This window comes from Crinia signifera, chromosome 5 (assembly GCF_055691185.1).
Source record: "Crinia signifera chromosome 5, ASM5569118v1, whole genome shotgun sequence".
In the NCBI taxonomy this organism is placed as follows: domain Eukaryota; kingdom Metazoa; phylum Chordata; class Amphibia; order Anura; family Myobatrachidae; genus Crinia; species Crinia signifera.
The window spans coordinates 77192279-77264367 of NC_139221.1; the positions used below are offsets into that span (position 1 = coordinate 77192279).

At 44.0% G+C, this 72089-nt stretch overlaps 1 long non-coding RNA gene across 1 annotated transcript; it reads left to right on the plus strand.

Moving 5' to 3' along the window:
• Nucleotides 1–9246: 9246 nt before the first annotated feature.
• Nucleotides 9247–19020, plus strand: LOC146079489 (uncharacterized). The gene is made up of 3 exons (XR_014474561.1): nucleotides 9247–9461; nucleotides 10267–10398; nucleotides 18884–19020. It is a non-coding gene; the product is annotated as an uncharacterized LOC146079489 (long non-coding RNA).
• The last annotated feature ends 53069 nt before the right edge of the window (nucleotides 19021–72089 follow it).

The following is a 72089-nucleotide window of genomic DNA, read 5'->3' on the forward strand; positions in this document are numbered from 1 at the left end:
TGGGTCGATACAGTCTGTGTTTTTTTGTGAAAAATACCAAAATGTCGTAAAAAAATGGAAAATTTAGCAATTTGCAAAATGTTAAATTTTCTGCTTGTGAGACAAATAATCATACCACTCAAAATAGTTAATAACTAACATAGACCATATGTCTATTTTATGTTTCCATCATTATTTCAACTTCCTTTTAATTTTTTTGGACACTAGGAGGCTTACAATATGAATAGCAAATTTTCAAATTTTCAAGAAAATTTCAAACACTGATTTTTTTAGGGACCAGTTCAGTTCTGATGTGACTTTGAGGGACTTGTATGTGACACCCCCATAAATGATGCCATTTCAAAAACTGCACCCCTCACAGTATTCAAAACAGCATTTTGGAAGTTTGTTAACCCTTTAGGTGTTTCACAGGAAAGTTTTTACACAAAAATGCAGTTCTGGCTCAAAATTTTTCATTTTCACAAGGAATGAAGGAGACAAAGCACCCCAAAGCACCCCAAAATCTGTGCCCCAATTTCTCCCGAGTACGGCAATGCCTCACATGTGACCAAAAAATACCATTTGGGTGCATGGCAGGACTCAGAAGGGAAGGAGTGATTTTTGGATTTTGCAGCTCAGATTCTGGTGGAATGTTGGTGGGTGCTATGTCGCATTAGCAAGACCCCCCAAGCACCAATACAGTGGAACCCCCCCACAAGTGACCCCATTTTGCAAACTACACCCCTCAGGGAATTCATCTAGGGGTATAGTGTACATTTCAAACTCCCAGGGGTTTCACCAATTTTGGTACAACTGGGCTGTGCAAATGAAAAATTACATTTTTTACACAAAAATGCAGTTCTGGCTCAAAATTTTTAATTTTCACAAGGAATGAAGGAGACAAAGCACCCCAAAATCTGTGCCCCAATTTCTCCCGAGTACGGCAATGCCTCACATGTGACCAAAAAATACCATTTGGGTGCATGGCAGGACTCAGAAGGGAAGGAGTGATTTTTGGATTTTGCAGCTCAGATTCTGGTGGAATGTTGGTGGGTGCTATGTCGCATTAGCAAGACCCCCCAAGCACCAATACAGTGGAACCCCCCCACAAGTGACCCCATTGTGCAAACTACACCCCTCAGGGAATTCATCTAGGGGTATAGTGTACATTTCAAACCCCCAGGGGTTTCACCAATTTTGGTTTAACTGGGCTGTGCAAATGAAAAATTACATTTTTTACACAAAAATGCAGTTCTGGCTCAAAATTTTTCATTTTCACAAGGAATGAAGGAGACAAAGCACCCCAAAATCTGTGCCCCAATTTCTCCCGAGTACGGCAATGCCTCACATGTGACCAAAAAATACCATTTGGGTGCATGGCAGGACTCAGAAGGGAAGGAGTGATTTTTGGATTTTGCAGCTCAGATTCTGGTGGAATGTTGGTGGGTGCTATGTCGCATTAGCAAGACCCCCCAAGCACCAATACAGTGGAACCCCCCCACAAGTGACCCCATTTTGCAAACTACACCCCTCAGGGAATTCAACTAGGGGTATAGTGTACATTTCAAACCCCCAGGGGTTTCACCAATTTTGGTACAACTGGGCTGTGCAAATGAAAAATTACATTTTTTACACAAAAATGCAGTTCTGGCTCAAAATTTTTCATTTTCACAAGGAATGAAGGAGACAAAGCACCCTAAAATCTGTGCCCCAATTTCTCCCGAGTACGGCAATGCCTCACATGTGACCAAAAAATACCATTTGGGTGCATGGCAGGACTCAGAAGGGAAGGAGTGATTTTTGGATTTTGCAGCTCAGATTCTGGTGGAATGTTGGTGGGTGCTATGTCGCATTAGCAAGACCCCCCAAGCACCAATACAGTGGAACCCCCCCACAAGTGACCCCATTGTGCAAACTACACCCCTCAGGGAATTCATCTAGGGGTATAGTGTACATTTCAAACCCCCAGGGGTTTCACCAATTTTGATACAACTGGGCTGTGCAAATGAAAAATTACATTTTTTACACAAAAATGCAGTTCTGGCTCAAAATTTTTCATTTTCACAAGGAATGAAGGAGACAAAGCACCCCAAAATCTGTGCCCCAATTTCTCCCGAGTACGGCAATGCCTCACATGTGACCAAAAAATACCATTTGGGTGCATGGCAGGACTCAGAAGGGAAGGAGTGATTTTTGGATTTTGCAGCTCAGATTCTGGTGGAATGTTGGTGGGTGCTATGTCGCATTAGCAAGACCCCCCAAGCACCAATACAGTGGAACCCCCCCACAAGTGACCCCATTTTGCAAACTACATCCCTCAGGGAATTCATCTAGGGGTATAGTGTACATTTCAAACCCCCAGGGGTTTCACCAATTTTGATACAACTGGGCAGTGAAAATGAAAAATTACATTTTTTTACACAAAAATGCAGTTCTGGCTCAAAATTTTTCATTTTCAGAAGGTATGAAGGAGAAAAAGCACCCCAAAATCTGTGCCCCAATTTCTCCCGAGTACGGCAATGCCTCATGTGTGACCAAAAAGTGGCAGGACTCAGAAGGGAAGGAGTGATATTTGGATTTTGCAGCACAGATTCTGGTGGAATGTTGGTGGGTGCTATGTCGCATTAGCAAGACCCCCAAAGCACCAATACAGTGGAACCCCCCCACAAGTGACCCCATTGTGCAAACTACACCCCTCAGGGAATTCATCTAGGGGTATAGTGTACATTTCAAACCCCCAGGGGTTTCACCAATTTTGATACAACTGGGCAGTGAAAATAAAAAATATCATTTTTTTACACAAAAATGCAGTTCTGGCTCAAAATGTTTCATTTTCAGAAGGTATGAAGGAGAAAAAGCACCCCAAAATCTGTGCCCCAATTTCTCCCGAGTACGGCAATGCCTCATGTGTGACCAAAAAGTGGCAGGACTCAGAAGGGAAGGAGTGATATTTGGATTTTGCAGCACAGATTCTGGTGGAATGTTGGTGGGTGCTATGTCGCATTAGCAAGACCCCCAAAGCACCAATACAGTGGAACCCCCCCACAAGTGACCCCATTGTGCAAACTACACCCCTCAGGGAATTCATCTAGGGGTATAGTGTACATTTCAAACCCCCAGGGGTTTCACCAATTTTGATACAACTGGGCAGTGAAAATGAAAAATTACATTTTTTTACACAAAAATGCAGTTCTGGCTCAAAATTTTTCATTTTCAGAAGGTATGAAGGAGAAAAAGCACCCCAAAATCTGTGCCCCAATTTCTCCCGAGTACGGCAATGCCTCACATGTGACCAAAAAATACCATTTGGGTGCATGGCAGGACTCAAAAGGGAAGGAGTGATTTTTGGATTTTGCGGCTCAGATTCTGGTGGAATGAATGGTGGGTGCTATGTGGCATTAGCAAGACCCCCGAAGCACGGTGAAATTATGAACCTAATAATCCATAGATGTGTGGTATATTTTAAAACACTCCTTTATACATAGGCCGGGTTTGTCGGGGCAAGTGTCACACTGGAAAATAGTTTGCTTTCTTATTCCCTTTTTATAGCAAACTTTGCACCTTTTTTGTGTCCTGCCCTTTTTTCCAGTGGAGGGGATTTCATCAGGAAAATGCTGCCCTGGTACAATACGGGGGCCAGTACTAGAAGTACTGGGGCCCTCTGCCTGCTGGTTCCCAAATATTAGGCCCTTTATGACTTCCTCTTGAAAGTGCATAAATGTCCCCCTCTGGCTGGTAGAACGGAATAGCACGTAAGCGTTATACAGTGCCATCTGGATGATATACACGGCCAGCTTCTTGTACCAGATTTTTGTTTTCCGCAGGGCACTGTACGGCTTCAGTACCTGATCTGAAAGATCCACTCCGCCCATGTACCTATTGTAATCCAGGATACAATTAGGTTTTGAGGTGTGGGTACTGGTACCTCGTACAGGGACGGAGGTGGTACTGTCTCCGTGAATTGTTGTCAGTATAAGGACATCCCTCTTGTCCTTATATTTGACCAACAACATATTTTCGGTGCATATTCCCCTGCTTTCACCCCTTCTCATTACTTGGGCAATGTGCGTTTTTGGGAGGCCTCTTTGGTTCTTGCGCACAGTACCGCAAGCTGCTGTACCTCTTGAACCAAGGGCCTTAAACAGGGGAATACTAGTGTAAAAGTTATCCACGTAGAGGTGATAACCTTTATCCAGGAAGGGGTGCACTAAATCCCAGACAATTTTTCCACTAACACCTACGAGGGAGGGGGGGCATTCTGGCGGTTCAATTCTTGAATCCTTCCCTTCATATACCCTAAACCTGTGAGTGTACCCTGAGGTGCTTTCACACAGCTTATACATTTTTATGCCATACCTTGCCCTCTTACTGGGAAGGTACTGGCGGAATTTAACCCTTCCTTTAAAATGTATAAGGGACTCGTCTATGCAAATGAATTTATCTGGGATGTACATCTCTTCAAATTTGGCACTGAAGTGATCAATGACCGGCCTGACTTTGAATAGCCGGTCAAAGGTGGGATCATCTCTGGGTGGGCACTGTGCATTATCGTTGTAATGCAAAAATTTAAGGATTAACTCAAAACGAGTCCGGGTCATGGCCATACGGTAAAGTGGGGTGCTGTACAGAACATCTGTACTCCAATATTGCCTAATTTCTGGCTTTTTTACTATGCCCATATGAAACACCAGACCCCAAAACGTCATCATCTCTACTGCATCTACAGGGGTCCACCTAGCAAATGATAACGTGGGGTTTTGAGCAATAAACTGCTGGGCATATAAATTAGTTTGGTCCACCATTAAATTTATAAAATCATCAGAGAAAAATAATTTGAAAAAGTCAATTTCTCTGAGACCTGTGGAATCAAATTGGATTCCTGGGATGGCCAAAAACTCAGGAACCTGGGGCTCAAAATTGTCTGGTGGTGGGGTCCATACGAGATCAATTATTGGGGGGGGGTCTCAGCTGCTATACGGGGGCGTCTTTGAGGGGGTCCCTCATCACTAGAGGAGGAAGAGGAGCTTAAGATGAATCCTTCAAATTCCCCGCTTGCCTCACTGGCTGTGTCAGAGTCAGAGGCAAGCATGGCATATGCCTCCTCCGCTGAATACATTCTTCTGGATGACTGGGATGACATTTGGGATGACATTTGGGATGCCATTTTTATTTTTGTGTTTCTGGTAGTGAAATGTTTCAACACGTGTATAGTGTAGGGGGGGTACAAACTTTATTTCAATGTAGTATGTAGTGTGTAGTGTGTATGTAGTGCAGAAAAAAAAAAAAAAAAAAGGTCCTGCGCCAAAAATTGAGCACAGATGTTGGTCAGTAACGTCCGTCACTGAACAGCGCTCAAAGGCAACAGGAATTTGATCAAAAAAATTTGATAAAAAAAAAATTAAAAAAAGACCCCACAGCACCCTCAAAAAAAAAAAAAGGTACTTATGTAGTAACTGGGCTGCCGATTTTGAAATCGGGTCCATCGCATCGCATCGCACCCGACCATATCGCATGCGATGCGATGCGATGCGATGCGATGGACCCGATTTTTCCATAGGATTCAATGTTAAAATGGACTGAGTCCATTTTAACATAGAATTCATTGGGAAAAGGGGTCCTTTTCATACCCCTACTATCCAAGTGGGCATGGAGTTGGATATAAACCTGTGGCGAGCGTAGCGAGCCACCGAGCCCGAAGCGTGGCGAGCGTAGCGAGCCCCGCGAGGGGACACAGAATACCGTCCCCTCGCGGGGCTCGCTTCGCTCGCCACGCTTCGGGCTCGGTGGCTCGCTACGCTCGCCACAGGTTTATATCCAACTCCATGCCCACTTGGATAGTAGGGGTATGAAAAGGACCCCTTTTTCCCATTGAATTCCATGTTAAAATGGACTCAGTCCATTTTAACATTGAATCCTATGGAAAAATCGGGTCATCGCATCGCATCGCATGGTCGTATGCGATGCGATGCGATATCGCATCGCATCGCATCTGATTGTATGCCTTAACTTAAGGCATACAATCAAAAAATCGGCAGCCCAGATACTACATAAGTACCAAAAAAAAAAAAAAAGGTGATCAGTGATGCGACACTGATTACCAGTGTGATCAGTGATGCGACACTGATTACCAGTGAGGGGCAGCAGGTGCACAACCTTTGGTGCAACTGACAGTGCAACTGGCAGGTATATATAAAAAAAAAACCTCTGCACCCCCAAAAAGTTGCTGATCACCTCAGATATAGTGATCAGCACAAAAGGGGGGGGCAGCAGACACAAAATATAGCACTCTCTATCACTCTCTGTCACTCTCTCTCTCTATCTCTCTCTATCTCTCTCTATCTCTCTCTATCTCTCACTATCTCTCACTATCTATCACTCTATGACACTGCAGCAGCAGCACTGACAGTTATATATATAAAAAATAACCCCTGCACCCCCAAAAAGTTGCTGGGGGTGCACAAAAGGGGGGCAGCAGACACAAAATATAGCACTCTCTGTCACTATCTCTCTCTATCTCTCTCTATCTCTCTCAATCTATCACTCTATGACACTGCAGCAGCAGCACTGACAGTTATATATATAAAAAATAACCCCTGCACCCCCAAAAAGTTGCTGGGGGTGCACAAAAGGGGGGCAGCAGACACAAAATATAGCACTTTCTATCACTATCTCTCTCTATCTCTCTATCTCTCACTATCTATCACTCTATGACACTGCAGCAGCAGCACTGACAGGTATATATATAAAAAAAAACCCTGCGCCCCCAAAAAGTTGCTGATCAGTTAATTTATACTGATCAGCACAAAAGGGGGGGGGCAGCAGTCAGTTGCACACGCAGTACAGCTGTATATATATAAAAAATATATAGCACAATCTGTCACTATCTCTCTATCTCTCTCTCTCTCTATCTCTCTATCTATAACTCTATCACACTGCAGCAGCACAAAATATAGCACTCTCTGTCACTAGCCCTCTCTATCCCTCTCTATCTCTCTCTCTCTATCTCTCTATCTATAACTCGAACACACTGCAGCAGCACAACACAGCACAGCACAACACAGGAAGTCACAAGAAGTAACAAGATCCAGGAACGCTACAAGCAGTGATCAGGTAAGTGTTTGCAAGGATCAGGTCAGTATATCGCGGCAGATAGGCACGGTGACCGCACTGCACGCAATTACAGACCGGAATGGCGTCTGCAGTGCAGTCACCGTTAGTTTAAATCACCCTCCATGGCTGTGATTGGTTCGTCGGTCCGACGAACCAATCACGGCCTTTGGGGGCGGGTGGGGTGAGGTGGGGTGACACCAGTGTCACCCTTACACCCCGTGGTGATTGGTGCTGTACTTTACAGCACCAATCACCACCGATCCCTGTGTCACCGGCGAACGTTATTCGCCGGTGACACAGAAAACGCTGTAATTGGCTGTTCACACTGAACAGCCAATCACAGCGATCGCTGACGGGGGGGCGGCATCGCAGCCCCCCCAGGGCATGCAGGGACATGTCTGCTGTCAGGGACAGCAGACATGTTTAAACTGTCACCGCGTCTATAGACGCGGTGACAGTTTAAAGCCATGACGTACATTTACGCCATGTGTCGGGAAGTACATCCCGGCCATGACGTAAATGTACGTCAAATGTCGGGAAGGGGGTTAAATATATGGTATCTCTTGAAACACCACACGACTCACTCCATTTTCTAGGATGCCCTCTTGGATGATTTTGACCACTGCTGTCTTTTCTTTCAAGCTGCTGGCTGGCAGTGCAGAGTGTGCAGACAACAACTACGGGCTTCAGTACCTGTGCGCATGAAAAACGGAATATGGTCATTGGGTCACCAGCATGATGGTCAACAAGCATTAGGTTGACACCATTAGGTCGACATGCATTTAGGTTGACCTGACTTAAGGTCGACATGCAGGAAGGTTGACATGATTTAAGGTTGACATGGGTTATGTCGACATGGTCATTAGGTCAACATGGGTAAGGTCGACAGGGTAATTAGGTCGACATGTTTTTTTTTTTACTGTTTTTTGAGGAAAATCGGCCAGCAGGTGGTATTTCATGCAATAACATCCACTAGGGCGTGGTGGTAGAATAACATAGTGTGCCGAGCGTAGCGAGTGGTGGTTTATTCATTTTGTGCTTTGAAACCACTTTTATTTACTGAAATTACTGCAAACTTCCCAGACTGATTAGTTGACTGCAGGGCCGGCTCTACCATTAGGCAGCTTTAGGCAGCTGCCTGGGGTTCCAAGATCTGGGGGGGCGCCACCAAGTCTGCCTATCAAAAAGAGGATGTCTATGAGGATCTTTGATGTACTTAGTGCAGGTGTCTTCAGTCAAACTTCTAAGACCTCACCTCCATACTTTCCCTTGAGGCATACTTCCCTATTTTGCTGCTCCCTCCTCCTTGTACTCTATTGTGGATGGCAAAGGGGGCCTCCAGGGGACTTGCCCACTTTCCCAGGGTGCTGGGTGGACCACCCATTTTTTGGGTGCCTTCCTGCAGGGACGTGCAGTCAGGGGAGGCAGGGGAGGCAGTGCCTCCCCTGTCATAATGATGTGAATAAAAAAAGAAGATATATTTATATATCTTCTTTTATTATTTTTATCATTTCTACCTCTCCCCCTGCCTCCTACCATCCTACACTGCTGCATGTGAGGGTGGGAGGCAGCGGGAGAGGTGCCTCCCGCTGTTAACATTAAAACACCGGGCAGCGGGGGGCGGGTAGGGGTGGGCAGGGGGAAGGGTGCAGCAATGGGCTGTAAAAGCCCATTGAAAATGAATGGGGAAGCGGCACTCATACTGGTGCCGCAATGACAGGGGCACCAGCATGAATGCACGCCCCCAGATGTGATTGGGTCAGCGGATCCAGTGATGGATCCGCTGTCCAATCACACACATGCAGCAGCGTAGGATGCAGCAGCGCGACAGCGTGGAGTCCGGCGCCACTGTCACCGCCGAGGAGAGGTGAGTCCGCCGGGGAGGGGCAGGGCCGCCGAGAGGGAGGGGGGGAGGGTACTTTTTACCAGGGCCCGGGACTGTCAAGGGGCCCGGGGACACACACACACACACTTTTTTTTTAAAGGCAGCCAGTGCACCGCGCCGCACGAATCGCCTGGTCAGCTGTTTAGCAAGTCGGAGTGCGAGCGGGGGCACTGGGTGCTGGGAAATCAGGGATTAACTAGTGGACAAGCCTGGAGAATGAGAGCAGGTCAGCAGCGCAGCGGCAGCCTGTCACTGTGTGCAGACAGTAGCAGAGAGGTCCACCGCTGCGGAGCTTCTGCTCCGTCATCTCTCTAGTCTCTCTGACTCAGCTGACTGTGTGTGTGTCTGCAAACAAGTGAAGTAGCCAGGGACCGGATGCTGCAGTGTGCACATGAGAGGGGGAAGTGCTGTGCACTCAGTCACTGGAGCCGGAGGAGCTGTCTGCAAACAAAGTGAAAGTAAAAACGCTGCCCTAAGAGACTCTCTTGTAAGTAAATTTGTCTGCCCTGCCTGGCTTAACACATATCATGTGAACCCCTGGCAAAGCATGTACCCCCTGGCAAAGCATGTACCCCCTGGCAAAGCATGTAACTCCATGGCAACAAGCATGTATCCCTTGGCAGAGCATGTTAACCCCTAGCAGAGTAAGTACCTCTCTCTAGTATCACATCCAAGGGCTACATGCACTATAGTCATATATAGTTATGCTGAGTGTCAACTGTTGTTGAACTACAAGTCCCAGCTTCCAGCTCCACAACTGTTGCAGAGGTAGTGATGGTCTGAGCTTGTCCAACGTTAACATGTTCTTTCCCCATATCATGCTTACCTGTATCTGGTGCTCGCTGATGTTGGAGGCATGCGCACAGCGTCTATTATTGCAGGCAGAGGGGCTGGGGGCTGGCCAGCAGCTCACAGAGCTGCTGGGCATGCCCCCACCGCAGCGTAAAAGGGGGGCGTGGCCTCGTGGCAGCGTCGCAAGTATAGACCACACCCCCTTTTTGGTAGGCCACTCCCCCAGAAGTTGGGAGGTACTGTGTAGCTCTATGTGATCATTTACCATTAACAAGAGAAATTAGTGTTTTGAAAACGAAATATTGTGTGGATAATGATTATAGTCACCAATCCAGTGTTCAGAGGGTCCCATACATCTGAGAGCATCCAATGCTGCTGAACCTGACGGTCAGCTACTCTTATGGTTGTGCATTGCAAGTATTTATTTTGGGATCTATCTATCTAGATAGCTATACAACAATGACTTCTTTCTGAAAACACTTGTTCCTCTTTATGAATAGAAATCAGACAGATCTGATGAATCAGGAGTAAATAAGGACTCACAGAGCATGTCATTCTGGGCAGAGCATGTTAACCCCTGGCAGAGCATGATAACACCTGGCATCAAGCATGAAAACCATACCAACGAGCATGTAGGTAAGCGGAACTTATGTGGGATAATGTGTGGTATTATATGTAATAGGTATTCCGGTGTATGGCATAATGTGTAATGGACATTATGGCATATGGTATAATTTGTAATGGGTGTGTGACATGTGTAATAGGCATTACGGTGTAAATTTTTGGTGCGCGCTGTCCCTGTTTGCCGTGCCCTGGTATATATACTGTATTGTCAATGCAATTACTGCCATTCAGTAAGCATCCACCTTGGAAGCAGTGGCATAACAACGGGTCCGCAAACCCCGCTTGGGGAAGCCAGCGCCAGCAGAGTGTGCGGGGAGCGCCCTCTGTGGGGCCCCGGGAAGTTTTTGTACCGGGCCCAGGATTTCTCTTGGCGCCCCTGGGGAGGGGGGCGCATGTACGCCCTGCTGCCTGTGCCCGGCCGCTGCATATACCATATAGCATGGTATGCGGGCGGGCGAGGGGGGGGGGGGGTCGGGGGTCCCGTGCGGGGAGATCAGTGCCTCCCCAGGCAATGACCTAACCGCACGTCACTGCCTTCCTGCCATTCTGGAATGTTAGGCAAGTATGCCTTAAGGGTTGATATTGGTGGCAGTAGGGGGGGGGGGGGGCGCAGTAGGCAGAAGTTTTGCCTAGGGTGCTGAAAAGCCTTACACCGGCCCTGGTTGACTTTGCAAGGTAAAAGTGCTTACATTTATCAACTATCCTCAAAAAGGGGGTCACAGAATTCCCGTTGTACTATGTTATTTCTGACATTATAGACTATGATACACATGAGAAAACACAATGACTACATATTATTAACTTCAATGATTATCCTAACTGAAATGACTCATTACTGGGGATTTTGGCTAACTGCAAGAGAGTTCTACAGCTGACAATGAAAAATGAAGGTTAGTTTTATGCCCTTTCACTGACGGGACGTCGTCTGTTATGTGGGAGCACAAGCTGAGCCATTAAACACTGCGTTATATTTGTGCTTATACAATTTAACTATCTTAGCATAGGCCCACTGTGGCAGATCACAATATGCAATGTGTGCTACAGCCCTGAGCAAGTATATTTTCAAAGCCAGCTTTGAATTTCATTTCAATAAAACTATATAATGACATACATGCTGGCCGGTGATAAAAATGTTTTTACACAAATTATACAATTTCATGCAGCACCATACCCATAGATTTTCAGCCAAATGTAACCTGTCTGGGAAATGATTGGTACTCCCCTAAATTGTATGGACTGCAATATTGTTTTGTGCTTCTAAAGGCTAGCAAGCCCCGCTGTTATTCCATTAATGGATGTGCGCTTGCTTATACACATATTGATATTAATAATGCGCCACTCCAGGAATGAAGGTGTCTGTTTACTTCCACAGTAGAATACATAAATATTCTGCATTTATATTGATACACGTCATTTGTTTTGCCCAAAACCAAGTGTCTGACAGACACAATTTATTATTTAAATATTGAATTACAATAGATAAAATTGGGTTACTAATCTTCCTGCCATCCAGTATGTGCAACGCTTGCACAATATTAGGAATGCAGTACACCTGTTAAAGTATATATTTATTAATAATAATAATAATTGTATTTATATGGCGCTCTTTCCCCAATAGGACTTAACAGATAGAATGAATGTAATACAGTACAGAAACAATGAAGTACTTAAAAGCTTTTCATAAGCAATATTTAAGGGAATTAAGGAAATGCTTGAGTAAACAGGAAAGTCTTGAGTCTGTTTTTGAAGCATTCTTGAGTAGGGGCCTCTCCAACTGTGCAGGGAAGTGAATTGCATAAAGTCAGAGATGTATTTCTAAACGTTCAACCGCAGATGAATTACAGGAGATCCTATGTACTGCGAAAAGTCCTTCATCTACAGATCACAGTAATCAGGTTGGACAGTATGTAATTAGAAGCTGCTTCAGGTACCTTCTGTGTCATGTCTGGTGATATCAGCAAGTAGGAATAACAAGGTCAAGGTGCATTACTCACTAGGGCCAGATTCTCTAAGCTTCAAATGTGATAAAATAGAGAGTGATAAACAGCCAGCCAATCAGCTCCTGCCTGACATTTTTCAAACACAGTCTGTGACATGGCAGGTAGGAGCTGATTGGCTGGCTGTTTATCACTCTCCATTTTATCACTTTTGAAGCTTAGAGAATCTGGACCTAGATCACAGATTCTCAAAGTTGGTCCTCAGGACCCCACACAGTGCATGTTTTGCAGGTCTCCTCACAGAATCACAAGTGAAATAATTAGCTCCATCTCTGGATCTTTTAAAATGTGTCAGTCAGTAATAAGTGCACTTGTCGGGTGACCTGGAAAACGTAAACTCTGTGGGGTCCTAAGGACCGAGTTTGAGAACCACTGCACAAGACGATTATTGGTAATGATATTCTCAATAACGATATTGTTAACAATATTTTGTGCATATCGTCTAGTGTGTAGGAAGTATATCATTAACAAGTACGGAGTACAGTTCTGGGCCCCACACTATAAAAAGGACATCATAGAATTAGAAAAAGTCCAAAGGCGAGCAACAAAGCTTATTAGGGGAATGGAGAATTTAAGCTACGGGGAGAGATTAAGCAATTTGGGACTATTTACATTAGAAAAGAGACGTTTAAGGGGGGACATGCTCAACATGTACAAGTATATCAAGGGCCAATATAAGGAACTGTCACACACCCTATTTTCTACTAGAAAGGAATCTAGGACGCGAGGGCATGAGTATAGATTAGAAGAAAAAAGATTTCATTCAGCTAGTAGAAAGAATTTCTTTACGGTCAGAACAGTCAAACTCTGGAACTCTCTTCCCAGAGAGGTGGTAACGGCTGGCTCATTAAATGCGTTCAAGGCAAAGTTGGACAAACATTTACTGGAGAAAAACATCCATGGGTACAAATAAGAAATATAATTTGTCTGTAAAATACCAGAACCTACCAAATCAGCTATGGATATCTATACCAGGTTGAACTAGATGGACGCAAGTCTTTTTTCAGCCTTACCTACTATGTAACTATGTAACTATGTAACAATGGCAGGTCCCGCGAGTCATTAATGACCCCCTCTGTCATCTGTTCATGCCGTAAAATCCTGACTGTATCGTCAACGACAGCTATACTCGTTTAGTGCACTATATCATTTGTTGCCAGTTCTGGACAGTTCAAGGGAAATCGTAGACGACATTGCATTGTTTGCAGTTTTGTCTAAAGTATACACTCCTTTAGGGTCCGATGTATTAAGCTTCAAAAGTGATAAAATGGAGAGTGCTAAAGAGCTAGCCAATTAGCTGATAACTGTCATTTTTACATGCTGTTTACACAGTGACAATTAGGTGCTGATTGGTTGGTGGTTTATCACTCTGCATTTTATCACTTTTCAAGGCTTAGCACATTTCGCCCATAAACTATCTCTTCACTTCAGATCAAGATTCAACTTGATTGACTATTAAAAAAAAGTGTTCAGCATTTTAATGTATCTTTTTAAAATCCATCAGGTTGGAGACTAATGAAAGTTTTATGAGAGTGGCTGATGAGGTATTTATTAGATGCATTTTCTCAATGGTGTTTATTTGTCATTGTGATGTCTATAAGATTTACCACATAGTGTTGCAGTTCTCATATGGGCCCTTATTCTGAATCGTGCGGCCGGAGCCGCACACGGTGCTCCGGCCGCACAAACCAATCCCCGCCCACACTACGGATCGCCACGGCCGTCCGTACACGGACGGCTGGCGATCCGCATGAAAATGGTGGGGCGTACGCCTCCACCATGGTGGGAGCTGCCCCCTGCATTCGATGGTCGTTGACCATCGAAGGCAGGGCCGCACGCCCCAGCAGCTCCCGCAAGCTGAGACCACACGGACAATCGTCCGTGTGATAGCTTGTATGGGGCCGGAGAACTGACATCCGGCGACGTCAGCTTTCCGCCCCCATCACTGGCGTCATACCCTCATTACCATGCATACGCCCCGCGTTTGCATGGGAACGCCCATGAAACGCGGGGCGTATGCATAGGGAAATGAGGGTATGAAGCCCCTCACGCCCCTATACGCCCCCTTTGCGGCGGACGAAATACGTCTGCGGCAAATTCGGCTGCACATGCGCAGATTGACCTCTGCGCATGTGCAGACTGAAAACATCGGCGGTACGGCCGCACGCGGCCCGTACCGCACGATTCAGAATAAGGGCCATGGTCTTTTACTTCAGTGCTGAAAGGGTAGCGGAGCAAGTCTGAGCTCCCCCTGGGGCCAGAACAGAAGAATAAAAACAGCAAAACATTTGCATCTATTTAAGAAACCTTCTTCTAAGAGTTCTATCAGTGCAAGAAAAAAAAAAAATATATATATATATATATATATCTCCAGGTTAAACTGAGCTTCTCGGGAACTTTGAAGGCAGCTACGCTCTTAAGGGTGATATTTATTATCAGAAGTGACCCGGGATTTCATGCCTTACCGATTAAAAAGACAAAAGTCTAAGATGGGGATAATATTTTGCCTTTTTTGCTTTTGCGTTTACCATTGAACATCAGCTTAGGTGGCTGAAGAACCAATTTCATGTGTCTACTGTAAGAGAAAATGAACTGAGCCAAAGGCAAAAATAAAATTATACAAATGTTATTATAGACTAGCCTGCTCCTGTCCTAGTTTAATTCACAATTTGGTGCTCTGGGCTGTGCTTCTGGCTTTCGCCTTCCTGAATAAATCAACATTTGCTTACATCTAAATTATAGGGGCTACATGTGACTTTGTTTATTGTATAAATTATAAACAAGGTTGATGTATTAACTCTTTAACCTGCTGCTGCGAATTGTAGGAAATGACTGTATTTACTGATGCTTATGAAAGATCAACTCCATGCCACCTATTCTACCTTTTCTAAAACATACTATTTTATTATGCTGCATTATGCATTTGTTAAAAATAACATGGAATTATTTTTTCTGTGTCTCCCTGCTCTGGTACATAGTCACTATTAAACAGTGGTAGTTTTTACCTATGGGCTACAGGGCTGCAGCCCCCCAGGTAAAATCTGTCACTCTAGTGAATCCAGATGCAGTCTGTGAGACTGCACTGGCTTCACTGTGACTGGCAGTGACTTCCTATTGGAAGTCCAACCTGCCAGTCACCAAGGCAGTCCCATTGGGAGGTGTTCCCTCCCTCCGGTAAGCCTTGCTGCGGCTGCCATGCTAAATTGGCGATTGCGCATGCCAGTACCTATATCGGTACTGCACACACGCTGGTCACGGTGTCTGTCATTTGTATTCTACAGCCGACGGGACCATGATTCCCTCTATGGGCTGTTGCCGAAGCAGCCCATTGAAGCTAGCCGCATGCGCAGTACAGAGGTTTTTTACTGCACATGCACCAGTCCCGGCATAGGGGAAACTCTCGATGGACCCCAATGCCTGGGGATCCACCTCCTCCTCTATGTCAGGTTCCAAACAGTGCAGTTAATGCCCCTTTTAAGACCAGCCCAAAAGAAAAACTGTATTTTGCTTATTTTTAACCGTTTTAAAACAGTAATATGTTCAGTCAGAAAGGTGCAGAGTGATTTTACCGTTTCCCAAAAAAAAAATGTTTTTTTGGAAACGGTAAAAAAGCAGGGTCCTACCCATTTCAGACTCATTTTTTTTTTGCTGTCTGAACGGGTCTGAAATAGTACCAAGACAGCAGTGAGCACTATTGGTCCCCAGCGCAGTGCATATTTAATTTATTTATTTTATTTATTAACAGTGTCTTATATAGCGCAGCATATTCCGTTGCGCTTTACAAAGGAGACAGTGATACAACAAACAGAGTATTTACAGAGAGTCAAAAGGTAGGAGGGCCCTGCTCGCAAGCTTACAATCTATAGGGAAATAGGTATTGATACAGTACATAAGTATACATACTGTATTCTTTATTGCATTGATTCCACCAGAATGCAAGGTTCTGTGACTGGTTCTGGAATTTGATAAGCTTGCCTGAAGAGCCGGCCGGCCACTCATTACATATGCGTAATAGCGTGAATAATTACCTTCAATATATTCAGTCACCTCTGCAACACCTTACCTTTACTGATCTGATCAGGAGAATACAAGAATAAAATACCACACAAGTTGGATCATAATTGCAAGTATTCTAAAGTTTATTTGCACGGACACATATATTTGTACCAAAGTAATACAAGCATGCCCCTCCCCTCAGGGAAAGGATTTGAAATGAGTGACATACATATTCATATATGACCCTCCCCAATGGGGAGGGATTACAGGCCAAACATTGGGCCTTATTTTGGTTCATTCTTTCTGACAAAATCCTTCTTAGATGGGCAAAACCATGTGCACTGCAGGTGGGGCAGGTGTTACTTGTGCAGAGAGAATTAGATTTGGGTGGGGTTTTACTTCAAAGTGAGATCTATATTGCAGTGTAAAAATAAAGCAGTCAGTATTTTCCCTGCACAGAAACAAAATAACTCACCCAAATCTAATTCTCTCTGCACATGTTACATCTGCCCCCCCTGCAGTGCACATGGTTTTGTCCATCTAAGAAGGATTTTGTCAGAAAGAATGAACCAAAATAAGGCCCATTGGTTCAGACATGAGCTGCGTAACAAGCTTGTACTTCCATTTTGTAACAAAGGAGTGGACTTCCAGTAAGCTTTGGTTACCCTAGACCTCCCATAATGCTGTTGTTCTGGAAAGTACCTTATGCCTTAAATGGTTTGAAATCTGGTTTTAGCTGATTCTGCGGTTCTTCTGAGACAGTTGACCTGTGTCTGGACATACAGTATTCCTCAAACCTGGGTGTAGGTCCTTATGTTTCCTAATTTTGTCGCTGTTTTTAGCAAATGTTGCAAAGCTAAATATCAGCTGGCTATCTTGCAAATCACATTGTTTAACTTATTGTAAAACTCATTAGCTCATATGTGCTTTGTACGACCCTCTAGGACAAAATACTTCTTATCTATTCCCCATATGACTATGCAGACCCCAAGGGGGTCTCTATCATGTGCATATGTAATGAGCGGCCGGCTCATTAAATATGCACTGCACTGGCTCAGAGCGGACCAGCTAATACTCAGTGTCAGACCCCCTACCCTTACCCTTCCAGCGTCCTGCAGATCTCCTCCCTGCCTGCAGTGCCGGAACTCCCGCTGGCAGTCTAGGTGCGAGCTCTGGTGCCTGATCCCCTCTCTCTATACTTCCAAGAGGTCACTGCCCAGCGGGGATGTCTCATGCTGCTTTCACATCTCAAACCTGCTTTAGACCCGGTATTTACATGCAATGTGAAAAGGGTTAAACTTGCTCTGACCCATTTTAAAAAACTTTTAAATACCTGATCTAAGCATGTTTTGCGGTGTGAAAGCAAAGTTACAAATGCTACTTTATGCTATACATGACTACAATTTGTTGCAGAGGCAGAACTCTGGGAGGCAATGGAGTCATCTGCCACCGGGCTCCTGCTATCAAGGGGGCACCTCTCCGCCACTGCCAGTTTAAAACCATTAATTGAAAGCCATCAAAATCGCTTCTGTGGCTAAGTTCTAAAATATATATGTGTGCTCTCTCTCTGTATATAGATAGATAGATACAGTATATAATATATATTTCATAACAGACTATATACATTTTGAATAATGGTGTGTGTGTGTGTGGGGGGGGGGGGGGGGGGGCACAAATATTCATGTTGCCTCCGGGCAACTGGGACAAACTTACGCCACTGGTTTGTTGCTTTTATTACTGTATTTTTACTATCTATATATTTATCAAGGGTCTCAGTCCATGTACACTATAATGATTATCCAAGCTTATATGGGTATTGGCACCATTCTCTGGAGGTTGAACACACCCATAAGCATAACTTCCTGTCAGTGCATTCCCCTAGTGGGTAATTCATGCCCCAGTCTGATACTGATAGAAAAAATAAAAATGATTCACCCCTTTTGCCATTTTTTCACATTGATTTTGTTAGATCATAGAATTAAATTGGATATTTCCCTTTCTGTCAAAGTCTGAGTCGGGGTCTCTGGAAAATCCAACATGTTGGAAATCCTTGATTCGTAGTCAATGAGGGCCTCTCTCTGGCTTGCAATTTCACATACCCTAAAGATCCGATATATACTTTGCTGTACATACCAATGAGTGGGAACTACAAGACCCAGGATAAACTATGGGCCCAATTCAAGGAGTAAAAGATAACGAGATATCTTTAAGGGGCGCTTATTGAATGTGGTGCTGCAGCAATTAAAGGAGAGTGTCAGTGTCCCAAAAGTACATAAAATAGAGAAAAGAAAGGTTTTGCTTTGCTTTTTTTGAAGTGGGTAAAATATCCAATATTAATAAACAACACAATTGCGTTGTTTATTAAAATTGAATATTTTACCAACTTTTCTCTATTCTACACACAATGGAATCAGCATTCTACTCCTTCAATAGCAGCTTTAATAAATACAATTTGGTACTCAGTATCGATGGAATATATTACCCCTTTTCTTCATGACAGAGTTGACTTGCTCCTGAGGAAGCCGGATTTTTACTTTACCGGGGAAACACGATGAGCACCAGCAATTGACCAGCTAAGGGGTAACCCATCCCAGAGACATACACCAACCATCCCTGCTACCAGCACACACATATTTGGATCCAGGAATCAAGCTGCGGCTGTGGGATTCAGTATAATCCCTGAATTGGATACCTAGGTGAGCCATAAGGGAATCCTGAGCTCATTGAAATTCAGAGCACTTGGGAACAATTGGTCAAAATTAACCCTTGGAATACAAATTATATCTACAAGGATGGTAATATATCTTACCTTATTCAGCTGGTTATAACTTTCTCATTCCTTATATACCACCAATTTGTATGAAGAGACTGAGCCCTACAAATTAGTCATTTTTTTTAAATTTTATTATAAATGTATATCTTTTTATTTATTTGTAAAATATTGTGATTAACTAGTAAAATTTATAACAATATACTGTCTCAAGTGTATGTTTCAGCCAGCGCCGGTACAAACCATTTTTCTTTGCTTGCCATAAATATTAGGGACTGACAATCCCTAGTACCGGCTGCTGCTAATTGCGCACCCCACACTTTCTATATTTTCTTGATAAATATCATGCTGTTTGGGATCCTGGGTTCTCCCACTTCCATATATGACTCCATGTTATGACTTAAGTGCTTCTCTCAGTGACTTTAAAAAATAAATATTTAAATATGTGTTTCTGTGGTCAATTAGCATATCCCCCCATCCCTACCCAGATACTGTTCCCCGGAGAAAAAAAACTTACACCAACAGTTGACAATATATAAAACTAAAGGTGGAAAAATAATCTATTAATAATTTAATTATTATTAATTAATAATTTATTAATAATGTGGATTGTGATAAGGTACAGTCCTCGTGAAACACTAGATCAGTACTGTAAAGTGTGATGAACTTTCAGGACGTGCAGTGGAAGGCTCACTTCAGAATGTCCCGTCAGACATTCCATTACCTTTTGGATCCAATGACCCCACCAATCAGTAGACAAAATGAAATGGTTAGATTATGGGTGTACGTCACCTTTCCAGCTATTTTGGTAATACATTTCCCAGCATGCTGGCATACCTCCCAACTGTCCCGCTAAATGCGGGAACGTCCCGATTTTTGGTGACATTCCCGCCTCCCTCCCGCTGCGGGGGGGGACTCCCAACCTTTTTGGGTGCTCGTGCGAGTGTCCCTATTATCTTATTGATAAAGTTGGGAGGTATGTGCTGGGGCACAGATTTGCCATGGTCAAATATCAGGAATGTTGCAGGGCATGCTGGGATGTGTAGTTCCAGGACAGGTGGATAGCAGAGGATGCAGTCCCATGGATTAGTTGAACATGATTCAATGACCATTAACAACAAAGAGTTGTTGTTACTAGCACATACGCTCCCAATGTGTCCCCCAGCCTGGCCCTCATGGAGGAGTCTGATGATATGAGTAGACCAATTCTTCTTTGCTAATGAAAATCTTTTTCTATTTTTATACTAGAAATCTAAATTTGTGGACGGAGTGTAAATTCCAGATCACAGAATCAGTGATGCAGCATACCCCTTACAGAGACGGCTGATGAAGGGGTTCACACAACATGTAACGCTGAGCCCTACTCAAGTAGTCTACTTACACACCCTGAGCTCAGAAAGAATGGTTGTAGAAAATCCATTTTGGACGCTTAAAAGGACGTTGGCGCTGCCTTATGAAGTGCAATGATGTGGACCTTACAATCATTCCTAACATTGTTGCAGCTTGTGGATACTTCACAACCTGTGTAAATTTAAGAGGGAGGAATTTCTTCCCGAGTGGGCCATGCAGGACATGCTGCGTACCCTGAACCGGAATCTGATACCTATATGGGTGAGTAAGTGCAGAACAGATGAGGTCTGCTATAATGGTTAACCTTCCCTCATTACTACATGCATTTTTTAACTTTTTGGTATATTCATTTAATTTGTATTTTACTGAGAAATAAACCTATTTGATGTTTATGTGCTGTCCCGATTTGAAATGTTATACACATATACACAGTTAAGTTTAACAATCGGTCATAGACCATATCATTTTTAATAATATAAAACCTTGGTATGGTATACAAAAGTTAGCTTTAATACAACATTGTGTGCAATATATGCCCCCCACACACATGTATATGCACAAATCCCCCCACACGTTTTGTATATGCACACATCCTCCAAACAAACACTCACACACATACTGTAATTGCACATATCCCCCCACATACATACACTATATATGCGCATATACCCCCCAAACACACACACACTATGGCCCGTATTCAATGCCCATCGCCGCGGCCGGCGAGAGGGTTAAACAGCGAGGATCGCAGAAAACCAGCAATCCTCGCTGTTTAACCCCCTCGCCGGCCGCTCGCTCTTTTCAACGTCCTGGGGGAATCCTCACTGTCGTAGTACGGCGAGGATTCCCTCAAACAGCGAAACCCGTGGCTAATGCAACGAATCAGCTGCATTTCACTGCGGGTTTTGCTGTTTCTGCAGCAAAATACGCCAGGAATCGCCATATTAGGGGGGTCAGTTGAATACTGACAGGGCAGCCCTGCTCGTTGTCATCAGCATTGAATACCTGCCTATATATGCACACATCTCCCACCCACATGTACTGTATATACACACACATCCCCTCACACACACATATACTGTATATGAACACCCCCCACACACATACCATATACGAATACATGCCCCTCACACACACATATACTGTATAGGAACACCCCCTTAACACACACACTGTATATGCACACATCACACATATACTGTATATGAACACCCCCAACACACACACACACACACACACACACACAGACACTGTATATGTACACACATACTCCCCCACACATACTGTATATGAACACCCCCCCCACATACACACATATATACTGTATATGAACACCCCCTTAACACACACACACTGTATATGCACACACATACCCCCACTCATACCGTATATGAACACCCCCCACACACACATACTGTATATGCACACACATACCCCCACACATACTGTATATGAACACCCCCCCCACACACATATATATATATATATATATATATATATATATATACTGTATATGAACCCCTCTAACACACACACACACACACACACACTGTATATGCACACACATACCCCCACACATACTGTATATGAACACCCCCCCACACATATATATATACTGTATATGAACCCCTCTAACACACACACACACACACACACACACACACTGTATATGAACACACATACCTCCCCCACACATACTGTATATGAACACACATACCTCCCCCACACATACAGTATATGAACACACATACCTCCCCCACTCATACTGTATATATGAACACTCCCTTAACACACACACTGTATATGAACACATCACACATACACTGTAATGTGAACACACCCCCCACACACACACACACACACACACACACATAATGTATATGAGCAACCCCGACACACATACATATATACTGTATATAAACACGCACATGCACATATCTCTCCCCCTCCCCCCCAAAAACACTACTTGCTCACCCTTCATTGCTCCCCCTGCAAGAAGTGGGAAGCTCTGGCTCAGCGGAGAGGTTTTATTCTGTATTGGGGGCGGCAGGGTCAGACTGTAGCGTGCGGGTATTGAGGCCACACCCACCGCCAATCTTTTTATCCTATCCCCGGCGGCTCCCTCCTGATGCTGGCACCTGCTGGCACTGGGGTAGATTTATCAATTGTTCCCTAACGTTCCTTATGGGCGCAGGTTTGCTTCACCACTTTATCGCGGTGAAGCTCCCCTGCAATTCGCCCAAATTTATCATTGGAGTGTGCTTTGTTATGGGAGTGCATTATCCCCTGCTGCCGGGGATACGCTGCCTCCCATAACGTTTCCTGCGCTGCCGTCCGCCTGTTATCTGCACATGCGCAGGATACTTTTTTCTTGCAATACGTACCCGGCGCATGCGCAGTTTTTCATGTTAGGTGCCGCTTGTTGGTCTCCGGCGTAATGTTCGCCGGGGATGTTGTGTCCCCGGCGCATGCGCAGTTTGAATTTGCAAACGCCGAACACCAGCAAGCGGCAGGAGAGACCTGCAGCGCCAGAAATTTCTGGCGATAAGGACAGCGCCTCAGAGACGCATAAAGAACTTTGATAAATGCGGTAAGCAATAAGCGCCCTGTACTGAAAAAAGTACATGCACTATCTCTCCGCCCCCGCACCACCGCCGATATTTTACCTGTCAAGCAGGTTTGATAAATGAGGGGAAGCGCTATCCCCCTGCTTTAGCGCAGGGGGATAGCGCAAAAACCCCTCTGCGCACAATCGTAAATCTACCCCACAGTCCGCTCTCAGTCTCTCCGCAGCCGAATCATGCTGTACAGCTGCTATTGCAGTGCTGGCAGCGGCAGCTTAGTTAAGGGTTGCAGCCGCAGAAGCACTGTGAGACGGCGAGGGGATCAATGGGACCGGCCCAGCTAAGTGAGCTGTAGGAGGCCAGTCTGCCGCTGCCTGGAAGCACTGCAGGCGGCTGGACTGACCTCCGGGTATCCATGCCGGCCATCAGGCAGGACCAGCTGGCCCAACAGAGGGTGGATTGGGTCGGCCCGGCGGGATTTTTCCCGGGATCCCGGTGGCCCAATCCGCCCCTGCTTCATCCCCTCTGATATTGAGCAGCTCCCTTACCACCTCATCACTCCAATTTGCCATGATAAATGCACTATCTGTCTGTACTGGTAATAAAAACACCTCCACTATGCATAGGATTCCTCCAGTTATTTTCTGTTTATGCCCAGTGACATCACGCAGGGAGACAGCCTATCACCTTCTGTGGCACAGTAATACAAATACTGGGTATGAGCCTTTCACACTGCAAAATGAAAAGGCTCAGAACCGTGCAGGATCCTTCTTTTTACCCATTTTTAACATACTGGGTAAATTCACACTGCAGCTAGAACCGTTTTCACACTGCAGCTAGAACCGGTTTGAAATGCTTAAAAAACAGCAATATACCATGTTATAACTGCGGTGTAAAAGGGGTATTATAATTGTCTACCCTCTTGTAATGGCTGGGAGGCCCAGAAAATCGTGTAGCCCTGTTGAAATCTGGCCCAAACCCTGGCCAGCCACCTAACCACTTAATCACGTCCACTAAATCTACTCCCTAAGTAGGTGGCACCAAAGTAGGAAAGAATGGTATGCAGTCATTTACAAGGCAAAATCTGGTTGCAGCTTCAAGGGGTAATGATCATTGGGCAAAGTGTATGGAGGTCAAAGGAGATAGTTGAAGACTGGTGCTGGTACCCCAATCCCTTCTACTGCCCCTGTCGTCTTTGAGTGGCTTAGGGGTGAGAGAGGTAATGTAGAGAGCCAGTGGAAGGCGTTAGATGGACACTGTTGTGAACATTGTGTCACGACCACCATGGCTGCTACCCATACCTCCCATACTCTGGTGCTTACCTCCGCTGGCAGTCCCCAGGTTGCTGGGCTGTGTACTGTCGCGCTGTCACCTGCTGGTGACAGTGATGACATGCGCGCTGGTGACATGCGGGTACTGCCCGGCGTGGGGCCTGAGGCTCCATGATGCTCTGTGCCTCTGTTTGGGCCTTGCTGGACACACAGCCTGGAGTGTGCTGCACATGCTTCCTGCAGGCTGGGAACTGTCGCCGCCCCTAGGTGGCAGCCATCTGGTTTCTCCAATGGGACTGCACTGCCAATCAGCTCCAACCAATTGCAGTGCAGCCCTCCTGATAAATACTGACTGACTAGGTCTAGGAGTCAGTCAGTACAATGATGTCCTTCCCTAGACATCTGACTCCCTCCTGCTGACAGCGCTTCTGCCTGTCAGGTATCTCCAAGAGGAATACTTCTGCTTGCCTGCTGTACTCGACCATCCACCTGCAGGACCCTGCTGCCGCCTCTACGGTCCGGACAAGGTTAGCCCCCCCCAAAGGGGATCACCCTTTTCCTCAACTGACGGTCACTTTACCAGGCTGCAACCCTCCTGGTCACAGCTATTCAGGCCTGCTATTATTCCTTCCGGATTCCAACTTCCAATCATCCAATCGTCCAATCATCCAATCTTTCATTCAATTCTTCAATCATCAATCCAATAATCTTTCCAAGTATATTCTTCAGTTCGATTATTCAAGTTTACGTTTATTATCCAATCTACACTTCAAGCCATCTTCAGATATCAACCTCGTGCTCCACCCACTACGAACTTTACAATAACTTTTATATATCATTGACTTTGGTTATCGCATATCTTCAGTATTACCTTTGTGCCACTATTCATCTCCAGTATTACAGTATCTTTATTAAAACTGGTTTTCTTTTATCCAATTGCATCACTCCCTTCTGTCGTTTATGCAAAAACCTTACATCAAGGCACCTAGCCTCCGTTACACTCCAGCTGGTGCCACTGCTAGCATGACACACTGCAGGGACCCAAATGTGCCGCTGAGAATAAGCGTCTGCACTTGGAAGAAAGGTACCTGAGGTGGAGAGGGATGACATGGTGTGCCTTGTGCCGCAGCTTCTTCTTTGTAGGGTAGCTGTGGGTGTGTGTGTGCCGGAGCTGGAACTGGAAGCAGCAGGACGCACATATCCCCAATCCGATCACATTGACAACAATAACAATGTTGACATTCATAATGTTCACACCAGAATGTCTAGGTTGCCGATGTGATTCAACATGTCGACAGGCACCACATAAACACCACACCACATCAACATCCTGTTCACAATATCAACATCTGAAATGTTGCCATTTGAAATGTCAACACTCAGTATACCTGTTCCATAAGGTGGGTTAGGCATTAGAGGGAAGTTATGCTTCAAGTGGGTTAGGTATTAGAGGGAAGGTTAGGGGTAAGAATGAAAGACAGATGCAGAATCTGGGCTGCAGCACAGACCAAGGAGTGCATGGGGAGATTACAGAGCACATATACATATCAGCGCTGCCCAGTAATCAGCATAAGTTATTACAGTGTTAGCCCTCCTCCATGGCTGGAGCTCTGGAGCTGCTGCAGCTATGAGGACCAGGTAAGTGACCACTGGGCCATCATGTTAGGTTGACATGCCATGCAGAGGCGGAACTTGTGGGTGCTGGGCCCAGGTGCAAAAATATAATTTGGGCCCACTTCCTCCACCCCAGCCCAAGTTCACAATATAGAACACAACAGTGGGGTGACAGGGAGAGGCCAAGCGTGATAGGGAGAGGCATGTGGATAAAGTGGGTGACCAGGAAGAACAATGGGTTACAGGAAGAGGGTGACAGGGCAACAGTGGGCCCCTTAGACTTTAGGGGCCCCGGTGCACTGCACCTGCTGCACCAATGGTAGTTCCGCCTCTGATGCCATGCATGCAAACTTAATTAATGACCGCATGGTCAACATGCTATACTATTATTTTTTTAATAGCTTACTTTTTTTTTATAAAGCCAATAGTGTTTCCTAAGTATATACTTGCCATTACAATATCTATGTATCTTAATATAGGGTCATTTTGAAACAGCGCTCATATGTGTGTTATGGCATCACAGAAACAGATTAGGAAAGTCTATGATCGCTGTTTAGTAATGTTCAGCAGTATGCAGTGTGAGATTTATTTGTTACTAATGAAAATGAGACATAGTGCAAAGATATAAAAAAATAAAGAAGGATTATCTAGCTACAAAGCATTCGAGAAACACAAAAGATTCTCCTTGCCTATGGGGGAAAAAACAATATAAAATAATAAAATACAAACATGATGCAAAACTAATCTTTCAGTATTACTTTGGTTTAAAAATGTATGTATTCCGTTGTGTGCTGCGAGCTCTAGAGACAAATAATTTCAGTTTTCATAGAGACTTAATATTTTCAAAAAAAGTAAAGAGCATTTTGTTTACTTGACTCCATAAAGGAGCCGATGATTTACAAGTTTTCTCCAAGAAGACTTCTTCATTTAACCTTAATTATGGTATAAATAAACAAAGAGAGTGATGGACCGCAGGACTGTCTATGGGCCTGATTTAGAGATGATCTTTCTCAAATGGGCAAAACCATGTGCACTGCAGGTGGGGCAGATGTAACATGTGCAGAGGGAGTTAGATTTGAGGGAGTTGTTTTGTTTCTGTGTAGGGTAAATACTGGCTGCTTTATTTTTACTCTGCAATTTAGATTTCAGTTTGAACACATCTCTCCAGAATCCAGTGGCGGGTTTTACCTATGGGCTCCAGGTCAAATCCACCACTGTTTTCTGCCTAAGTGAAGCCAGATGCAGTCCAATGTGACTGGCAGTAACTTCCTATTGGAAGTCTGACCTGCCAGTCACCCAAGGCAGTCCCATTGTAAGGTGCTCCCTCCCTCCAAGACGCAGCTACATAGGCTGCTGAGCGGCACGGCAAAAAAACTGGGATCCAGGCATGCCCAGTACGAAGATGATACTGCGCATGTGCCGGACCCGGGGCCCCCAATATGCCTCTGGGGACTGTTGCAAAAGCAGCCCAAAGAGGCTGGGGGCCAGCGCATGCTCAGTACCGAAGAAGCTGCTGCGCATACGCCATCCCTACGGCAGGGACCGGTGACTGGGACCAGGATTGGCTGCAGTAGTGGCAGGGACCATGAGCACAACGGCAGCAGCAGAGGGGGGCCGCATCGTGGCAACCACCCTACTCCATAGAGGTAAGAGTCACCGCTGCCCAAATCTAACTCTCTCTGCACATGGACCCAGTGCACATGGACCCAATCACGCATTATAGTTTGCATGCGCGAGCCATCCATGCAAACACAGCCAGAGATGGATTCTTATCGCTGCCCCTTTGCAACTTGATTGACAGGTGGCCACCGGCATGCCAGCGTTTTCTGGGAGTGCCCAGAAAATGCAGAAGGGGCCAGGCCATTGGGATGGATGCTGATTTCAGCAGCTGCCTCAATCTCCCACGGCCTTCGTAGCACGAACAAGGGGGAAATACGTTCTATGGTCAGTAATTACGAATGTATTTCCCAGCCATGCACAGGGGAGATACACACTGGTGGAGCAGCATTTACCTTATAGCTGGGCTCTGAAGATTCCCAGGCCAGTGATCAGGTCTAAATCAGGCACACGGTTTTGTCAATTTGAGAAAGATTTGGCTTTTGCGATCAACTCTGAATCAGGCCCTATGTTACATGTATGCTTTACAGTGTGCAAAGATTTTTATCTAATTGATCTGTGAAGGGGATTCCAATTTGTACACAAAAGTCAACGGAGCAGCGATTACTGTACTTGCTAATCATTACAAGTGAAGCAGCTCCCTGTAAAATAAAAGAGATGCCCACCAGAGCCATTGCAAAGAACTCAGCAACTGCTTCCACTTCCACAGTATTGAAGCAGAAATCACACACAGAAGGAACATCAACTTCCCCAGTAGCCCTATGGTCATGGCGAGGTAATATTATGATTATCCTTTATTTATATGGCACCACAAGGGTTCGGCAGCATCTAAACAAGTACATAAATTACAGCCCAAGACAAAGCAAAACAATATGGTACTTTATAAACATTGCTGGTGGTCAGAGAACTCAAATAAGAAGCATGGTCACAGAAACCAAGAGTCATGTGCCACTGAAGAGAGCCTGGATTAGATGATAGTGGGCGAGATGTGCTAAGCCTTGAAAAGTGATAAAGTGGAGAGCGATAAATGATCAACCAATCAGCTTCTAACTTATGTTTCAAACGCAGCCTGCAACATGGCAGTTAGGAGCTGATTGGCATTTAATCCCATTTCAAGCTTAGTACATCTGTACCAGTATTAGAAGGGAAGCCACGAGGGAAGAGGGTCCCGCTTGTGTTTGGGTGTACATTCTTAATGCAGGGGGCAGATAGGCAGGTTTGACACAGAGGGTTATTCAGACCTGATCGCTGCTCTGCAAAATTGCAGAGCCCTGCAATCTGATAGCCTCCACCCTGCCAGAGTGAAATCCTGCTGCGTGCAAGGATCAGCAAATAGATGCAAAGCCATTTGCAACTCATTCACCATCAAATGATTGTTTCAGTGTGTGTAGTCTGCGCATAACCCGGAACATACTCTGCCTGTGCGATAGAAACAGGCTAATCAACCCCAGAGCTCATGTCACATGACCTCTCTGAACATTACTGTGCTCACCTGTATTTTCTATGACACTCCCAGAAAATGGGCGGTTACCACCCCAAAAGCCAGCTGTGATCAGAAAATATGCTTGATTATTTTTGCTGAATGGCCTTGCGCCTGCGTGCTACGATCTATACACATGTGCAGTCATTTGCTAATCGGCCACCTAAGGGACAATGGCTTAGACTGAGAGAGTGCTGGGTTTAGTGAAGAAGTGGGTCTTTGGTGGGAAGCAATCAGTTGAAGGAGAGGCATCATTAGTTTGAGGAGCAATGAGGGTCAGCGGGACTGCGAAGGGAGATTACACACATTTCCATGGTTCTGCAGGCATATGTAAGCGAAGTTTATTATCACATAATCTTAATTAAATGACAAATTGTGACATATTTAGGCCTCCAACCATTAAATAAAACAACTTACCAGTGAATATTTTTTAGTATCATACTGATTTGTGAAGTTGTGTTTTTAAACTGTAATTCAGCACCCACAGCAGTGGTTCCTAATCTGGGTGCCTTGGGGGGCTTGCAGGAGTGCCCCGGTATGGTGGTCCATGACCAATTAAAATTATTAATGACCAATATAATAGGAAAAGTGTGGAGAAACAGATATGAAGCCTGCCCATTACCACATAACTGACACAAAGGATGAGATCTAAACACTATTTACTATTTCACATTTAATAACTTTTTTATGATTTTATCAATGAGAAACTTTTGTCCTAGGGGTGCCATGAAAATTTCTGATGTTCAGGGGTGCCATGATTCAAAAGTGTTTGGGAACCCTTGCCCAACAGAATTCATGGGTGAGCTAGCATGGTTTTATGTAACACATGCATTGTTAGATGACTCAAATTAGTGGGGAAATTATTCTAAATTACAACAAGTATATTTCTTTTTCTTTCTTGTTTTTCTTTTTCAGGTCCTTCACATGTGCTGTCACTGCCATGTTCCTCCCCACCAGCACCTCTGGTCCCACCAACTACAGTGCTAGTGGCGGGAGTGCATAAGAACACCCTCTCCTGTCATAAAACTTATAAAATCTCATGTAAGCTGCTTCTATTGGACACTGAACAAGGGAGATATTAAGAGGACCTATGATTTCACAGGTAAGATGCTTATAATTTAACCAGAAATCACATAACATAAGTAATACACACATACATTTGCAGTATGAAAATCAAAATACCCTCCCACCCTCTTCCAATGTGTTAATCATATTAATTTCTATTAACCCCACCCCTGCGTTTCACTCATAAGTGAGTATTGTATTGGAATACTCCATATCATCCATATAACGCAAGTCATATTTGTACTGTGTGGAAGTTACTGGGATGATCTATGTACTGTATGGTGATTACTATAATTCCCTTTGTACTGTGTTTTTGTTCTGCGTACTATAAGATGGTTATTCAGATTTTCTGCATCTATTTCGGTATACTGTGGGGGAATTTACTAAAATGAAATGGCTACGAATATGCCTATTTGTAGCCATTTCTGGCCTTCCGTAAATTTGTATATTTCAAATTTAATATGGCCAATATACAGCCATTCGTATTCCAGGTGCATTCATATTTCTATTCAGGAATACAAATGTATACGCCGGCAAAAAAATATGAATAAGAATCACCATTCATGTGAATAGTGATTCCAAATGTACTATCCAATTGACCTGAAAATACAGCTGGAAAATACTCATTTTACAGCCGTATTTGCCAGAAGCCTGCACAGATCAGTCAAACCCGTGCAGGTTTCAATGTGTAAAAATAGGAAAAAAAATAAGTTTAAAAACCTCACGTGTGGTTCCCCTGCCCGGCAATTACCAGTTTTTAGAATTTCACGGGTCAAACTGAATAGGGGATCCCTGGAATTTCTAAAACCAACAGAGGCAAGTCCTGGTTCCCAAAATATGGGAAACAACATGAGTGAAGTCAAGTGAATATTTTATCATGTAATTCTGCTGGTTGTTTCTTTTGCCAACCAACTTTTAAACATCTTGCATGATGATACTATGCCATTAAGTTTCTACCATAAAAGGATCCCTGACCTAAGCTCCACAGTCTCCAAAAATTCTTCATCCAGCTCTGCCCAGTGTTCAGATGCAAGAGGAACTTTAAGAAGTCCTTTAAACACAACCAGTTAAATCACAATTCACATGTGTTCAGTTAGATTTATTCTACCCGTATAACTGCAATTGGAAAACAAATGAGAAGAACCAGAACACATTGTTGTATACTCTAAACTGAAATTTGTTATGTGAACTAATGAGGTTAACAGACCATGGGCAGTTATTGTCCAATTGGAAAACACTTCTTAATGCTTTCAAATCAATTGAAAATTTATTTGGAACATTTTTAATGTAGATCTAATGATGACTGTCATAAAGGTGCATCTTTTTCCAATGTATCTAATACCCCTTTCACATCGCACTTTTAAAACGGTATATTGCCGGGGTTTTTTTTCCCATTTTAAAACGTTTAAGATTGCAGTGTGAAAGTGCCAAAGTTGATTTACCGGTTAAAGTTAACCGGTATTTCAACACGGTTAAAAAGCAGAGTCCTACACGTTTTAAAGCCCTTTTTTTGGCAGTTTGAACAGCTCTATTTCAATGGCTTGAAACGTGTCCCTTGGGGGTTAAACTGGTTGAATGTTTGAATGGTATTAAATGATTTTTAAAACGGTTTTCACCTGCAATGTGAAAGGTCTCAAGGCACAGACCCGTTTTAAAGTCCCATTTAAGAATACCGTGTCATTACCCATTTCTGCAATGTGAAAGCAGTATAAAATAACTGATGCTGTTTTGAAGGCAAAGGGTGGTCAAACCAAATGTTGATTTGATTTAGCTTTCTCTTCTGTCCATTTACTTTGCATTTTTTTAATTGATATAAACTATTAATACTTCTATATTTGAAGATATTTTGCACAGTATTGTAAATATATATAAACAAATAAAGTTCAGGTCAAGATAGGCGGCAAATTATTGTGGATTTGTCCATATTAGGTACAGCTGGTAGGGTTTTATCTGAAGAAAGAAGGGGTCTGGCACTTCAGATACATATCTTGAGTTTTATAAATATATTGTAGTATTCCATGTGAACAGCAACTTTGAGAATCTACAAAAGTCCCTTAAGAGAACTGTCAATGTTAGCAGTGATAATCTTGCCAGCACAAGAAGTGATTACATTTATCCTAATTTTAATGTATTCTGTTATGAGATAAACTAATTTACCTTATTTGTTAATTTGCTTTAAAACAATCAAATTAACTACAATATCATAAGAATGATTTTGATTTACAGCAATGATTTATATAATGAGGGAAAATACAGCATCTTATACCTCTAGGACAGTGGTTCCCAACCTTTTTTCTCTCCCGTACCCCTTGATTAGGCTTTTCATTGATGAGTACCCCCTCCTCTCAATTTAAAATATAGACAGTACGAGTGGAGTGGAGTGGAAGTGAGCGGTATGCGTATCCTTATGCATGTCCATATATTAAGGAGTAGCGGACAGGAATCATGCCCTTCCGTGTCTGCCCGCTGTTTGTGTACTGTCTCCAGGGTTCCCACTAACACCTGTAGGATTAATGCTGCTGCTTCCTGCACCTGTGTCAGCGCAGGGCAGATGATTACTGATGTCTGAGGGTAGCATGGGAAGCTCCCATTGGATTGCTGGTCAGGCAAAAGCACAATCAGACGCTGATGATGCTGATGACGCTGAAGACAGAACCATAAGTGACAACATAGTTCTTCTCCATGGCAATGGGTCTTCTTCTGCCATCAAAATACTTTTTTTTTATCTTCCGCCATTACCAATATTATTTTCAAGTACCCCCAACTGGTCTGCAGAGTACTAGTACCCCAGGTTGGGAACCACTGCTCTAGGAAATAGAGACTATTTCCTTTAAAAAATGCTTAGTTTATAAATATACTGGCTACAAATACTGATGTCTTATATTTCTATAAGGTCAAAGAAGGTATTTGAAGTTTTTGTCCCTGATACCATACCATACCAAACCATAATCTTATTCACTATACTAGATTTAATTCTATGGGCGGTATTGAAAGGTTTCTGAGGCTAGGGTGGTTTGTGTTCGGTGAGGATCGCCGAAAACAAGCCATCCTTGCCATCTTACCCCCTCGCCCTATCCTATGTTCCTGGGGAATTCTCGCCGTCAGAGGACGGTGAGGATTCCCCCAAATGGCGAGGTTCGCCACTAATGAAGTGAGCCCTGCTGCATATAGAGGCGACCCTCGCCATTTTGACAGCCGCTCTCTCCATTTCCACCTGATGGAGAAAACAGCAAGGTGATAACGGTGAGTGCAGGGGGGTCAGTTGAGTACTGACCCGTGAGCTGTGTTGACGAGCTATCTGCACTGCTTGCTGTCCCAGCTCACCAAAGGGCATTGAATATACCCCTATGTGTTGGATCTAACTCTTAATGTGTCTTAGGGCACTTATTCAGCACTTATTTGCACTCCAAACGTAAGAAGGAAAATTAAGAACATATTTAACACAGGCAAAGAGCATTAGTGACTAATGCGTGTGGACAGTGGTATGCAGCCGAATTTTGCTTAATACAGGAGATATTCTGTGGGCAGAGTCATTTCCCGACGATGTACACACTAGTTCAGGGGTTCCCAAACTGTTTTGAATCACGGCGCCCTAGAGCATCAAAATATTTTCAAGGCACCCCTAGGCCAAATGCTTCTTATCGAGAAATTCAGAAAGAAAATATTAAAGTAAGTGCATTGTGTTTATATGTCCCAGTTATGTGGTGAGGGAAAGGATTTGCTCCTGTTTGTCCACATATATTAAGATTGGCAGCCACAAGCACTGGTTTTGCCTGGTACATTGACCATAAATAATATGAATTGATCCTGGTCCAAAACCCAAGGCACCCCTGCAAGTGTTCTGAGGCACCACAGGGAACCTAGGCACACCGTTTGGGAACCACTGCACTAGTTATGTGGGGGGGGGGGTTGTGAGCTAATTAAAGTATCACAGTATATTTTTGGGATTGTGGGTGGAAGCTGGAGAACCCAGAGAAATATCCACGCAAGCACTGGGAAAATATACAAACTCCCAAAAAAACATAACCTCAGTTCTTTGAGTTTTTTCTTGCCCAAACCTCTTAAAGGCATACCAGTTGGCCAATTTCTGCTTGCAGCATCTCTAAACTTCATTAACAGGCATGCTTCATGGGTATCTATTCATTCCAAGAGCCACTGATTTGAGTTCTCTCTCTCTCTAAGCTTTCAATATTTGGTACTTATGTAATGTCTGGGCTCCCGTTTTTCTTATGAGACCGCGTTCCCTCGCCACGCTTCGGGCACGGTGGCTCACTGTGCTCGCCACACTATATAAAATCAACTCCATGCATAGTTGGATAGTAGGGGTATGAAAAAATGGGGTGCATTTAACATGGGAGCCCAGATAATACATAAGTACCCAATATTTTTCAGAAAGCATACAAACATTTCCTATGCATATAATCAAGGACAAAATAAGAAATCGAGACATTATCCATGGGTGTTCCTTCACGGAAGAAAGCTCCTCAAAGGTTACACATAAAATGCTTGTTCCTGTTGCTTCCTCTGAGACATATACAAATAATAATCACAGTTATTTTCTACATTATCAAAGCCAGCCAGCAAAGGTGGAGAAGGGAGGATAAGCTCCATTACATAAAGACTGGTTCTGAACATACATCAGGTCCACATATCGATTCTCCACTGGCCTCTCCAGGTGTATCATTTCCCTCTGAATCTTTTTTTGGCATACTGTAATATTGTTGGGCATTGAAACCAGGGTGAACAATGTCAATATGTTCCACTAGCACAGACTGAGATTCACCCTCCATAGAGGACTTTCATTTCGGACTCTGCTTAGCTGGCTTACTCAGGGCTGGTGCTAGGCACCGGAGCGCCCCAGGCGAGGCTCACCTGCTCCACCAGGGGGGGGTCCGCGATGCGGCCGCCGTGCTGCTGGGGGGGTGCGATGCTGCGGGCGTGCTGCACGATGTGGCCGCCGTGCTGCTCAGGGGGGGGGGGTGCGGGGGAATCACTCACCGAATAGCTGTGAGTAAGTGCTTGGCAGATGCAGCTTCCTTCCTCCGGCTCTCCTCTGCTGGTGCGGTAACTTTCCCGCTGCTGCTTCTGGCCTGTAGCTCACTACCGCCCTCCAGTGGCCGGTGCAAATGCCTAAACCTGCCTAGTGGTGGCACCAGCCCTGGGCTTACTAGCTTCAAGTTTCTGGTCTCTGCTAAGGTGCCCATAAACTAGGCAATTCAAATGCGATTTGGGCTCTTTTCATGCAATTGCAGAGATCAATCACATGAAAGGTGTTCAAATCGTATCTGATTGACAGCAGGTTTGATGTGATGTGTGGTCCCGTGCTCATTACAGCGGAGCATGTAACTCGCACCGGGTGCAGAAACGATCTGTTGGATTGCTTCCGAAATATGGGACGGCATGCGATATATCGTGTGTGAAAGGACCGCACATGATATATACCATGCAATCCAGCTCACGGGGGAATAGGGGGTAACTTTTCCACTCGGTAAAGTAACCCTAATGTATTGAAAACCAGCTTTAGAGTTTCTGTTTCTTGTACAGTATCAAGCCAGAGTACAGGAGGATACTGTTTACACTTACACTCATCTTTGTGAGAGGAGACATCCTGGTGCACTAGCAATATTAGCACAATACAAAAATACAAATATTATTCCCATGCTAATAGTTTTTATACTCCCTCATAATTTATTGCACACAAACATCTGACTGAAAATAGTAATGATACTGTACACAGTATATGTAAAGTGTCATAAAGATTTTGGACACTAGGTGGCAGATATAGATATAGTAGTAGATAGATGTGATGGGAGTAAAAAACAGATTTATTCCCTATTTCGCATGATGTTTCTCTAATATTTCTTTTAGGGTTATCCAATTAGATCACCCGTAAAAAAAAAAAAAAAAAAAAAAAATTTCTCCCAAAGCACACAGGTTCAGTCACATCTGTGTGTTTTCAGCCACCACAGCCCCATTTTCGCATTAAAGCTGAACTATTTCCAGGAATTTGGTTTTGCCTGCCTGAGGGAGGTGAAATAAAATCCCTGACAGCATGCTCCGGTTTATCACGGCTAATATGAAAACCCCGAGCGAGGTAATTATAGGGGTACATTTACTAAGGTGGGAGTTTTTAGAAGTGTGAGAAGTTGCCCATTGCAACAATGTAATTCTAGCTATTATCCTCTAGAAGGTGCTATAAAATTATAAGAAGAATCTGATTGATTGGTTGCTAGGGTCAACATCTCACACTTCTGAACCTCAAATATTTTTGGAGAACAAATGAAATAGTGACACTTTTGCTTCCTAATGGTTCAATGTACACAAACTCAATCATCATTATTGTCAACTTAATGATGGCAAAGTGCGTATAAAAAAATCTTTAAATGAATCATTATTTAAAAATAAAACATGTACAGCCCCATCCTCCAATTACTTGAACCAGAAGCTTCAATTAGAAGAGAACAAACAGCAACTAAGTTCCCTGAAAGAGGCATAATCAACATTAGGTTAGACTGGTCTGGCCACACTATTTAAGGGAAATCTTTAGCATTGTTATATAATCAGTGGTGCATTTTACGTATGGGCTGCAGGACTGTAGCCCCCAGTAACATCTGCCACCCAGCTCATCGTTAGTGAAGTCAGATGCAGTGCGTGAGACTGCACTGGCTCCACTGTGACTGAATTTGATTTCCTATTGGAAGTCCTATCTGTCAGTCACCTGTGTGACATTGGAAGGTGTTCCCTCTTTCCAGGCCTGTCAGTATGGGTTGCTATAGACAGAAAGCTAGCTTCCTGTTGGAAGCCACTTCTTGTCTTACCATGCAGCCCTAGCCAGCATCTATGGGCTGCAGTCATTGCAGCCCATAGAAGCCAAGCTATTGAGCATGCTACCGGTGAAACAGCCCATAGAAGTCAGGGTTTTGCGCATGCAACAGCCCAGGGGCCTGTCAGTTGCATTGACAATGTGTCAGGACTAGAAGTTCCCCTCCTATCAGGTAGGAGCTGTCATGATAAAATATATCAAATATATGATAAAAATGTAACTTGTAAGTAAGAACAATATAATTATTACAACTAGGAAAGCCAATCCATTGGCTATTCTATCCTAGGACTCAATATTGAGAAATGCAAAATCCCTGGATTCTCAGGATTCTAGGATTGGCTTCCTTAATAAAAAGAACACCCAGCCAACCCACATATTTACTTACATGTGCGGGTGCGACCAGAAGCCGGGCAGGTGTGGCTGGTAACGGGGCCGGTGGACAGGGGGCGGCCAGGAGCCAGGGCGATGCGGCCGCAAGCAAGTCCAGCAGACGGAAGAGAGGTGGGAAGAGTGGCTGTGCGGCCTGCGCAAATTGACCTCTGACCACATTATGCTGCTCAGACGCTGCCTGGCATTAGACTGCACATGCGCAGTCTAATTCAGAAATCCCGGAATTGGAAACTCCAATCAGGGGATTGAAATATCGGCAATTTTGGGGCCAAATGATCTCAATCCTGGGATTGGCTAACCTAATTTTAATATATACAAAACAATGTTTGAATGCACGTATGTAATGTGTAATAAAACAATAGTGATGCAATAAAAGAACCATTGACACTTTGTAGAGTGTGGTTTTTTTTTTCACCCAAATATTACAGAATTTCTAGGAGATATTCTTAATCTAATGTCAGTTTGCATGACTCTATCTAGCATCGAATCAATGTGAGGGAAGAGTTGTTGAACAAAGATTAGTTATTTTAACATACTTAGCCTCAAGCTGGAGAGGTTTAGTAGAGATATAACAACAGCCTAAATGACAAAATGGACTGAACAGATTTATTAACCCATAATCAAAATCTAGATATTTGCAAAGGAGCTCTACTGTATATGTGTGTTTCTAGCCAGAAAAAAATGCATGTAGGTAACATACTTTTTGTTAGTTATCGTAATTTTGATCATCTCCTTCTAAATCATAATCAATCAAATGTTAGTGTTCCTGTCTTGTTTTCAAAAATGCAACAACTGGTTGCTTGGATGACTTGACTTGACTCACTTTCAGCTGTGCAGGTTGCTTGGATGACTTGACTTGACTCACTTTCAGCTGTGCAGATATAGACAATAAAAAAGAAAAAAACATTTTATACAGATTGAGAAATATCATCTTGTATTGCAAGTGAATGCATATCATTGAAGTCAAGGCTAGGGCACAAAATATTAGAGATAACTTTAGTTTCATTATTAATATTTCTATTATCCTTAATTCATTTGGGACCCCAAGAGATCTTCAGTGCCCAATTTCAAAGTACATAAACCAGTAAACAAAACAGGAAACAGTGACTTACAATTGAATACAATAGATAACAAGTACAGGGTACAGTATATAAAAATACTGTAGCTTCATCAGCAGAAAGCTCTGAAATAAGTATCAGTGTGGCATAAAAAGGCAGGATTTGGTGCTATCAAAGATGGTCAGAAAAGGAAAAGCACATGAGAGAAGAGAGCCCTACTCATGAGAACTTACATTTTTCACACTCGAGAGAGATTGTGGACCTGGCTCAATTTTCTGGTTTTCTGCTGTAATGGAACAAGGAACATGGAAGCTAGCTGGCTTGATATACTGTGTAGATTACTAACACCACAGAAACAGGAACCAGCATTTGACAGGACCAGGAATAAGGACAGGGGCATAACTAGAATTTTGTGGGTCCCATAGCAAAATCTTGAAAGAAAAAAGAGTAAAGGGAGTGAGAGGCAAAGAGGGTGTTGTAGAGGAAGAGAAAGAGAGAAATAGAAAGGAGCGAGAGGGAGAGAGGGGGGGTTCATGAAAAAAAAGAGAAAATAAGAGAAAGAGAAGCACAAGAGAAAGAGTGTCAAAGAGATAGGGGGAATGGAGTAAAAAATAAAGTTAGCATGAGAGAGAAAATGCCAGGGAAGAAGGGAGAGATAAAGTAGGAAGTTAGAGAGTGTCAGGGAGAGAAAGAGGGAGAAACAAGAGAGAGAGTGACAGCGAGAATGTCAGGGAGAGGTAGGGAAAGAGAGAGGGAGTCAGGGAGAGGGAGATGGTGCAAGGTATTGAAAGCTATAAAGGAAGAGACCTAGACCTGTGAAAAGATGGGGAGAGAGGGAGACAGTGTCAGGGAGAGAGAGATAGAGAGAGAGAGAGAGAGAGAGAAAGAGAAGGAGGGAGAAAGTGTTGGGGGGAGAGAGAGAAAGTATCGGAGAGAGACAAAAAGGAGGGAGAGAGTGTTGGATAAAGAAGAGACAGTGTCCTAATGTTTAGGGCAGGGGTGTCAAACTCAAATTCATCAGGGGCCGCATCAGCAGTTTGGTCACCCTCAAAGGGACGGTTGTATCTGTAGGACTATGGCCCTTATTCTGATCGGTGCGGCCCGATCAGAAATATGCGGTGATGTCCGTCTTTGCGAATCCCCGCCTTCCATACGGATCGCCACCTCCGTCCGTATGCGGATATGTGGCGGCCCGCATGAATGTGGACGGGGATACGCCTCCTCCATGGTGGGAGCAGCCCCTGCATTCGATGGTCGCCGAACATCGAATGCAGGGCCGCACGCTCCACCAGGTCCCGCAACACAAGACCACACGGACACTTGTCCGTGTGAAATCTTGTATGGGGGCGGGCAGCTGACATCCGGCGATGTCAGATGCCCGCCCCGTACCCACGCGTCACGGCCTCATTACCATGCATACGCCCCGCGTTTGCATGGGAACGCCCATGAAACGCGGGGCGTATGCATAGGGTAATGAGGATAAGTAGCCCCTCACGCCCCTCTACGCCCCCTGTGCGGCGTATGAAGAATCCATGCGGCGAATTCGCCTGCACATGCGCAGAGTGACCTCTGCACATGCGCAGACGATAAACATCGGCGGGCCGTACGCAAGCGGGAATATCCGCACCGATCAGAATAAGGGCCTATGTGTCCATTCTTTTTTATCATAATAGTGTCCTTCATACAAGTATGTCCCAAATAATACCACTGTAACTCAGCAGTAGCATTTCCCTCCTGCTATTGCTGTGAACTGCAGTGCATTAGGGCACACGCTGCCTGCACAGGGGTGCAGCACTCAGTCTTAGGGCATATGTCCTGCTTATTATCATGGGACACAGCAATTAATGATGGGCTGCAATGTGCCAGTGCACACACACACATACATAGGCAGAGAGTTTGACACTTACCCGCTCTGATGCGTCCACTCCAGTCTGAGCTGCTCCACCACCAAGGACACAGCTGCGCTCTCACACAGGTGCATTTCCCCCTCCCTCCTGTGGGTAGCGCTCCTCGCACTATCTATCCAGGAGTGGGGGGCAGCGTGCTCCCGGTCACTGTGCAGTGCACACTCAGCAGTAAGTGACCTGGAGCGCACAGCAGCAGCAGCACCATTCACCACGACGGACCTGCTCTTTCCTCTCTCTGGCTCCTATACAGCAGGTGGGAGCGGAGGAGGGGTTGACGACCGGCGGCACTGCGCTAGAGGGCAGACGTTCTCTGGCTTGTAGGCTGCCGCGCATGCGCTGAAGAGGCGGCTTTCTTGTTTTTGTGGCCCACCCCTAAGCAGTTCTGCCATATCTGCTGTTTGCTTGCATACATACATGCTGGTAAGTATAACTTTGTGTTTATATTTCTCCCGGACTTTTGTGTGTGAGGAGCAGCTGCACATGCGCATAGGAACCTATGCGCAAGCGCAGTGGCAAACAATTGGCCCCCCAATTGAGTCTGAATAACCCCCAAAGTCTATCACATCTTGATGAAAACGTTCACCATGCTCTTCTGAATAGGCATCCATGTTACCTTTAAATTGGTCCAAGTGAGTATTATTTATTTATTATTTATTAACAGTTTCTTATATATATTATAGCGCATACGTATTCCGAAAGCGCTTTACAGAGAATATTTGAACATTCACATCAGTCCCTGCCCAGTGGAGCTTACAATCTATATTCCCTACCACATATACACACAGACATTGTAGGGTTAATTTGTTGGGAGCCAATTAGCCTACCAGTATATTTTTGGATTGTGGGAGGAAACCAGAGTAGCCGGAGGAAACCCACGCAAGTACGGGGAGACTATACAAACTCTGCACAGTTAGAGCCATAGTGGGAATCGAACCTATGATCTCAGTGCTGTGAGGCAGCAATGCTAACCATTACTCCGTCCGTACTGCCCATGTATGTAAACATATGCACTTTAAGGGACATTTTGCAATTCACTGCTCCTTATATGGTTATTCAAAAAATGTAATATTTATTGAGCATTGTTTAAAGGGTCAAAAGCAAAGTTTTTCAAAACTAATCAAAGGTTTTGGTTATATTTCAATACAGAGAATCAGAAATCAGTCATTAACATAAAGACTCAATAAAATATAATTTTTAAATATATGAAACCCTGTGAGCCTAGAAGAGTGTTGGTACTTGTGTAGTTTCACGGTGGCAGCCTAAGCTACGTTTGAATCTACATTTTCAGTATAGAACAGCGTAGCTCAACGGCTGCCTTGCTTGTGTAGTTTCACGGCGGCAGCCTAAGCTACGTTGTCAGCGTAGCCCAACGGCTGCCTAGCGTAGTAAGCGTACTGTCTCTGCGGCAACCCTGTGTAGTTAGCGTAGTCACCATACCGTCCCTGGGAGCTACAACTCTGTCCCCGGCATCCCTGGCAAGCGTAGTGAGCGCCTCTCACACAGCGCCGGTAACCACCAGATCCCCTGCGCTGGCGGATGCCAGCGGAGAGGGGATCATGCAAGCACCGGCGGAGTGGCGCTCCACCTGTATGAGACGCTTGTGTGTCTCAGATGCTTGTGTATCTCAGTTCTTATGCGACTCAGTTAGTATTGCGGCAGGGTACAGCAACCCTGCCGACAGCGTTAGGGGTTTGGTAGCATGTGCGTCTCCTCCACAAAGGGGGGGTGCAATGCACAAATGCATCTCATGCACAAAAAAGGACACATTTGCCAGTGCTCCATGTTACATACTGGCAAAGGCCTCCTTTTCAAACCCCCACCATCCACGCCAGTCCGAAGCGTGGCGAGCGCAGTGAGCCCCGCAAGGGGACGCGGATTACTTTACATGTAATCCGCGTCCACTCGCCACACTTCGAGCTCGGTGGCTCGCTGCGCTCGCCACACGTTATAAGATCAACTCCACACCGACGTGGATAGTGGGGGTATGAAAAGGTCGGGAGGACGCATAATCGCCACGCTTTGGTCTGGCATGGATAGTGGGGGTGTTTCAGGAACACATTCACACCTGTCATATCATACATCTGAGACAGTAATGACGACATGTGTTAACTGGTAACTGAATTTTAGTTAATAATAAAGAAGAAAGCAACTTGACAAAGTACAGGCCGCTACGCTTAGCGGCCACGGTAACACTATGCTGATTCTGACTGATTCTGATTTAGCGGGAACACTACGCTACTTCTGGCTGACTATGCTAACTACGCTGGCCGTGGGAACACTACGCTTATTCTGACAGGGACGCTATGCTGATGACGTAACTGCCGCCGTGAAAGTACACAAGTACCAGAGTGTCTTTAATTTTTTCTGTCAAGCCAGGAAAACAACTCACAAGGCTCGCCACTACTGTAGGTAAAGCCTCTCTGCTTCTACCCAGCAGGGTTGCCTGAAAGCTATATGGTTTAGTAGAGCAGAGGCAATGAAGTAATCTGCTGCCGGGCTCCTGCTCCCAAGGGGGTACCTCTCCTCTCCTGCGAGTTTGAATCAGTTAACTGTAAGCTATCGCTTCTGTGGCTGAATCCCCCTCCTAGCAGGACCTTAAACATCACACTCTTTATTCTTAACATAGTTTTTACAAGTGTCATACCTTGCATACATACAGTATATTTATATAAGGTGGTGTGTTTGAGTGTATGTGCCGGAGGGTGGGCACCAATATTTACCTTGCCTCCTGGAGAATGGGACAAACTTACGCCACTGGTTAGGGTTAGCTAACTACTATACATTGCATCCAGATTGAGTTTTCACCTTCCAAACCACAGGTTAGTAAATTCTTCGGATTTACTCTGAAAACCACATACAGTATATGTCGGTTTGAAAACCACATACAAACTAAAGCCCTTTATTAACACAGGATCAATTTCCATAGTGATTAGATATTAAACACATGCAGAAAAATATCCTAATTATTAAATAAGAAAGAAGCCATCAAACAAAACTTTCTGGGCTCACGCAAGTTTTTTTTACACCCATAGCAATGTAGCTTTATAATAACTGCCCTACTCCAACAGTGCCATTTATATAATAATGTGAAACTTTCTACCAGCTATCAACAAAGATAAAAAGTGAACTGGACTGAAATAAATGTGGGAGTGGTAATGAATTTGATGTGGCATGGCTCCAAGCAATCAGGAAGCTTGTAAATAATAAAGTAAAGAAATGGAAAGTGATGTTCTCATAAATATATATCTGCGGGCTGCTGTGCCACTAGAAATTCTCCTGTCACTTTTGAATATTTAGCTCAAAGGATCTTTAGTTTGAGTATCTTTTGATGATAAACAGGTTGCACATACTAAGACAAGGGAGGGGAGACAGCATTCACAGACATTTCTAACTTAATTGTAATTTGCTTTTAACAAAACTTTATATATAGATATATATAAAGAGAGAGAGGGGACTGAGAAGCGCACATCAGTAAACATTCAACTTATTATACTGAAATTTACATACATTAGGGTCTAAAACAGTAAGATTTCCAGCATCCGTATAGTTTAAATACAGACTGTTTTATTTTGACACTATCATTTAGATTTAGCCTTTTTGCAGACTCGATGGGCAAAGTGGTTCTTATCTGCCATCAAATTCTATGATTCTATACTGCAGCTTCAAAAGTATATAATAAAAACAAAAATAAGATACTATGCCAGTGAAAACACACAGAGTACTAATCAAGCTGACATTTGCACATTAACAACAAACAAAATGAATTTGCACATATAACATCATTAACATTTATTATTTATAGCTCACATACAGCCGAACAATTTTGTTTTGTTATCTATGCTTTTGTTGCACAGTGGTTGTTACAGCAATGGTGACTGTGGTATTACCAGTGGTGGCTCCGGCTTTAGGACTGCAGCCCCTCCAGATAAAATCACAACACCAGAGACAACACCAGAGGGCAGTATTCAATGAGAATTCTGTTTAGGATTCGCTGCACAGTCACCATGTTCCAGAGGGCTGGAGCATTCGCTGCCAGCCCTCCCTGTCATCGTATTCAATGCTGCAGGGGCTCGCTGCCCCTGACGGCGATTCTTAACCCCTTCAGCGAACGCCGCAGGGAGCTGGGGCATGGTGGCAGGCAGGGAGATGGAAGCCTCCTTGCCTGAGCCGGACACTGTGGGGGAGAAGGAGGGCTCCCGGGGACACAAGCAGCAGCTGCCCCCCGGGAGAGCTGGCAGGGGACTGGGGTAGGGAGTCAATTGCACTGCTCCCGATCGTGCATATGTTATGAGCGGTAGCAGTGTGAAGTGAATATATGAATATGTAATGAGTAGCTCTCGGCTCCCGGCCCCCTGCTGGCTGTTATGTGTAAAAAAACTGTACTTATGTAATATCTAGGCGCCCGATTTTTTCATCACATCGCATCGCATGCAATATAGTGGCATACAATTCATGCGATGCGATTTTTAATTGTATAGTCACCCATGGGTGATTTCATACCCCCACTATCCAACTTCACATGGAGTTGATTTTATATAGTGTGGCGAGCGGAATACATGTAAAGTAATCTGCGTGCGCTCGCCACACTACAGATAGCGCCGGCCTTATTATTGCCGCCTGGACGCCATGGCGGAGGTTCTGGCGCATCGATATTTTTATGGCGCTGGCGTCCGCCAAGCGACATGGTTGCTCGCCATGTAATACAATCTGCCACCACTGGGTGGCTAATGCTCCATCAAGAAACAGTCGGAGTGATTCCTCCATTCGCCGTATTACTATACTGTATGAGAAGCTCGTGCGCGATTAGACGCTCATGCACGATGAGGTGCTCGTGGGAAATGATAAAGTACAGTACAGTACAGTAAAGTAAATTAAAATGAGACACTAGTGAACGTACAATACAGTACAAGTGAGCAAATGGAGGAGGCGCTGAAGTCAAAGTGCCTCCTGCCTTTCCAGAGTTGGACGGTATCGACTTGCGCTAAAATAAAGTACAGTACTACAGTACATGACAGCACTAATCTATGAAAGGACAAACTCAGACAATCCATGAAAGAACTACAGGTATCAGACGCTGGCGGGCCGTCCTCGGGGTTCTCGCCAGGGGGGCGTCTCAGAGGCTGCAGGGGTACTGGTTTTGCCATCACATCCTGCCACGGGTTACATGACCGTACAGTAGTCTAGTGGTTAGCTGCGCGGCAATCCAAGCAGGAGGCCCGAGTTCGATTACGGAGGGGAGGGGGTTGTAAGATAATTTTGATGTTTATTTATTTATTCATTCATTTATTTATTTATTTATTTATTTATTTATTTATTTATAAATGCACAGTAATCAATAAAGCTAGCGTAGACCACTAAATGTGTACTGAAGGATTCACAAGCCGAGTCCTGACAGACCAGACTTCACGGAGGTTCAGGCGCATCTGCGGCCGAATCTAGATAGTACACTCGGGAGATTTAGCCGCTAATGCGACTGAACCTCCGCGAGGACCAAGAGTTACAGTATGAGTTGAAGCGTCCAGTGCGAGGTTTGCCGGGGGTGACTGGTTTAAGAAAGCCCTATTTCACACGCTGCAATACTGTATTGTCTCTTGCAAGGAGTAATGAAGTCAAGCGCCTCCTCCCCTCCCCCCAGGGGTGGAGGGGGTCGGCTAATACAGGTCATTACACTTCAACATCTCCTGCAGAGCAAAGAATCCACGAAGGGGCGGGCCGTGCCGTCCTCGGGGTTCTCGCCAGGGGGGCGTCTCAGAGGCTGCAGGGGTACTGGTTTTGCCATCACATCCTGCCACGGGTTACATGACCGTACAGTAGTCTAGTGGTTAGCTGCGCGGCAATCCAAGCAGGAGGCCCGAGTTCGATTACGGAGGGGAGGGGGTTGTAAGATAATTTTGATGTTTATTTATTTATTCATTCATTCATTTATTTATTTATTTATTTATTTATAAATGCACAGTAATCAATAAAGCTAGCGTAGACCACTAAATGTGTACTGAAGGATTCACAAGCCGAGTCCTGACAGACCAGACTTCACGGAGGTTCAGGCGCATCTGCGGCCGAATCTAGATAGTACACTCGGGAGATTTAGCCGCTAATGCGACTGAACCTCCGCGAGGACCAAGAGTTACAGTATGAGTTGAAGCGTCCAGTGCGAGGTTTGCCGGGGGTGACTGGTTTAAGAAAGCCCTATTTCACACGCTGCAATACTGTATTGTCTCTTGCAAGGAGTAATGAAGTCAAGCGCCTCCTGATCTGCCATGGATTCCGGGGGTTAACATGTTGACATCACCCCAACCATGGGCTGGAAACCAGGTCTGGTGGCTGCAGGAATGGGAATGTAAGAAGTGGGGTCCAGGCCCTGGAGTTGGAGAGCGGAACAATGCTCAGAAGGACCTGTCTAATACTGCTCCCCCCAAATCTGTATCAATACCACTGCTGAACAGCTGACTCTGGCGCTCTCAGACCCGGTCCAAAAAACCTCTCTGTCCAGGTCAGCGCCCCCCCCACACACAATACAGTATCTCCATGTACAGTACAGTAGTGTACTGTATGGAAGTACTGTAGACACACCCTTCAGGTGGAGAATGACACATCCCCTAATTCTAAATTCTAATTCTAATAGCAAGTTCTGTAAAATCTACCTGAACAGTTGTACAGCAATCAGCACATTAAAAAAAAATACAGGTACAGTATACTGTAAAATCCCCCATGGCAACAAGTAAAAAAATACTGTATACAATAGCACTCAACATTGTACAGGTATGTACAGTACTTACTTTGCCTGAGGGAGTCCAGCAGTTGAGGGTCCCGACGGACCAGGTCGGACCATCTCCTCTGGAGGCTCCTAACTGGCCTGTCTCTATGGAACCTCACCCTGATGGCTTGACGGGCCCCCTGGTAGGCCTCCACAATCTCCCGATTAGAGACCAGGAGCCTGTCCCGCCAAGCCACCAGGGTGAGGAGCTCCCCTCTGCCAAAGGGCCTTGCCCTCCTGACTCTGCCAGTGTCCGACATACTGAACAGGTCCAGGTACAGTACTAGCGATACTGATAATGGCGCCTACAGTATACTGCAATAGCGTGTGCGCCGTGCGTCCTATGCGCCGTGCGTCCTATGCGCCGTGCGTCCTATGCGCCGTGCGTCCTGTGCGGAACAGCGTCCCATTCTGTGCGCCCGCCGCTGAGTAGTGGGTACAGTAGTTTATCAGTAGTTTATCAGTAGTTTTTATATACTGTAATACATTACTTATACAATATACTGTAAAATGTAATACTATACTGTAAATATAAATAATTATATTTTAATCACACAGTATATTGTCAATAATTATATCTTAGTTAAAACTGTAAAATTTGATACTATAATATTAAAGGTTTAACGCCGTAATCGAACACGGGTCTCCGGCGTGAAACACCATGCAGATAACCACTACACTACAGCCAAGAACTGTACAGTGTAATGACTACTATACTACCATGACTGATTCTACACCCAGCCTGTAGCTTAACAGTCAGGAGCTGATTGGACGGCATTTTCCACTTCTCCTCCCTTATCACCGCTTCATACTGTAAATCTACCCATCAGTAACTTACCGCACAATACTGTGAATGTAATGCTGCAAAACCATATTGTGACCAAGTTTCCAATATTGTGACCGCCTTTAGAACAATACTGTACTGTATACTGAGACGCATAGCGTCCGTGTCGTACAACCTTTAGAACTACAGTACGGTGTTTGATGTTACGCATTAGCGTCTGTGCGGCTACATCTCCTAACTGTCACTGCGTCTATAGACGCAGTGACAGTTAGAAGCCATGACGTACATGTACGTCATGTGTCGGGAAGTACCTCCCGGCCATGACGTACATGTACGACACTCTCTGTCCGCATCAGCATGATGCACTCTCGGCTGAAGAGACTGGATCACGCTCGTGCCAGCGGCATTAGAGAGGTGCTCATCGTATAATAAAGTTCATGTAATTCCTGCGCATCATGCACGCGCTGAAGCACAAATCTTACGCATGCGCAAATGAGGTTTTTAAAAGTGACATCTGGTGGTTGGTCTGTGATATTGCACTCGTCGTGAAGCGCCACGGCGATTCGCTACATGTATGCGCCATGGCGAGTGTCGGAAACATCGCCATAGGCGGCAATAATAAGACCCGCGCCATCTGTATATAAAATCAACTCCATGCGTAGTTGGATAGTGGGGGTATGAAATCACCCATGGTTGACTATACAATTAAAAATCGGGTCTTTACAATGAAAAATCGCATCGCATCGCATGCCTTAAGTAGTGGCATGCAATGAAAAAATCGGGCGCCAAGATAATACATAAGTACCAAAAAAACTATTTAAAATGAAATATATATTCATTTGCTATAAGCACATGAGTAAAAATAGCATGCCCCTTCACATAATAAAATTCCTGATTTTTTTTTACACCAAATTAACAAAAAAAAAGCTTTCTTTTAAAAGTTTACATTCCAGTTCACCATAAAAAGATGGCGATTGCTACATGGTGACATAGCGAAAATCACTTAGAAAGCAATTCCTCATCTGATCATTGAATACACTCACGGCGAATCACATTGAAAAACCACAGCGAATTGCGGTGGCTATCAGACACTATCAGGCAAATTGTCCGTCATTCACTGTTCGTCGGCAGCGAATATTGCACGTTGCATAGGGTTAATCACTTTTTCAGTAAAAAGATTCACCTTAGAGAATGAAAATAGCACACATTTGCCGTAGAACATGGCGAATCAGCCTCATTGAATACTGCCCTGAGAGTCAATCAGGTGCTGTCAGATTTGCTATCACTGCTGCTACCATGGAAGAGGCAGTAATAGCGCTGTATGGTAATGCAAAAGGAAGCATCTATGACAAGCAGATGCCTCCTGCTGCAGTCGCCATTGTCTTAGGAAGCAGCATTGGATCACAGCACTCACCACTAGGCGGCTTTTGGCACCCATGCAAATGCAATACAGAGTTATGTATTTCACATATACAACCAAAGAGGCAAAACTCGGGTGTAACAAAGCAATCTTACACATGCAAAGTTCTGTGAGGGCTACTACAGTATCAGGGACAGACTGGGGCTCTAACTCTGACCTGGCATATTATGGTGGAGGCTGCGCTGCCCAGAAAACTCTGGTCTCCTAAGGCCAGGCCAGTCGATCTGGCCATAGGCAGGTGTAAAAAAGATGCAATGCTTTTAAAAGTGTTAAGGAAGGAATCTGAATGACTTGAAACTTTTTCTGCAGCAGGACAATGACCCCAAACATACAGCCAGTGTCATTCATAATATTTTTTATGTATAGAAGAACAAGGAATCCAGGAAGTAATGTGGCCCCAACAGAGCCTGATCTCAACACCATCTCAACATGAATGCATGCCTCCCAACTTCTGTGTTGGTGAAATAGGGACACTCCCGTGCGAGCGCCTGAAAAGGGGACGGGTGTATGCAAATGAGTGTGCGGCTTATGCTTATTAGCCGCTACCTCATTTTCATACGAGAATAGACGCTGTGCGCATGCGCACAGCGTCTATTCTATTAGATTGGGGGGTCTCCCAACTGCCACCCCCGCAGCGGGACAATGCCTGCCTCGGGTGGGACAGCGGTACAGGACCCGAAAATCGGGACCGTCCCGCTGTAATCGGGACAGTTGGGAGGTATGTGAATAGACAGAATCATTTTAGCAAGGCTACATCCACAAATTATCTATGTTAGTTCTCCAAGATCTTTGGAACATCTCTCCTTCTTCAAAAACTGAGTGCAAGAGTACCTAAATGAATTGATGTTGTTTTGAAGGCAATGAGTGGACACACCAAGGGGGAAATGTAATAGGATGAGAGAATCAGAAAGTGAGAGATTTGGTAAGAAATCTCCAGTATTTTTAAAGCGACAATCATTTACACCTGCAAAACCAGTTTGATTTAGAAGTGTAAATGATTGCCGCTTTAAAAAGAATGGAGATTTCTTAGCAGATCTCTCATTTTCTAAATTTCCCATCCTATTAAATTTCACCCCAAATATTGATTTAACCCCTTCCCGACATTTGACGTACATTTACGTCATGGCCGGGAGGTACTTCCCGACACATGGCATAAATGTACGTCATGAGTTTAAACTGTCACTGCGTCTCGAGACGCAGTGACAGAGGGACGATGTCTGCTGTCCCTGACAGCAGACATGTCCCTGCATGCCCAGGGGGGGCTGCGATGCCGCCCCCCCGTCGGCGATCGCTGTGATTGGCTGTTCAGTGTGAACAGCCATTCACAGCGTTTTCCTGTGTTACCAGCGAATCAGACGCTCGGTAACACAGGTGTCAATCACCGCCGGGCGTCAGGGGGCATGAGGGGGTCATCGGTGACGATGACACCTCACCCCACCCTCACCCCACCTGCCCCCAAGGCTGTGATTGGTCCGTGGGACCCACGGACCAATCACAGCCAAGGCGCGACATTTAAACTGACGGTGACTGCGCTGCAGACGCCATTCCGGTCTGGAATAGCGTGCAGAACGGTCACCGTGCCTGCCTGCCGTGAATACCGACCTGATCCTTGCTAATACTTACCTGATCCTTGCAAATACCTTACCTGATCACCTTATCACTGCTTGTAGCGTGCTGGACGCTTCCTGGATCTGACTTCCTGAGACTTCCTGCTGCTGCTGCAGTGTGATAGAGAGATAGAGAGATTCAGGGGTGAATTTATGAAGCTTGGAGAAGTGTTATCTATCCCCATAAAGAACGTTATGAGCAAGGTGATAATGGTTCAGCCAATCAGCTCTTACCTGTCAATTTACATATTGTAGCTGATTGGCTGAACCATTATCACCTTGCTCATAACGTTCTTTATGGGGATAGATAACACTTCTCCAAGCTTCATAAATTCACCCCAGAGAGAGAGATAGAGAGAGATAGAGATAGAGAGATAGTGACAGAGAGAGCTATATTTTGTGTCTGCTACCCCCCCTTTTTGGGGGTGCAGGGGTTTTCTATATATAAATAACTGTCAGTGCTGCTGCTGCAGTGTCATACAGTGATAGATAGTGATAGATAGTGATAGATAGTGAGAGGTAGAGAGATAGAGAGATTTGTGTCTGCTACCCCCCCTTTTTGGGGGTGCAGGGGTTTTATTTTATATATATAACTGTCAGTGCTGCTGCTGCAGTGTCATAGAGTGATAGATAGTGATAGATAGTGAGAGATAGAGAGATAGAGAGAGATAGTGACAGAGAGTGATAGAGAGTGTATATTTTGTGTCTGCTACCCCCCCTTTTTGGGGGTGCAGTTTTTTTTTATACATATAACTGTCAGTGCTGCTGCTGCAGTGTCCTAGAGTGATAGATAGTGAGAGATAGTGAGAGATAGAGAGATAGAGAGAGATAGTGACAGAGAGTGATAGAGAGTGTATATTTTGTGTCTGCTACCCCCCCTTTTGTGCTGATCAGTATATCTGTGCTGATCAGCAACTTTTTGGGGGCGCAGAGGTTTTTTTTTTATATATATACCTGTCAGTTGCTGCCAGTTGCACTGTCAGTTGCACCAAAGGTTGTGCACCTGCTGTCCCTCACTGGTAATCAGTGTCGCATCACTGATCACCTTTTTTTTTTTTGTGAGTGCTGTGGGGTCTTTTTTTAATTTTTTTTTTACACACACTGATTTTGTGGGTGTCCTGTGGCCACTGTGCGCCGATCAGTGACGTACATCACTGATCAGCTTTTTCGGCACAGGGTTGATCAATTTTTTTTTTTTTTTGATCAGATTCCTGTTGCCTTTGAGCGCTGTTCAGTGACAGACGTTACTGACCAACATCTGTGCTCAATTTTTGGCGCAGGACCTTTTTTTTTTTTTTTAACCCCTTCAATTTTTTATTTTTAACCCCTTCATTTTTTTTTTTTTTATTGGTATAAAGTATTTTTTTTTTTCTGCACCACATACACACTACACACTACATACCCCCCGGATTGAAATAAAGTTTGTACCCCCCCCTACACTATACACGTGTTGAAACATTTCACTACCAGTAACACAAAAATAAAAATGGCATCCCAAATGTCCTCCCAAATGTCCTCCCAAATGTCCTCCCAAATGTCCTCCCAGTCATCCAGGAGAATGTATTCAGTGGAGGAGGCATATGCCATGCTTGCCTCTGACTCTGACACAGGCAGTGATGCAAGCGGGGAATTTGAAGGATTCGTCTTAAGCTCCTCTTCCTCCTCTGGTGATGAGGGACCCCCTCAAAGACGCCCCCGTAGATCAGCTGAGATTCCCCCCCCCCAATAATTGATCTAGTATGGACCCCACCACCAGACAATTTTGAGCCCCAGGTTCCTGAGTTTTTGGCCATGCCAGGAATCCAATTTGATTCCACAGGTCTCAGAGAAATTGACTTTTTCAAATTATTTTTCTCTGATGATTTTATAAATTTAATGGTGGACCAAACTAATTTATATGCCCAGCAGTTTATTGCTCAAAACCCCACGTCATCATTTGCTAGGTGGACCCCTGTAGATGCAGTAGAGATGATGACGTTTTGGGGTCTGGTGTTTCATATGGGCATAGTAAAAAAGCCAGAAATTAGGCAATATTGGAGTACAGATGTTCTGTACAGTACTCCATTTTACCGTATGGCCATGCCCCGGACTCGATTTGAGACAATTCTTAAATTTATACATTACACCGATAATGCACAGTGCCCACCCAGAGATGATCCCACCTTTGACCGGCTATTCAAAGTCAGGCCGGTCATTGATCATTTCAGTGCCAAATTTGAAGAGGTGTACATCCCTGAAAAATTTATTTGTATCGACGAGTCCCTTATACATTTTAAAGGAAGGGTTAAATTCCGCCAGTACCTTCCCAGTAAGAGGGCAAGGTATGGCATAAAAATGTATAAACTGTGTGAAAGCACCTCAGCGTACACCCACAGGTTTAGGGTTTATGAAGGGAAGGATTCAAGAATTCAACCGCCAGAATGCCCCCCCTCCCTCGTAGGTGTTAGTGGGAAAATTGTCTGGGATTTAGTGCACCCCTTCCTGGATAAAGGTTATCACCTCTATGTGGATAACTTTTACACTAGCATCCCCCTGTTTAAGGCCCTTGGTTCAAGAGGTACAGCAGCTTGCGGTACTGTGCGCAAGAACCAAAGAGGCCTCCCAAAAACGCACATTGCCCAAGTAATGAGAAGGGGTGAAAGCAGGGGAATATGCAACGAAAATATGTTGTTGGTCAAATATAAGGACAAGAGGGATGTCCTTATACTGACAACAATTCACGGAGACAGTACCACCTCCGTCCCTGTACGAGGTACCAGTACCCACACCTCAAAACCTAATTGTATCCTGGATTACAATAGGTACATGGGCGGAGTGGATCTTTCAGATCAGGTACTGAAGCCGTACAGTGCCCTGCGGAAAACAAAAATCTGGTACAAGAAGGTGGCCGTGTATATCATCCAGATGGCACTGTATAACGCTTACGTGCTATTCCGTTCTACCGGCCAGAGGGGGACATTTATGCACTTTCAAGAGGAAGTCATAAAGGGCCTAATATTTGGGAACCAGCAGGCAGAGGGCCCCAGTACTTCTAGTACTGGCCCCCGTATTGTACCAGGGCAGCATTTTCCTGATGAAATCCCCTCCACTGGAAAAAAGGGCAGGACACAAAAAAGGTGCAAAGTTTGCTATAAAAAGGGAATAAGAAAGCAAACTATTTTCCAGTGTGACACTTGCCCCGACAAACCCGGCCTATGTATAAAGGAGTGTTTTAAAATATACCACACATCTATGGAATATTAGGTTCATAATTTCACCGTGCTTCGGGGGTCTTGCTAATGCCACATAGCACCCACCATTCATTCCACCAGAATCTGAGCCGCAAAATCCAAAAATCACTCCTTCCCTTCTGAGTCCTGCCATGCACCCAACTGGTATTTTTTGGTCACATGTGAGGCATTGCCGTACTCGGGAGAAATTGGGGCACAGATTTTGGGGTGCTTTGTCTCCTTCATTCCTTGTGAAAATGAAAAATTTTGAGCCAGAACTGCATTTTTGTGTAAAAAAATGTAATTTTTCATGTTCACTGCCCAGTTTTATCAAAATTGGTGAAACCCCTGGGGGTTTGAAATGTACACTATACCCCTAGATGAATTCCCTGAGGGGTGTAGTTTGCAAAATGGGGTCACTTGTGGGGGGGTTCCACTGTATTGGTGCTTTGGGGGTCTTGCTAATGCGACATAGCACCCACCATCATTCCACCAGAATTTGTGCTGCAAAATCCAAATATCACTCCTTCCCTTCTGAGTCCTGCCACTTTTTGGTCACACATGAGGCATTGCCGTACTCGGGAGAAATTGGGGCACAGATTTTGGGGTGCTTTGTCTCCTTCATTCCTTCTGAAAATGAAAAATTTTGAGCCAGAACTGCATTTTTGTGTAAAAAAATGTAATTTTTCATTTTCACTGCCCACTTGTATCAAAATTGGTGAAACCCCTGGGGGTTTGAAATGTACACTATACCCCTAGATGAATTCCCTGAGGGGTGTAGTTTGCAAAATGGGGTGACTTGTGGGGGGGTTCCACTGTATTGGTGCAACATAGCACCCACCATTCATTCCACCAGAATCTGTGCTGCAAAATCCAAAAATCACTCCTTCCCTTCTGAGTCCTGCCATGCACCCAACTGGTATTTTTTGGTCACATGTGAGGCATTGCCGTACTCGGGAGAAATTGGGGCACAGATTTTGGGGTGCTTTTTCTCCTTCATACCTTCTGAAAATGAAAAATTTTGAGCCAGAACTGCATTTTTGTGTAAAAAATGTAATTTTTCATGTTCACTGCCCACTTGTATCAAAATTGGTGAAACCCCTGGGGGTTTGAAATGTACACTATACCCCTAGATGAATTCCCTGAGGGGTGTAGTTTGCAAAATGGGGTCACTTGTGGGGGGGTTCCACTGTATTGGTGCTTGGGGGGTCTTGCTAATGCGACATAGCACCCACCAAAATTCCACCAGAATCTGAGCTGCAAAATCCAAAAATCACTCCTTCCCTTCTGAGTCCTGACATGCACCCAAATGGTATTTTTTGGTCACATGTGAGGCATTGCCGTACTCGGGAGAAATTGGGGCACAGATTTTGGGGTGCTTTTTCTCCTTCATACCTTCTGAAAATGAAAAATTTTGAGCCAGAACTGCATTTTTGTGTAAAAAATGTAATTTTTCATGTTCACTGCCCACTTGTATCAAAATTGGTGAAACCCCTGGGGGTTTGAAATGTACACTATACCCCTAGATGAATTCCCTGAGGGGTGTAGTTTGCAAAATGGGGTCACTTGTGGGGGGGTTCCACTGTATTGGTGCTTGGGGGGTCTTGCTAATGCGACATAGCACCCACCAAAATTCCACCAGAATCTGAGCTGCAAAATCCAAAAATCACTCCTTCCCTTCTGAGTCCTGACATGCACCCAAATGGTATTTTTTGGTCACATGTGAGGCATTGCCGTACTCGGGAGAAATTGGGGCACAGATTTTGGGGTGCTTTGTCTCCTTCATACCTTCTGAAAATGAAAAATTTTGAGCCAGAACTGCATTTTTGTGTAAAAAAATGTAATTTTTCATTTTCACTGCCCACTTGTATCAAAATTGGTGAAACCCCTGGGGGTTTGAAATGTACACTATACCCCTAGATGAATTCCCTGAGGGGTGTACTTTGCAAAATGGGGTGACTTGTGGGGGGGTTCCACTGTATTGGTGCAACATAGCACCCACCATTCATTCCACCAAAATCTGTGCTGCAAAATCCAAAAATCACTCCTTCCGTTCTGAGTCCTGCCATGCACCCAACTGGTATTTTTTGGTCACATGTGAGGCATTTCCGTACTCGGGAGAAATTGGGGCACAGATTTTGGGGTGCTTTTTCTCCTTCATACCTTCTGAAAATGAAAAATTTTGAGCCAGAACTGCATTTTTGTGTAAAAAAATGTAATTTTTCATTTTCACTGCCCACTTGTATCAAAATTGGTGAAACCCCTGGGGGTTTGAAATGTACACTATACCCCTAGATGAATTCCCTGAGGGGTGTAGTTTTCAAAATGGGGTGACTTGTGGGGGGGTTCCACTGTATTGGTGCTTGGGGGTCTTGCTAATGCGACATAGCACCCACCAAAATTCCACCAGAATCTGAGCTGCAAAATCCAAAAATCACTCCTTCCGTTCTGAGTCCTGCCATGCACCCAACTGGTATTTTTTGGTCACATGTGAGGCATTGCCGTACTCGGGAGAAATTGGGGCACAGATTTTGGGGTGCTTTTTCTCCTTCATACCTTCTGAAAATGAAAAATTTCGAGCCAGAACTGCATTTTTGTGTAAAAAATGTAATTTTTCATTTTCACTGCCCACTTGTATCAAAATTGGTGAAACCCCTGGGGGTTTGAAATGTACACTATACCCCTAGATGAATTCCCTGAGGGGTGTAGTTTTAAAAATGGGGTGACTTGTGGGGGGGTTCCACTGTATTGGTGCTTGGGGGGTCTTGCTAATGCGACATAGCACCCACCAAAATTCCACCAGAATCTGAGCCGCAAAATCCAAAAATCACTCCTTCCGTTCTGAGTCCTGCCATGCACCCAACTGGTATTTTTTGGTCACATGTGAGGCATTTCCGTACTCGGGAGAAATTGGGGCACATATTTTGGGGTGCTTTTTCTCCTTCATACCTTCTGAAAATGAAAAATTTTGAGCCAGAACTGCATTTTTGTGTAAAAAAATGTAATTTTTCATTTTCACTGCCCACTTGTATCAAAATTGGTGAAACCCCTGGGGGTTTGAAATGTACACTATACCCCTAGATGAATTCCCTGAGGGGTGTACTTTGCAAAATAGGGTGACTTGTGGGGGGGTTCCACTGTATTGGTGCAACATAGCACCCACCATTCATTCCACCAGAATCTGTGCTGCAAAATCCCAAAATCACTCCTTCCCTTCTGAGTCCTGCCATGCACCCAACTGGTATTTTTTGGTCACATGTGAGGCATTGCCGTACTCGGGAGAAATTGGGGCACAGATTTTGGGGTGCTTTTTTTCCTTCATACCTTCTGAAAATGAAAAATTTTGAGCCAGAACTGCATTTTTGTGTAAAAAAATGTAATTTTTCATTTTCACTGCCCACTTGTATCAAAATTGGTGAAACCCCTGGGGGTTTGAAATGTACACTATACCCCTAGATGAATTCCCTGAGGGGTGTAGTTTTCAAAATGGGGTGACTTGTGGGGGGGTTCCACTGTATTGGTGCTTTGGGGGTCTTGCTAATGCGACATAGCACCCACCAAAATTCCACCAGAATCTGAGCTGCAAAATCCAAAAATCACTCCTTCCCTTCTGAGTCCTGCCATGCACCCAACTGGTATTTTTTGGTCACATGTGAGGCATTGCCGTACTCGGGAGAAATTGGGGCACAGATTTTGGGGTGCTTTGTCTCCTTCATACCTTCTGAAAATGACAAATTTGGAGCCAGAACTGTATTTTTGTGTAAAAAAAATAATTTTTCATTTTCACTGCCCAGTTGTACCACAATTGGTGAAACCCCTGGGGGTTTGAAATGTACACTATACCCCTAGATGAATTCCCTGAGGGGTGTAGTTTGCAAAATGGGGTCACTTGTGGGGGGGTTCCTAACTTTTAGCATCTTATGGTGCCTAGAAACCTACATGGTGCCTAAAAAATAATCTCATAAAAAGGAGGCTCCAAAATCAAGTAGGTGCTCCTTCTATTATGAAGCCTGTGGTTTGGTCACCGTGCACACTAGGGCCACATATAGGATATTTATGAAAACAAAAGAATTGGGGGAATCAATTTTCAGTCACATTTCTCTAGTAAAATGTACTGTGTTCCTTAGAAAAATGTATTAAAATTGCAAATCTGCAAAAAAAAAGAAATTTTGAAATTTCACCTACACTTTGTTTTAATTCCTGTGAAACACCTAAAGGGTTAACAAACTTCCAAAATGCTGTTTTGAATACTGTGAGGGGTGCAGTTTTTGAAATGGCATCATTTATGGGGGTGTCTCACATACAAGTCCCTCAAAGTCACATCAGAACTGAACTGGTCCCTAAAAAAATCAGTGTTTGAAATTTTCTTGAAAATTTGAGAATTTGCTATTCATATTGTAAGCCTCCTAGTGTCCCAAAAAATTAAAAGGAAGTTGAAATAATGATGTCAACATAAAGTAGACATATGGTCTATGTTAGTTATTCACTATTTTGAGTGGTAAGATTATTTGTCTCACAAGCAGAAAATTTAACATTTTGCAAATCGCTAAATTTTCCATTTTTTCACGATATTTTGGTATTTTTCACAAAAAAACACAGACTGTATCGACCCAAATTTACCACTAATTTGAAGTACAATGTGTCACGAAAAAACAATCTCAAAATCACTGGGATAAGTAAAAGCAAAAAAAAGTTATCCCCACTTAAGTGAGACATGTCAGATTTGAAAAAAAGGGCTCTGTCAGGAACGCAAAAACTGGCTCTGTCAGGAAGGGGTTAATTTAGATTTATTTTTGTTCGTTCACTTTGTATTTTGTTAATTGATAAAATAAACTATTAACACTTCTATCTTTGAAAGCATTATTACTCACTAGTGTGGATATTTTGGATATTACAATCTATGAAGGAAAACTAAGAATTTTGTAAAGAAAACAGATTGCAACTTCTTTATAAACTATACGAGCAACCATGACCACAATTGGATATGTTGTATTCCGCAGAGTCAGTTTATGTGGATACGGGTAAATTACATGGAATTGAAAACTTATGAGGTACGAGCAGATACTCTCAGTAATCAATTCCAGGCAAAAGGATACAACTTAACCATTATCAATGATGCAAAACGGAAAAAAAAAGGATGGTAATTGAAAGGTCTGCAGTCATTTGTGGAAAATCAGTCCTGAAAGAAAAAAGAGATTAGGGTACTGTTCATCACAAAATGTAACTCCCAACATAAACAAATTAAGGGTATCCTAAAAAATTGGGTTATGTTAAATAAAGATCCGCTTCTCAAAGAAAACATTGTAAAGTACCCTAGATTTGTGTAAAGAAGGGCTGACAACATCAAGAATAGGTTGGTCAGAAGTGCAATCAATACCCCGATACATCTAATGACAATTAAAGTAAGGGTTTTTATAGATGCAGCTCTTGAAGCCTGTGTAAGACTTGCAAGAGCATAGAACCAAAAGTGGTGCAGCATAAATCTATAAAAAAGCAAGTTTAAGTATAGGCCGTACCACTAGCATGGTAAAAATAAGATGGTCAGAGCATGTGCATAATATTAAGAAGGGACTTGAGATCCATAATGTGTCGCTACACTTTAAGAACACCCATGGGAGTAAGATTGAACTTTTGGGGTGACATGTAATAGGGTGCGATTTATTAGAGATGTGCAATTTTTGGTAAAAAAATGGCCAAATTCACACATTTGCAGTAAAAATCACACTTTTTGCCACAAAATTCATACATTTTGACCTGTCGATTTTTTTGGTCACACTTCAATTGGCATCCAAATATTTATCCAGTATAAAGTATACAACTCGCACATGTAATAGGGTGTGATTTTTGGTAAACGTTACCAAAATTCCCAAAAAAATAGACCAGGTTCTGACTGGCGATTTTGGCAGAACCATGCACAGATCATTGAGATCTGTGCATACATCTGTTTTAAAAAATGTGTAAAAGTAAAAAAAAAAAAGGAGACCGACCTGGTTCCAAAAATACGGGGGACAAAAGCGTAGGGGTCCCCGTCTTACTGAAACAAATGTGGTATTTACTAATTATCACATTTTCATGTCTAAAAAAAAAAATCACACGTCTAAAAATTGCACATCATTACTAAAAATTGCACATTTTTGTTACTAATAACCGCACTTTTTTGTTACAAAAAACCCCCACTAAATCACATGCCCATTCCGTCTTTGTCTAAAAAAATTGCACCCTAATACATTTGCCAGTTTTTTTTTAAAAATGTGTGATTTTTTTCACGTTCGATTTAGTAAGATTTTAAAACATGACTAAAAAAATCGCACCCTATTACATCTTGCCCTTAGTCTCTTTTTGTGACATCAACTTGGTCCAGTCGGATTGGAGATGTAACAATAGAGAGTCCAAATTAGCCAGTACAGAAATGAAGAACAGCTATATGATGACAACTTTAGAACCCAAGGGGGTTAAACATTGAATTTTAAATGTGTTCAAAGTGTTTTTTTATAAAGAAATGTTTTAAGTAGTATTTTCATTTGTTTTTATATTCTCCATATGTTACCATTTAAGTATGTCTATGTAAATTATGGAAATACGATCTGCTTATAGTAATTTTTTGTTTATTATATTTTTATGTCGGGCGTCTCCAAAATGGCAGAATTCATCATTTTTTATACATATGACACAATGGCGCTGTCTTAGTGGGTGGCAAAATCACCACCTAGTGAATTAAATAGAAAATTTGACATCCGCATAATGGAGAGGGAGCCGATAATTGTGGGACCGCAGTGTGATCAACTTCCAGCAATGTGGTTCATAGCCCAGAAGTTTGTGCATTCCACGCCACGGAAGTCATCAAATTATCATTTCCAGAAGCTGCCTTGGGACGGCAGGAACTGGAAAATGGCTCAAAAGTATAGATGAACTGGACTTAAGCGCACTTCATGTTATTTTGAGATTTAAAATGTTTTAGTGACGGTTTTATGTGGGTCATTTTTATCATTTTCATATCGTATTAATGTTTTGATAATTAGGCTGTATTACTGTATTAATTAGATGTTTTATGAATTGTAATGCAATTCGGACCTACCACCTTCAAAGGCCCAAAAGACATTGGTGACAAGGTGAAAGGGGTAGTGCCATTCTGGTGCAGGGTGAGCCAACTTATTTGTGTATCCAGAATGAATGGTTGACTTACCTATACTGGGGATAATTCAGAATGTGCATCATGTGTTTTTTTATGTTTTATGGAATAAGGCCTAATTTTATTGGAGAACTATATGTCCCTTGGTGATTGGAGAATATCCACATGAGGAATCTGTATGTAAAGAAACCTTTTACAGAATCCAAGGTCAAATGCTCTGGTGAGTGTCATTTTAATAGAGGTCACATCCATTGGTCCATTGGTGTCCATGTTTCAGAATAACAGATGTAAAGAACCCATTTTGTGAATGTCTCTCACTGCTAAATGGTTAGCAAGTACCACCAGAACCCACTTGCTGAATCAAAAGGAAATCTATGGGAAAATAAATCATTAAAAAAAAAATTATCTTCCTTGTCGCTGGAGATCAAGAGATGTCACACAAAGGAACTCAAGCTTCAGAGAAAGTTTTTGCAGTGGATAGCGCCTAGGAAATACACATATTTTGTTTCAGTGCCTAATCTGTAGCACCCTCCTGGAGGCCTTGGGCCACTGATGACTGTGCACTCTGTGCCTATGTAAAGACCTGAGCAAACAGCCTTTTCGTTGAGCAGTCATGTCCAACCATAAAAATGTTTTGTACCTATGGGTCAGATACAGTGCAGGTTTCAGAGTGGGTCAGATACAGTATGGGTCAGATACAGTGATGTTTCAGTATGGATCAGATACAGTATGGGTCAGATACAGTGAGGTGCACATTATTAGATAAACAGTGTCTAGATAGACAGTTAATAAGTCGACCCCCAAAAGGTCGACATGGGGAAGGTCTACTTAGGAAAGGTCAACAGGGTGAAAAGATCAACAGGGTCAAATTGACAATATGAAAAAGGTAGACATGTGATTTTACATTTTTGTAGATGTCAATGTCAACAGGCTCGGGGCCATGTTACACTTGGCACACTATAATATTCCCCCGATATGGATGGTGACGTAAGAAAAAGCCAGTTAAGAAAAAAAATCATCAAAAATTCATGTCAACCTTGTCATGTGTCTACCTTTTTCATGTCAACATTTTGACCCTGTAGAGGCTACAGGGTCAAAATTGGTCTACAGTGTAGACCAATTGCATGTTGACCATTTTGATGTTGACCTTTTCGCCCTGTCAACCTTTTGACCCTGTTGACCTATTGCATGTTGACCTTTAAGGATAGACCTATTGACTGTCTATCTAGACACTGTAGATTTATCAACCGGAGCCAGATACAGTGTGGGTTGGATACAATGTGGATCAGATACAGTGCAGGATGTATACAGCAATAGTGTACTACAGTGTGGATTAGATACAGTGTAGGTTGTATACAGTGTTGGTTGGATACAGTGCAGTTTGCTACAGTGTGGGTCACTTACAGTGCAGGTTACAGTGCAGGTTGGATACAGTCAGTGTGGGTCATACACAGTGCAGGTCGATGCCGGCTGGATTCACCAATAACACACTTACTGAGAATGTGTAGAGGTGCCATCAGTGCCAGTAGTGTGAGGGTGCTGCCCATGTCTTCAGTACATGAGTGCTATCAGTGTCAGAGGTGCAGGAGTGATGGCTGTGTTCTCAGTGTGGGCGTTCCAGCAGTGTCGGCAGTGCAGGAGTGTCACTGGTGTTGGCAGTGCAGGAGTGCCAGAGGTTTCTTAAGTGCAGTGGTGCCAGCATTTCCGGGGTGCTAGCATTGTTGGGGTTGTCAACAGAGGGTCTGCCATGTTGCAGGACTTCTGTCCTGGCCGCTGTGCCCATTGGCATAAATGGGGAACTGGAGATTGGCTGAGAAATAGCACTCTCGGCAACTAAGTGGTCACCAAATTGATTTCAAAGGGACTTTGAAATTATCGCCAAATCCAAAACTCACAAGATCCAACAGTAGGAGGATGGCATTTTGATGACATAGCGGGCCAAATGTAATAGGGTATGAGAATCAGAAAGTGAGAGATTTGGGGAGAGTTTTCCCTTTTCTTTTTTAAGTGGCAATCCTTTACAGTACACTGAAATAAACAGGTTGATTTTGCCATGTAATTGATTGCTGCTTTAAAATAAATGGGAAACTCTCCCAAAATCCACCCTATTACCTGTGGCTCACTGTTTTTAAACTTATTATTGATTTTAGATTCTACTTGTTGCCGGATATTTTTACCAAATGAACATGATATTGCACCTATCGCAGGGTTGCCGACCCTCCCGGAATTACCGGGAGTCTCCCGAAAATCGGGTCCCCCTCCCGGCCCCTCTCGGAATCCGCTGGTTTCAGAGGAGGGGGCGGAGCTAAAATGACACACTCGTGTCATTTTAGCCCTGCCCCCTCCATGAAGATCAGTGATTTAGACTATTTCCCGTAATGAGTGCGGGGCTTAAGGACGTCAAAGTCAAGCCCCCCCCCCCCGAACGGGTAATGAAAGTCTCCTCTCCATCCAGGCTTCTCCCGGAGAGGAGAATTTGAAAGTCGGCAACCCTGACCTATCGCTATTACTACTATTTATATTACCACATTATGATAATATGTATTGCACGTACTGTATGTTCAGTATTTCCAATGTTATGAGAAAGTTTACTGACTGTGTGTCTACATGCATTTGATTGCAGGATCATGTTGTGGATTCTGTTGCTATATCTCAGTGCTGTATACATATGCAACTAGCTAAAGATCACTGAACGCCAGTGAGAAACTGTACTGTATGTCTTAGTTAATTCCAAAGGGTGAGTAACAGAAAGGGAATCTGCCTCGGGGCTTAGACATCTGCTGTTTCTCTTACAGCAATACCCTGGGGGAGATCCTGGTCCCTGGTTAATGGCTCAAACAACAAAAACTGCCATGGAAATATACTGACATGTAAAGTCAGTCTGCATTATGAAAGTAGACAATGCCCTTGGAAAAGTATACACATTTTCTTTTGCGCCTCTTTTAACATAAAATAGTGATATTGTAAACAAAGTGTATAAAAATAAGTATAATGAAAGTAAATAGCAGTCACTGTGCTTATTGTAGACTTATCTTACAATTTTGTATTTTGAAGGGGGTTATGCTATTTTGGATTGTGATATCCATTTTCTCCTTAAGTTAGTGGGGGATCATTCATACATGTTCACACCATTTAATCTCTAGGCAGGCACTTTTGAAATTGGTTGCTCTCTTTTAAAAGTACTTCCTGTGCACAGGTACTTTGCTGGTGATAATCTCCTCATGTCCAGAAAGCCTCCAGCCTCCAGCCCTGCTGTATGCTCTGCCTTCTTGAGAACCAAGCCTCCAGCCTCCAGCCCTGCTGTATGCTCTGCCTTCTTGAGAACCAGTCCTGTGCTAATTTTCTGCCTCTGATCAAGCTGCCGATTCCGTGGGCACTCCTGGGCACCCATGATAAATGTTAAGCACCCACCAGGAGGACACTAGAGGACATTGCCATCCTCTGACTACTCTGTCCATCTGACTACTCTGTCCATCCTCTGTCCATCTGACTACTCATGACTACAGACACCAAGTCTCCTTATGCAGCCAGGTAGAGCGCACGGTGCTCCACAGTCGGGTCTGCGCCAGGTGAGCACCGTGGGACACCTGCCGCCTGGCCTTCAGTGCACGCAGGCAGTGGCTGAAGCACTGCTTTCACCGCAGGGACAGAACTTCGCCGGGGGACCGTACAGCACTATTTGACTGAGGTATTAACAAAGGACAGTGCACTACATGGAGTCGGGATGCCAGCTTCCTGTAACACTACCCTCTGCCCCTCACTGTATTAACCATCTATCACAGGCTGCACCCGCAGGGACCCATGATAGGTGCAATATGTGAGCACCTTCACACAATCCAGTATTGTGTGCATGTTCACACATTTATATGCATAAAGTGTTTTAATCACTATATAACTGTTTGCGGCCATGCCCCTTCCCCATGAAGTCACTCCCCTATATTTTTGGCTAGAGCACCCACCTGCAAAAACATAAATCGGCACCTAAAACCACTTTTACACCAGAATGCCGGGTACTTCAATCCGGGTTATTCCCGTGTAATGCCCTTTTACACTGAAAACGGATCAGCCCTGTCTTTCCTTGCTGGTGTAGTTAAAAACGGACCTTTTGTATCTTGTCTTGCCCCTACTATTTTGTATCTTGTCTTGCCTCTACTATAGTATATGCTTTATCACTTACCACCAGTACACACTATGTAGTACCCTGTTTAGTTCAGTATAGCATTCTTCTTTATCTTTCTTCATGCTCTAATTAATACCGACAGTGATCCTGGTCATTTGGGGTAAGCTTACACTGGCATCAGTAGCATAAGTCCTGGTGGCATCCAAGTACCGGTCGGCGTATAAAGCTTTCCCGGAACATCTTATCCTTCAAGCATGCTTCATCCAGTTTGGTCAGGTATTCCCTCTCTGGATCATAACACCTGCCTTTTTCTTAGTACTCCCACTAAACAGCAGGTTATCACCCAAAAGGCCTACTTCCTGTCAAGTAGCGGGAGTTCATCGCTGGCCAGCATCGTGCACATGTATTTCAGCCTATACACATGCACAGTTCATTGATAATCGGCCGCGATGCAGATTCGAGGCCTTACAATCAGGGCTAAATTACCCCAACGTCTTTGGGAATATCAGCCCATACACACTGGGCGACTTTGAGCTGAAAGTCACTCAATACAGCAGCTTTCAGCTCAAAGCCGCCCAGTGTGTATGGGCCGGGGATGATCGCTGCTGCGCGCTCCCACAACATCGCCGGGAAAGCGGCTCATCTGCTGTTTATACCAGCAGATGAGCGGCTTTCAGGACGGCTTTGCATAGCGCTCCGCTATGCAACGCCGTCCTCCCACCTCCATCGGCGTCGGGCAGGGGGAAAGCCACTCAGTGTGTATGCACTGAGTGGCTTTCCCCGCAGCGATGATAGTCATCATCGCTGTCCATATATACTCTGGGCATAGTCGCCCAGTGTGTATGGACCTTAAGTCTGAGATATTGCTAATTAAGGTGCGGGACATATTTTTGTATTTTATTTAATATAATAATACAATACAATTTATTGCAATGTTCTACTGGAATGCTTGTCACAACAATAAACTAACAGTAGCAATATAAGCAAAGCAAAAATAAGTTATAATTTATTTTGTTGTTAAAGTGAACGATTCACCTCCTGCACATACAGGCAGTAGACAAATGATTAGCCTTAAATGTGTTCTTATAGCAGAAGCACATTCTCAGACTTCTGCTAAGCAAGTAATTATATCCAGCTGGCTGTTCATCAGTCCAATGAAGCACAATGAGATTCATCAGTTACCATAATTATTCTGCAGTTAAAACATCCCCATCAACCTACAGTTAATATTAAGCTGTGGGGCATTTGACCCCCACATTAACAAGTTACCCAATGCAGTGGAGAAATGCCTGTTGTGCCTTGACCTGTGTGTGTGTGGTCATCTTTCAGCCACATTTAGGCCCTTATTAAGATCTGATTGCAGTACAAATTTGTTTGGAAAATGGGCAAAACAATGGCCCTTATTCTGGTTCACTCGCAAGGGCAAATTCCTTCTCAAATGGACAAAACCATGTGCACCGCAGGTGGGGCAGATATAACTTGCGCAGAGAGAATTAGATTTGGGTGAGTTATTTTGTTTCTGTGCAGGGAAAATACTGACTGCTTTATTTTTACACTGCAATATAGACCTCAATTTGAAGTAAAACCCCACCCAAATCTACCTCTCTCTGCACATGTTACATCTGCCCCACCTGCAGTGCACATGGTTTTGTCCATTTGAGAAGGAATTTGCCTTTGCAAGTGAACCAGAATACGGGTCAATGTGCACTGCAGGTGGGGCAGATGTAACATGTGCAGAGAGAGTTAAATTTGGGTGGGGTGTGTTGAAACTGAAATCTAAATTGCAGTGTAAAAATAATGCAGCCAGTATTAACCCTGTACAGAAACAAAATAACTCTCACAAATCTAACTCTCTCTGCACATCTGTTACATCTGCCCCACCTGCAGTGCGCATGGTTTTGCCCATTTTCCAAACAAATTTGTACTGCGAACAGATCTGAATAAAGGCCACAGTGATCCAGCATTTTGGCTTTAGCATAAAGATCATGCTTACAGACCCATATCTGTTGTACACTAGATTTGCCCGTTTTATGGAAATCCACTGTCGCCACAAATCCATATGTTTACCGTGCTATGCCACTAACAACCGATACAGGCTAAGCCTGTGAGGTGGATATTTTGTGGAAACTCTGGACTTCATCAGATCTCCAGTGAATGAGAATGGTGGACATCGCTGCAAAGAAACCCCAGGATTTGACCTTCAGACCAGTCTCACATGGTCGCTTTGGATTGTGACACATTGGAGGAATTCTGATATAGTCTAAAGCTGGGTACACATCTATACAATCCCTGTTTTCTTGCGACTGTTCGATCGACCGTGCATGCGTCGGACTATCCACAAACAACCACCAATACGCGCGTACACACCTGTACAATTTTACTTGCGACGTCCAATGTACTCCCGTCCAAACAGTCGCAAGAAAAAGATTGTACCACCGTACACACTTTCCCGATTTGGTCTTTTGACACGATATATATATATATATATATATATATATATATATATATATATATATATATATATATATATATATATATAAACATAATTATCATAATGGGCTGGGTTGAGGGCATACCAAAACAAAGAGGCGTGATTACAGAACCTAAACAAAAGTTAATTCCTTTTTTTACATCAGTGCTGGCTGTGCAGAGAACACGTACGTTTCATGATACACACAATACATCAATACAGCATTTGTCATAACTGTGGTTGAGTACTCACCAAAGAAAAAAGTGAAAGGAACGAATGTATATTCTGGTGTTTACGTCCACGTATTTCTCCAGAATGAAGATTCTTTTGTGTCGCACGCATAGAAAACCGTGCAGAGAAAACTGTGTGATTGGTTAATAGCGCTCAAATGTCCTGCCCATGCACGTGTTCAGTGGCACAAACAAACGTGCCTACAAGGAGCCATGTACTGCTCTCTGACCACTATAGGTGGACCACTATAAATACGGGGCACGCATCAGCCGGCAGGGTGACTATGGACAGATACGGCAAAGTGACTGGATAGTCACTTTCCGCATCTTTATAGCAGCCGGCAGGGTGACTATGGACAGATACGGCAAAGTGACTAGGTAGTCGCTTTCCGCATCTTTATAGCAGCAAGCAGGGTGAATATGGACAGATTCGGCAAAGTGACTAGGTAGTCGCTTTCCGCATCTTTATAGCAGTTTGCAGTATATGTCCATATGCCCATAAACATGGGGAGAGGTGACTGCTTCTTGTGCTGTAGGAGAGATCATGCAGCTATGGAACGCCCACATGGGCATTCCAGCTTTGGCAGTATAGTCGCAAGAACGGCCAGCATATCGATCGAACGTGCGTACACACTGCACTGTTCCGATATGGGCCCATCCTGTCGAATGAAAATTAAACAGCAAAGAACCTTCGACCGACCGAGCATGGACGGACAAGACCGTTTTTGGACGTTTATCGCTCGTACAAAGGGAGTCGGGACAGCGTACACACCTATACAATCTGGACGGCCGTCCATCCCAGAACGGAAGAACGGTCCGACGATTGTATAGATGTGTACCCAGCTTAAGGCAGTGATCCTCCACCATGGTCCTTTAAGGCACACCGCCATTTTCCAGACATATTTGTTAGAAGACTCCACACACATGACTGATCCATGCAGGCTTCTGCCAAATATCCCTGGGAAATTAGTTGAATTTTCTAGGTGTATTTTTGTGGCAATTACAGGATTCAGAGTAATTAAATAAAAAATGACGTGGGGTACTGGCTCAGGGCCAGTCCTGGTTTTACAAATTCAGATAACAAACCAAATAAGGGTTTCCTGTAATTTTCCTGTAAAAGGGTTTTCAGTCCTGGTTCGCAAAATATGGGGGACAAAATTAATAGGGGTCCCCCGTACTTTGAGAACCAGCACCGGGCCTAACCACCCAGCAGGGTAATGGCACAGCCGAGGGACACTTGTTATATAAGGTCTTGCAGCCAAACCATTATCTCTCTGATCAGTCAGCATGGGCAGCGATCCCCAATGAAGAGGTCCCCCTATGGGATTAAGCCTGCCCAGCCTGAAGCCTGGGACTGTCCCCGGTGCCCCAGGGTGGTGGGCACCGGGCTAAAGGCATTGGAGTATAAATAGAATAAAACTATTATGAATTGTTGTTGAACTATGAGACCCAGCAAGCCTGAACAGCATGCAGGGACTTGAAGAATCACAAGTCCCAGCATGCGGGGCATTAAAGGGCTTCTCTGGCTCCACACACAGCCCATACACATATTTTCCACTCATGATTGGCTAGTCAGTGGGCCTAACCCCCAGACTATGGGTGGAACCACGGATCTCCACACAAGCTCAGCTGTGTCTCACCGTGGCACATGGCGTCCAGTTTACAGCACCTCCAGGCAGACGGAGTAGTGAGAGTGCAGCGGTGTACCTTAACCGCTGTCTCTCATAGCAGATAAGCTGCGGCGGATTGTGTGTATTGCTGTTTTCCCTGCCGAATACTGAGGAATCCAGGCTCACGGCATCATACGGAAATAAAACAGCATTCATCTCACTCCCGCCACCAATTATATATGTTATCCATACCCATATCTGCTAATTAAATTATTTCCGTATCAGAGATGCCGACATACTCTGTCAACACTGCCATATACCTATAGGGTTAAGATAGCATTTCTAAAAACACATACTTATCAGCTAACTACCATACTGAAGGGAGACATACCCTGGGGCCCCACGGTGTGAGGATTCTATATCCTTTTTATATGTCATTGTTTTGTTTCATGTGTATATGTGTTTTATATTTCGCAGTTTATAAAATATTATTGAATAAAAGTTAAATTTTAGAAACTCTCTAGGTGCACCACACAGATACATTCTTTTCTTTCTTGTGTGCCTATTATATTTACCCCATTGACTTTTTTCATGAATAGATAGTGGTTAGATTTAGCCTTGGGAATCCGAGATAAAAGCTAATGATGCATTAATACAGAACACTGTATGGGGGGATATTCAATCCCAGGTCACGACTGTTGGGCTGGCCCATCAGCCGTGACCCTGTCCTGTTCTTGGCCGGTTCGACTGGTAATTGGCAGGTGGGATTCAATGTCCCGCCTGCTATATGCCTAAAGGGGGGCGAGGCCGTGAGATACAGCCGTGGATCGTGGAGCTGCGGCCAGAAGCTCGACAATACATGGCCGTTCTTGGCAGAACGGGCCCGACTGATTCTAAAGTCGGGTCTGTTCTGCCGAGATCCCTGTTCAATGTCATTGGGAAAACAGCATTGAATAGGGCCCAGCTGCTATTTTCCCCATCTGGAATAGCAGCAGGAGATTAAATTCCCCCTTATGTCAGTATACTAATATTGTTGAAGTGACAGATACTAAAGGATTCTCACCGGCGTCACCACTGTCATCGAAAAGGAGGCACAGGAAGAATTTTAATCAGGTAGCAAGCAAAGCAGGAAAAACTCCAAGAATGAAATAGCCAGGGAAGGCATGTGAGCGGCAGGTAAAATGCTTATAATAAAAAAAATTTGCTCTTTATGGAAAATGTCCAGTTGAAGAGAGACATTATCAGGCTTAAGTCAACACAATTCTAAGCAGCTCTAGTGGTAGAACAGTGCTTATTGGTAGGTTTATCATAATTCACACTAGAAGTACCTAGACACTAGAGCTTGGCCACTTTCAAATAAAGCTTTCTAAAACATGTATAGAAGCACACAGGCTTAAACTTTTGGACTAAAATAATTATATATTATCAATATCTATGAATGGACTACCTGCTTGAGTTAAATAATAGATGATAGGGTAGCAGACTTGTGGAAGGCAGGGGGGGGGGGGGGTTTGACATGCTTAGCTTCCCGTTTAAGCCTGTGGGTGAGATGTACAAATGGGGCCTACACAAGGGGAGATGTACTGCTGAGCATTTTGAGCAGCGCTAGATAGCTCAGAACACTCAGTATCTCTCAGCACACAGCGCTGGCCCGGTGCGGTAGCAACGAGTGGGGCCACGCATCGACATCAATATGGCCCCAACACACTCAGTGATGTAGGGCCATTTTCTGAGTGATCTCATTAATTTAAGTAATATTGCTCAGAAAATGGGCTGAAATCACTACGTGTGTAGGCCCCATAATATTTGGAAAGCCCAAAAGTGAAGAGATAAACCACCAACAAACCAGCTCCCAACTGTCCATTTCCCAGCAGCATGACAGTTAGGAGCAGATTGGCTCGTTGTTTATCACTCTCCACTTTATCAAGCTTAGTACACCTGGCCTATCTTTTGTGTTGAAATATGATAGACGAGAAGAAATGGGTATAAGCCAGTGGTTCCGAAACTGTGCGCCTAGGCTCCCTGGGGTGCCCCGGGACACTTGCAGGGGTGCCTCGGGTTGGTTGTCCAGGACCAATTCAAATAATTTATGATCAATTATTTCTGGACAAAACCAGTGCCGTGTAAAAATTCTGATACTCTAGGGTGCCGTAATTAGAAAAAGATTGTGAACCCCTGGTATAAGCAATGACCTTAAATTATGATGATGATAATGATGATGATGATAATGATAATGATGATGATGACATTGGGTATTAAACTCTGAATTAACTAAATTGCAGCAGTTCTATCTAACTACCTGGCTATTGAAGTTCTGCACAATTTTATTTTGGCTTTTTAAGTTACAGATGTGTACCAGCTTATTTTATACTGCAAGTGGATGAATGTTTCAGCATTTCATTAATCATGATTTGCTATTTTTTTCTTTGCACAAAATATTTGAGTAACGAGGGGAAAATATCCC